Genomic DNA, 71,355 nt, shown 5'->3' on the forward strand with positions numbered 1-71,355 from the left:
CTCTTGCATGACCACAACATAGAAGAACTTAGCTTCGATGACCTGCTGCAAAACTTGTCACTTACAAAGGAATAGTACATCATGGCCCTAAGAGCTAGCATTCTTCAGCCATCAGTTTTCTTACGTCATGAACCCAAAGACACATACAAAAACAATTTCAATCCAATAGTTTCAGCGCTATGGCAAGCGAACACTGACATCCAGTTCATGATGAACCCCCATGCTGCACCTGCATATTGCACTTTATATATGACCAAAGTGGACCACTCAACTGCAGAAGCCATGAAACAAGCAATGGACCAATGCCTTCAAGGAGATGTCCTAGCAAATGAATGCATCCGAAAAATTGGGAATGCAATTCTAAACACTCAGCATATCAGCTCACAGCAAGCAGCATATTAACCTTGTCCTTGCCACTAACGAGTTCCACCAAGGAGTTTTGCTACATAAACACCAGCCCCATTGAAGAATGAACGCTCCTACTCAAACGTCGCTCCCAACTAGAGAAAATGGATCCAAATAGTTCTGATGTTTTCTTTGAAGATGTAATTGCAAAGTATAAGGCAAGAACAAGCACGTTGCATAATCTTTGCTTCGCTTTGTATGCAAGTACGTACAATTCAAGTGGATGTGGAGTTACAAAGTACAAGAGAGCAAAAGTCATTCGCTTCAACAATTATAGCAAGGCCAAAGACCCTGAGAATCACTACAGTATACTTACCTTTCGTAGATGAAGAGCCCAGTCCTGATGATGAGTTGTCAACATTGCACGACTCGTATGTGGATGCGCGAGAAATAATCAACCACAACACTAGAGATTTCAATAAGGGCATGTTGCCTTCTCTCAATAACAATGTGCTTTCAACAACATCCACGTCCAGAACACAAACAAATGGTTTCCCTCACATTACAACAGAGTTTGACCTTCGCACTAAGTTTGACCAAGCAAACAAAAAAACCACATAAACAAACACAACTAACTTCACTTACATGTTCATGCCTAACAGCGACTACTTCCGCGAGCTCCGCAAGCTCAATCCCAGACAGCGACTTCTTGATGACATTATGCTTAAAAAGCTATCTAGTGAACAAGTCCCTTTGTGCTTCTTCTTGTCAAGCAATGCAGGCACAGGGAAAACATTCAAGTTGCTCTTGATTGAAGCATTGCAACGGTACTACACATGCATACACTCAACCTCCATTCAATTGCCAAAAGTCCTTCTCCTTGCATACACAGGAAAAGCAGTGTTCAACATAGGAGGCACAACAATACATTCGGCACTTCACTTGCCCTTGATCTCATCAACCTACAAAAGCCTCACAACTGAGAAACTGCAAATCTTGTCATAGCTGTACCAAGACGTCCAACTATGAGCAAGCATGAAAGCACTTATACACAGCTTGGAGAGAACAATACAAATTGGTCTCCTTTCCACAAACACATACATTGTCGGTGATTTCAACATGTCCTACGAAACAAATGACAAGACAAGTTGTACTCTGCAACAGTTCATGTCGGCCCACAACTTGCACCAAATAATCAAGCAACCAACAACAATCCATGGGTTGACAATTGACCACATCTGCACGAACATCCCCCACCACATAAAATCCACAAGCGGCTGCAACTACGTTAACTGGTCAGACCACTTCACACTGTACACAACCATCCCGACATTGCAATAAGAACTACTCTTTCTCATCCAAACACTTCAAAAGGGAGGCCTCATGAATATAATAATTCTTGTTTGTGTGTGTGTGTGTGTGGGGGGGGGGGGGGGCTGGAGATGTGTTGTTTCCCCCGCAAATTGAGCTCAAACTGACCCCCCACACACTCCCCACCCCCCCTCCTTGCGCTCTCTGTCCCTCAATCGCCGTCCTCGGGGTCCCCCTTCCTCTCCGCTCTTTGTAGTGTTCCTGCCCAATTCCCCCGTCGTTTAGTGCTTCTTGGGCCGATTTCGAATTGTGTGAGAGAACCGCGTTGAGACCTGATATAGCACAAGGAGCTGGCAGAGAGAGAGAGAGAGAGAGAGAGAGAGAGAGTCTCCTTACAGCAGCTTCCTTCAATAGCTTCGTAAGCTTCCGCTCTGGTTTCTGTTCGCCTTGGTTGAGAGAGAGAGAGAGAGAGAGAGAGAGAGAGAGAGAGAGAGTCTCCTTATAGCAGCCTTCAATAGCTTCGTAAGCTTCCGCTCTGGTTTCTGTTCGCCTTGAACCATCGGCTTCGGCTTTGAATTCCCCCCCTGATCGGCTTCGGCTTCGGCTTCCGCTCCAGACAAAATTGGAAGCTCTGGAGTGGAACTATCCTTCTACCGAGGCATTTCCTCAAAAGACTCGATCAATCTTGGGAAGATGCCGCGGAGCGATTCTCGACATTGATCGGTAGAGCTGTCCCTTAAAGATCAGATCTTTCTAAATGCGCAGTTCAAACATGGAATTGGCTGAGGTGCAGAGAGAGAGAGAGAGAGAGAGAGAGAGAGAGAGAGAAAGAGAGTTTAAATGGAAAGAAATATTAAACAGAGCCTTTTATCGATGCAGCAGGGAGGTGAAGAAATGAGTTGTTTTGGTAAATGGGATTGTTGCCGTGCCGGAGGCTGCGCGAAGGGCAGGTGCGTAGTCGTGAATTTTTGCGTCAGTGATGAGGCGATCTGGCTTTATTCTTCTACCTATGTATTTGGTATCTATAGACTATGAGATTCACATAGAGCGGATCATGTACAGCAAAGTTCTTGATCTCTACTACGGATTTACAAACACGTGTTAACAGCTTTTGATTGGAAAGACCAATTGTTCGAATGTAGGACGCCATGACTGATGAGAATATCACGTGTTCAGAGATCTAGCCTCACTGGAAGTCAACTATGATGTAGCGCGTTACATTTAGATCTGTTTGATGGTTGCTGATTTGGAAGTTCTTTTGAATTCAGCTATTACGATCGCAGAGCTTCCACAAACAAGAAGACGAACCACTGGCGAATATTTTCGTTAAAAGAGCTGCATGCAGCCACCAATAACTTCAATTATGATAACAAGCTTGGGGAAGGAGGATTCGGAAGTGTATATTGGGGCCAACTGTGGGATGGATCTCAGGCAAGTGTCTTTTCATCGTGATTATGAGTACATTCTTTGATTCATTTTGTGCTGGGTAAGTTGCGCATTTATCTTTGCATCTGAATAGACCGGAGCTTTTCCAGTTCATACCCTGGACCTCGTGCTTATGTTCAAGGTGGTTTTTGTGGTGACTTGCCGGCACACCACACCTCATAATTTGATGTAATACTCTGCCAAGGTGGCTGTTTGGGTCCCATTGGTCAGTTCTAGAGGAGAGCCTAATAATTTTTTGCCGAAAAAACAGTGCTAATTATATTACTTCGAGAACAAGATACAAGAGGTCAGCATTGTAGCTGACGGGCTGCGTTCCCAAATCGGACGCAGCCCAAAAAGGTAACAAAAAGTAAAGCTCTCTCTCACGGAGGGATAAGGCGAGTGTGAATGAACAGCCAGAGAGGTGGTGAGTAGCGCCACCGAAGGCCCTGCGAAGTCTGCTCGAAGAAGAGGCCCTGTGTGTCCCAAACCCGGAGGAAGCGTCTCCGCTTCTCCCGGCCGGCCCGGGAGTCCCCCTGTATCTGGTCCCACTGGCCTCTGAGGGTATGAATAATCTCGCTCCAAATATCAGTCATGATTTGGGCAGTCGATAAGGAGGTGCCACCGAGGATCTGCGCGCAGCGCGAGGTCCAAATGTGCCATCCTGTGATGCTGCTAATAATCTCCCAGACTGGCTGCCTCTCCTGAGCTCCTGTATCAGCCTCTGCTAGGTGCTGCGGGATACTCTCGAGCGGCCCCCACGTCCCCTGTGTGATAAGGAATGTGGGGTCCTGCTGACATGCCTCGAATAAGTGATGAAACCAGGTGCGGTGCTGCACCAACAGAACGCGCCCCAAGTGATCAATCCTAGCTCCGGTGCTGCGCGAGTAAGAATCCCGAAAGTCCACCTCCACACTTCCTGGGCGCGAGTGCAACTCCACAGGCAGTGTTTTGGTGACTCCTCCTCCTCATGACAGATCTGACAACGTCCGTCCTGGCCTATCTGCCGCAACCAGCTCCCCACTGGAAGACCTTTGTGGGCAAGAAGCCACAGGAAGTAGGAGATCTTCCGCGGCCGCCAACTCTCCCACAAGGCCTTCCAGAAGGCCTGCAAAAAGAGCCTGGAAATACCCTGTGCATACCAGCTGGGCCGCTGGGTGGGGGGGCGGCTCTGCATCCTCCCAAGAACTCGCCTGCCCAATGTCGTGCTGTAGGCAAAGAAAGAGGTCTGTCACAATCTCTGGCCATCTCCACTCTACTGGGTCCCAATTCCCCCACTGAGAGCACGCCCCGGGGTCTGTGAGAAAACCAACTGATTTGTTCCAGTTGATTTTCGCACCGGCAGCCGAACAGAAGATCTCTAGGGCCAACCTCACCCTCTCCAGCATCATCTCATCATCCTGGACATACAGTGCTGTGTCATCCGCATACTCCGAATCTAGGAGCTCCGTGTCCTCCCGGAGTGGGAGGCGAACACCCTTGAGCCCAGTAGATCTCGCCCGAAGGTAGTATGTCATAGCCTCAGCGAAGAAGAGAAACAGGTAAGGAGCCAGGGGGCAGCCCTGACGCACTGATCTCTCCAGACGAAAACGCTCACCCATCCTGTCGCCAATGATGACCCTGCTAGAAGCTGTCCTGTACAACGCTGAAATACCCTGAATCCATCCTGCTGGGAAACCTAGTCGCTCCAGAGTCCCCTCCAGAAAGGACCAGTCCACTCGATCGTAGGCCTTCTCAAAGTCGAGAAGTAGGATGGCTAGGTGTGACCCACTGTGCTGAGCCCACTCCGCTGCCTCTGAGAAGGTGAAGACATTATCCAGGATACTGCGATCCTGGACAAAGCCTGTCTGAGTGTCATGAATGAGGTCTGGAAGTAGAGGCCGAACTCTGGCGCTGATCATCTTGGCAAGGATTTTGTAAGCAGTGGTAAGCAGGGTGATCGGGCGCCACTGACGGATCTCTTGTCTATCTCCTCCCTTCGGGATGAGGCAAATCAGTCCCGAGGAGAGGCTCTCTGGCATATAACCGCTGCTGAAAATCCTCTGAAGAGCTGCTAGGAGGGGCTGATGGATCTGATCCCAGAAGGAGGTGAAGAATGCTCGGGATAGCCCATCCTCGCCCGGGCACTTCTGCCCGTCGATGGCCATCAAGGCCTCCAACATCTCGTCCGTAGTGAACGGTGCCAACAACGTCGCCTGCATGCTGGGCTGGACCAGGGATGGAATGTGCCTCCACACCTCCTCCCGGGAGCGTCGAGTGCGAGGGGCAAGCGGCTCCTGCTGGAAAAGAGTCCTATAGAAGTCGGTAGCCAACCCCAAGACCTCACCTGGATCCGTAACAATGTGCCCCTCTGCTGTCCTGAGACTCTGGAGCTGATCACCTGCTGCTCTCTGGCCATGCGTCCTGAAGAACTCCCTGCTCATCCGGTCACCCTTTCGAGCCCAGAAGGAGAGGGAGGCGTGATAGGAAAACTCTGACCGACGCTGGAGGGTCTCCTCAAGAAGGGCTCTGGCTCGAAGGGCCTGGATCCGAAGCTCCTCCGAGCCCGGGGCTGCCTGCTGGAGTCGCTGAATGGAGGCGAGGTCCCTCCGAAGAGCTCTCTCTCTGCCCCACCACTCCTGTCGAACGTGTAGGGCTGCGAGCTGGCAAATCTGGCTGGACTCCTGCAAAGCCAGCGCCACCGAATCAACCAGATCCGCGCACTCGCCCCAATCTCTGTCCCATAGACTGCAGATACTGCTGCGCACGTCCACCCTCGAGAAAATGGAGTCGGGAATCCGGCATGAACGGGGGGGAAGGGCCTGGGCTGCCGAGTCTAAAGATAGGAGCGCAGGCGCATGGTCGGAAAGTGTCATCCCTGGAACTATACCCGCCTGACCGCCTCTGCTAATGGCCCAATCACTGACATAAAATCTATCCAGCCTCTCCAGGAGTCTGCCTCCTTCCCTGCAGAAGCCCCACGAGAAGTCCAGGCTCCCGTGCCAACGTCGGAAGGACGGGTCTCTCCAACTGTCCCTACCTCCTGTCGCGAAGATGAAAGAGTCCCAAGCAGACTGCTCTGCCTGAGCCATACCTGTAAACTCCGGACCTCTGCCCTGCTGGTCCTCCAAGGTCTCCAGATTGTTGAAGTCGCCTCCAACAATCCAGGAATCCATGTCTGGAAGAATCCCTGTAAGTGTCCTCCAGAAGGTGGCTCTGCACCGGAGGTCTGTGGGAGCATAAATGTTGAGGATTCCTATTTTGGAACCCTCCAGTTCCAGGCTTACCCAAAGGGCCCAGCCTGGGATCAACGTGCCATGACCGAAAACTCCCTGGGCTAGCTGCTCGCACACGGAAGTACAGACACCTCCACTCCTCCCCTGTGCGCCGATCGAGGGCTCCCAATAAGTGTGGGAACGTCCAGGGAGAACCTTCCTGCAGCTACGAGAATGAGCCGCAGAAAGCTTGTGCTCCTGGAGCAGAAGTACATCCAAACGACCAATCACTGCTGGCTGAAGTTCCTGTCGCAAAATGAGCTTCGTGGGACCACGGGTGCCAGAAGAGTGAAACCCGTTCACATTCTAGGATACGAGGTGTAGGCTCATGGTGAGGAATGGGAGGCTGCGAACAACTGTCTGCTCGCGGTCGAAGTCGATGAAGAAGCTGACATTTCGGAGTGGAGGCGCTGCCGCTTATGAGAAGGTTTGGAGGGGGAGGCGGGGTCGTCCTGCCCGTTCTTCAACACCTTCAGCAGGGCGAGAGGCCTTTGGTGCCATGAGCAAATGCTTTCTCGAGCCAGCTCGAGATCTCTGAAGTAGTCATCCCGTAGAAGGCTCGGAGTTTCTGAGGGGACCAGGCTCTGACATCCTGGGGGAGGGGCCATGATAGGGGAGGCCTGAGGAGCGTTTGGCGGCGCAACGCCACCGCAGGTGCACATCGCCCTCGGACCACTGAATCTCGAGAAGCTGCCCACCGGACGGGCCTATCCAGGAGCAAACCTGAGCGTGCGTCTGCTCTCTGAGAGCCTCCCAGACCGAGTCGTCTGTCCAGGTCTCGGTGCCGTCGCTGAGGAACGTGAAAGCAAAGCTAGGGCCGTCCCTAGGGGCCAAGGCGGCAATCTTCCCATCCGCCCCTTTGTAAGAAATCCTAGATTTACTATATTTAGAACTGTGCTAAGGAACAGAAAAGAGACTGAGATGGCAGAGAGCAAAGGAATAACTGTATTGCTTGAATATCTGTAGGGTGGATGTGATTGTCATCCATACAATTTGGCCTCTCTTATATAGAGAGTGAAGAGTCACACATGAAAAGGTGTGTACTCCAAAGGGTATGTGCATGAAGAGGTGTGTACCCCTTGTGAAGGGTGTGACCCTTGATGAGAGGGTACATTACAATAGAAATGTCTCTTCATTAGAATGTCTCTTGTGAAGGGTTGTGCCTCATAAGGAAGTGTCCCGTCGAAAGGGCAAGTGTCCCGTCGAAAGGTCATACCCTTCCACAAGTGTCCATTCATTAAACCATCCATAAGTCTAGAAAGAGAAAGGAATACGTCACAGATCGTGACATCCCCTCCCACTCAAAAGAAGACCCTGGTGGAGATAATGAACCGATGTAGAAAATATCATGGTAGATTCTGAAAATACTGCTGTAAAAGATCAGGGTACTGCTGTAAGTCTTCATCAGACTGCCAAGTAGCATCGGAGTCGTCCAGATCTCGCCAAAGAACAAGGAATTCCGTGATAAGTCGATGTCGAGTCTCTCGCTGTCGATGGTCCAGAATACGCTCAGGAATAAGGAGAACATAATCGTCTTCAATTTCTGGGACATAATCACTTGCAGGAGGAACTGCTTCATCGCCTGGAATGTACGTCTTTAGCCAAGAAATATGAAATGTTGGATGGATTTTACCCCATGATGGTGGTAATTCCAATTTATAACTTAAAGGTGAATTTTTCTTGACGATCCGGAAAGGTCCATAGTATCTGGGTCGCAACTTAGGAAACACAGACTTAACCGTCTTATAGCGATGTGGGGCTACAAATAATAGCACCATGTCACCAGTGTTAAATTCCAGGTGACGTCTATGTTTGTTGGTAGACCGTTGATACCGCTCTTGCGCTTTTCGCATATGATCCCTGACTTGCAGTAGAATGTCTTGCATTTCTTGAACCAATTGATCAGCTAGGGCCACTCGATGTTGAAGTACAAAATTTGTTGGTACAATCGGAGTGTGTCCATAAGCTGCTTGGAATGGAGTCATGCTGATGGCACTATGGAAAGAGTTATTATAAGCAAACTCGAGGAGTGGTAGATACTCTTCCCAGGCTGCGAGGCGTGACTGAACATAATGTCGAAGCATTTCTTCCAGAACTTGGTTGACTCTTTCAGTCTGTCCATCTGATTCTGGGTGGTAAGCTGAACTGAACAGTAGAGTTGTACCCAAAGATTCGAACAGTGAAATCCAAAAGTGACTGGTAAACTTAGGATCTCTGTCGGATATGATATTCTTGGGTAATCCATGGTGTCGGAAGATGTGTTGTATAAAGAGTTTGGCTATGTCCGGGGCCTGTGCACTGCTTTTGCAAGCAACAAAGTGTGCCATTTTGGACAAGCGATCAACAATTACCATAATCTGAGTATTACCTCTGGAGGATCGCGGTAGTGTTGTAATGAAATCCATGGAAATACTTTCCCACCTTTCAGTTGGAACTGGAAGAGGGTGAAGAAGTCCTGTTGGAAGTCGTCGACTTGCTTTCATTTGTTGACATGATAGACAAGATGTAACCATGTTGATGACATCTCTTTTCATCTGAGGCCAGTAGTATGTTGCACTGAGTAACCGATAAGTCTTATTGATGCCTGGATGGGCAGCATAAGAAACTACATGATGCTCTTTTAACAAAAGACGTCGAACATCCTTGTCATGTGGTACACAGACGCGATCTTGATAATACAGAAGGTCGTCCGTATAAGAATAGGATGAGAAAATCTTTTGTTCGGAAATCGAAGGTTGATCTTTGGAAAGAACCTGTACTGCGGTGCCGAAGTCTTTATCATTGAAATACTTTCCTTTGAATGAATTCGGAACATCCACAGATAATGTAGAGATTACCATGGCTGATGCTAGAGGTAACCTGCTGAGAGCATCTGCAACTACATTGCGTAGTCCTGGTATGTACTCAATGGTCATGTGAAAGTTGGCCAGAAACTCAACCCAGCGTGCTTGTCGAGCATTCATGACTGGCTGAGTAAAGATATACTTGAGAGAGTGGTGGTCTGTTTTGACCACAGAGTCGGCACCCATGAGGTAATGTTTCCAAGAGCGATAAGCATGTACAACAGCAAGAAACTCCTTATCATAGACCGGATATCGGGTTTGGATATCAGAATGTTTATGGCTGTCAAAAGCAATAACTCGGCCTTCTTGCATCAAGACTGCTCCTGTAGCGATGTCGGAAGCGTCGGTCATGACCTCAAATGGAAGATTTGGGTCAGCAATAGCCATAACTGGTGTGGTAGTGAGTGCTCGCTTGAGTTGTTGGAAACTATACTCTGTTTCGGGAAGCCACTGAAAAATTGCTGTGCTTTTCAATAATTCGGACATAGGAGCTGCGATTTCGGAAAACTGATAGACCTTTGTATGGTAGAAGTTTGCCAATCCGAGAAAAGAGCGGACATCATGAACATTCTTAGGAGTAGGCCAGTTTCGGATTACCTCGACCTTCTTGGGATCCACAGAGATACCTTGAGCTGAAATAACATGTCCCAAATATTCAAGTTGGGTCTTGAAGAACTCACTCTTCTCAATGTTGATGTAGAGAGAATTTGCGCGGAGAACTTCAAAAACTTGGTGAAGATGTTGTTTGTGCTCATGTAGGGATCTACTGAAAACGAGGATGTCATCGAGGTAAACGATGACGAACTTATCGAGGAAAGGCCTGAAGATGTCGTTCATTAATGTCATGAATGTGGCCGGGGCATTGTTTAACCCAAAAGGCATGACCAAACATTCATAGTGTCCATACTTTGTTCGAAAAGCTGTCTTGTACTCATCGCCTTCTCGTATACGAATTTGATGATAACCTGAACGAAGATCAATCTTGGGGAAGTGTGTTGCATGTAGAAGTTGATCGAAAAGGTCATCAATGCGAGGCAATGGATACTTGTTTTTGATAGTGAGCTTGTTGAGGGCTCGGTAGTCGATGCAGAGGCGCATAGACTTGTTCTTTTTTTCCACAAGTAATACAGGAGATCCGAAAGGGCTGCGACTGGGCCGAATGTGACCTTTGTCGAGTAGCTCGGTGACCTGTCTTTGGATTTCTGCATTTTGAGTGTGAGAAACCCGATAAGGAGGCTTCGACGGTGGATTACTGCCGGGAATAAGTTCGATTGGGTGATCCACTGGTCGTCGAGGTGGTAACTGCTTTGGCAATTCCTGTGGAAAAAGATCCAGGTAAGGCTGGAAAAAAGGTTGGTTGAGGTATTCAGGAGGATCCTTTGTTGGTGTCTCCTCGACTGCCGTAACCAACAGAAGTGAAGTCTTTGCTTGGCGTTTACGAACCCACTTCTTTACTTGTAGGGCAGAGGCAACTGGGGTTGAAGGAGAATCCCTAGAACCAGTTAGCTCAATAAGTTTTCCCTGGTGGACAAACTGGATAGTATGGCTGCGAAAGCTGATTGATGGATCATAGTCGTAGAGCCATTGTTGTCCGAGTATGACATCGTACCGAGAAAGAGGCATAATGTCGAAGTTCAACTTGTCCGTATAATGTTGGATGCGAAAAGACAAGTTTTTAATCCTGGTGTTGCACAAGAAAGTTGTTCCATTTGCGAGTTCAATCTGATAGTCCATGAGGCTAGGACTGGTGGTCAACCGAAGTTTATCGACCACAGAACTGGCTAGGAAATTATGAGAACAGCCACTGTCGATGAGGATGGTGACCGTTGTTCCACGAATCGATCCTTGAACACAAAGTACTTGAGTGGCCAGGGAAGGTTCGGGGTTGCTGGCAAGGCTCAGGTGGATGGTATTTGCCATTCGAACAGCTTTGCCTTTCTTGTCTTGTGCTGAGGTAGCATCTTCTTTTGGGGAAGTACTAGATTCCATATTAGAATTTTGCTTTGGTCGCTTGGGACAATCGAACCATCTATGGTCGCCTATACAGATGGTACAAAGTCCTTTTGAGCTGGAGTTGTTCTTCTTGTCAGTGGCCGCACCTTTATGTTGGGGCTGTCGGTAATGACTTTGTGAAGAAGAAGAAACACGATCCTTAGGGGACTGCTTCTGTTGGGATCCAGCAAATGATTTCTGAGGCTTCTGGGGATCTTGAGACTGTCGCTGACCTTGATTACCGAAGTTTTTGCGAAACCTGGTATTATCTTGAGGGCGAGCACCTTTGGCCGTAGGAGAGTTCTGTGTGCGAGTAGCACTCTGCTTCCCTGTGTTGAGGAAATCTGTAATGCGCTCTGCGTAAGCAATAGCGCCATCTGTGGTGGTAATATTGGCTTTAAGAACATCAATGCGTAACGAGGGTTGTAGGCCTGAGATGAAAGCATGAAGGCGATCATCCTCAGTTAAACCATCAATCTCTAGTACCAATGTGGTGAACTGAGAGATATAAGAAGACAGGGAACCCGTTTGCTCCAACTGTCGAAGTTTTGATCGTGCTTGGAAGTCCGCATTGGCAGGTACAAACTGCTTACGGAGCACGTGTTCAAAACGTTCCCAAGTTAACACACTTTTTCCGTCCTTTAAGCGTCTTTGCCACCATAGAAATGCTGTATCCTTCAGGAGGGAGGCTGCCAAGGCGATCTTTTTGCCTTCCGTGAGGTCAACAGTGTCAAAATACATGCGCATTTTAGCGAGCCATTGGTCAACAGTTCGGCGATTACGTTGACCAGTGTAGGCTTCCGGAAGTTTGACGTCAAGTCGTTTTGTTTTGGAAGCTTGAAGTAATCGATAGAGAGTACGCAGTTCAGTATTTTCTACCTCGGGAGGGAAAGAATCCGCATCGTCGTCGGGTTGCGTCACGTCGTCCTCTGTATGTGTTGGACTTCGAGAATCTTGGAGTTGTTGAACTTTTTGAACCAGGTCGGAGATGCTGTCCTGAAGCTGAGATATTTGAAGTTGCAATAGAGATTCACTTTGGGTGTTGCCTTCAGGGGTCTTTTTGGGACTTGATTCTTTAATCTCGGGAGAGGCTTCACGCGAGCGGTGCGACATGTCGGAAATCCCTGTGATGGAGGCACGAACTTGCGCTCTAGTTTGTACCATCCCTGAAAGAGGATTCGGGCTGCTCCCTGAGGTTGCTCATATTGGAGGGGGCAGGCGAGGCAGGATGGAACCACCCGTGGAAATCTGGTAAGGGAGGTCCTGTCGGAGGTAACACTGGAGATTCTGAGAAAGGTGTTACTGCTCGTGATAAGACAGGGGTAGGTAGCAGAGTCCACGGATCTGAAAAAGGGTAAGGAGCTGCTGTCGGAAGAGGAGGATATCCAGGAGAGGGAGTGCCTTCAGGATGTAAATACTGACTGGGAGAAGGTACACCCTGTAGAGGAGGATATCGGGGAGCTGAAGGAGGTGGAGAGTACCCTGGGGATGCCGAAGGTGAAGGGTAGAACTCTCTCCAAAAATGAACAGCAAACTCCTGAGGAATATCGTGTTCCGGATATCTTCGTGTCTCGTGGAACACAACCTGTACTGTGCTGAGGAAATAATGTAATTGAGGTGCCTCACGCAGAAGGTAGAGGATGTGATCCAAGTCACTCGGAGGGCACGTGACACAGAAGACCCAAGATGCAAAGGCTCCAAAATGGGCTGGCTGTGCAATTTGAACACGATATTGTGTAGTAGCAGGTGCCTGAGGTGTCCTTGAATGGCCGGGTGAATTACCAGGGGTTTCCATGCTTTAATGTGGATTCTTTCATTTGCTGTAATTTGTTAAAAAGAATCCTTAAAAGCAGATTGGAAAGACTCCACCTGGCAATACTTTAATCTGCCAAATGATTGCATAGAAGAAGGCTGCAAATCGTTGTCCGGAGGTCCATGTTGCAGTGTTTTGTGAGGAGTGCTCGAGGCTGGTCTGGTCCGGGCTGTCAACGGGCTTTCTTCATTGCGAGAAAAGGCAACTGGTGCTGAATTGGCAAGGTGAAAACATGGCGAAACAAGGAAAGGCAGCAGCCTGTCAGGAAATCGGGTAGTCAGGGCTGCAATGGCAAGGCCTGGGGTTCAAATAGCGAGGGGGGGCTGTCAGGAAACAGGGACTGGCAGCGCCGGGAACCGGGACTTGGCAGTGCAGGCTGATGACAGCGGTGCTGATCGTACGGCTGTACGGTACAGGCTGTACGGAAGTACCGTACAGACTGTACGGTCGAAATTGCGCAGGCTGGTGGCGAGTAATGGCGCAGAGCTGCGGCAGTACGGCACAGGGCTGCGATGGTATGGCGCAGGGCTGATGCAGGGGTGCGCAGGAAGATCCGGACTGTGCAGGGCTGGCTTACGCAGGAAAGTACGGAATGATGGCGCAGGCTGATGGCGAGTGCGTCAGGCTGTACGGACAGCGCAGGGATTTACTCGAAATCCGTACGAATTGTACGGAACAGGCGTCGAAAGCTTGCGCAGGCTGCGAGAAAATTCGTACGGCCGTTGTTTGGTATCCGTATTGGCTGGAAAGGTACGCCCTTTCGTTGGGCTGCCTAAGGGCTATTTGCCCCAAATTAATTTGGGGGTTAAGTTAACCCTAGGGAAGTTAGGGTAACCTAGGGTTAGGGGATGGGTTTAATTTTTATCCCTTTTTACCCCTCTAGGTTCCCTTTTGTAGGTACTTGGGCCTAGGAGGTGTGCCTATTCGAAGGGGTGTGACCCTTGGAATAGGTGCACCTGTTCATGAGGGGATATGTCCCTATTGTCAAAAGGGATGCGACCCTGCATGAATAGGTATGTCCCTTTGCCCACGATGGGGTATGTCCCATGAGTGAGGAGTCGAGACTCGTCACCAAAAGGTGTGTCCCATGGTGGAAAAGGCGCGTCCCTTGGTTTTGGGACAACCCAAGCACCTTAAAGGACACGATTTTAGTCGTGTCCATTCACATCAACTTGTGATGTGAGGGGGATGGAGAGGCCAGGATGAGTTTAGGCGTTTAAAAATTTTACGCTCATCCTCTCCATCTCTTCCATGCACTATGTGCACGGATGTCCTTCTAGCGGCAGAAAATGTATCAGATCAGCGCTAGAAGGTGAGGGGCATTTCCTATAGGCAGGAGCGAATTTTGCTCTGATACCACTGTAAGAAATCCTAGATTTACTATATTTAGAACTGTGCTAAGGAACAGAAAAGAGACTGAGATGGCAGAGAGCAAAGGAATAACTGTATTGCTTGAATATCTGTAGGGTGGATGTGATTGTCATCCATACAATTTGGCCTCTCTTATATAGAGAGTGAAGAGTCACACATGAAAAGGTGTGTACTCCAAAGGGTATGTGCATGAAGAGGTGTGTACCCCTTGTGAAGGGTGTGACCCTTGATGAGAGGGTACATTACAATAGAAATGTCTCTTCATTAGAATGTCTCTTGTGAAGGGTTGTGCCTCATAAGGAAGTGTCCCGTCGAAAGGGCAAGTGTCCCGTCGAAAGGTCATACCCTTCCACAAGTGTCCATTCATTAAACCATCCATAAGTCTAGAAAGAGAAAGGAATACGTCACAGATCGTGACACTGAGGCTGTGAAGGGCGGGCTACCGTTGAAGAAGAAGCTCTCCCAGGACCCTGGGGCGGCTGCCTGTCAGGTCTCTGAGGTGCTGCTGCAGGAAGGGTAACCTCTGCCTCCTTGCCTTTATCCGAAATCTTCTTGTTCTTTCCTCTTTTCCTTCTAACCTCAGTCCAACCGCCCACTAACTCTGGGCCGGACTCCGGCTGCCTCGGCTCCTCCTGACGTGGCTGTCCGGAGGGGGGGGTGGGGGCGGAGGGGGCGGGGGCGGGGGAGGCCGAGAAGAGTTGGCGAAATGTGGACAAGCAGCCGCCAAGTGCCCAAAGCCGTGGCACCTCAGGCACTGGCCTGGCTATCTGGTGACTACCATGCTCTGGGTGATGCTGTCGGCATCTGTCACGATCTCGATCACTGCAGGGAGAGTCGCAGGATCCGCCACAGCCACACGGACTCGGGGGGCTCCTGCCGTAGTCACCGCGTCGGCGAAAGTGTCGTGCATAACCCAGCCAAAATGGGAGCCCAGGTCCCTGACAATCGGCCGCAGCTCAGCAGCAAGACCTGGAAAAACTAGCGTCACTGGATGGCGAGGTATACGGAACCGAACATCAAAATCCGCTGCGCTGAATCCACGGTACCACGGGACTATCATGATAATCTTTCCATCCACCGACGTGGGGGAACCAGCAATCAGGTTGCTCGCAGCTTTCTCATTGGAGAGTTTGAGCCAGAAGATGCCCCTTCCCATAAGGGCCACCTCCTCAATATGGCCATCCTCTAGCATGAGAGTGGACTGGAGCCAGTCCCTAATGGCTGATCTGGAGGGAGAGTGTCCAATGACTCTGCCGTAAACAGAGGTACGGGCAAAGTCATTGGCAACCTCCTGAACCCGAGATGATTGTTGCTCTGTCAGGATAACGCGGTAGGCATCTGGAGAGGGAGGGGCCGACTGGGCCTCCGGTTCCGGGCAGGGAGCCGCCATACCGCCAAGACAAACTGTGAGCTTCCGATGAAGAAAAGGCTGCCACCCAAAAAGGGGGGATAGAAGCGGGAGGGTGGAGCCTGGGTGTGAAGAGGACGGTTGCGGAGGCAGAAGGCGGGGAGAATGGAGGGCGGAGGACGGAGGAGGCGAAGCGGAAGGCCGGGAGGTGAAGGTGACGCGGGGTGGGAGAGTGGGGACGGAGAGCGGGTGAAGTGAGGAGGAGGCGGGAGCGGGGGGAAGGCGGGGCGGGGCGGGAGGGCGGGAGGTGGCGGGGTGGTAGTACTCCATCAAAACTTAATTTCTGAGGATTTTGTCTCTGTAACCTAATATCTTTTCTGGTATATACTCTGTCTATTCCGATTCATCAATGGGAGGCAATTCTGCAATAACTGGAATATGACCCTCCTCATCATCACTAGCATCATATGTCATCAAAGTAAAAAACAAAATCCGGCCCAGTGTCATGGGTGACCAGGTGACCGATGAGACAATGGTAGTATAAAGTCAGAAATAGCACACTTTCGTCTATCTCTGGGTGCTGCTCGGTGTGATCTCTTGGCAAAAGCTTTGCGTCGGACCAGGAATACTATAACCTGTGTCGGTCGTGCTCAACCCTGAACACGGAGGGGATGTCTCCAAGTATAATCTATGTGTCTGTCCTCTGCCGGTTGTCACATGCACCCCCGCACTTGGGTGCAAAGTGACACATTGACTACATCGACAAGTGTGTAATAGTTTCGTAATAGGATTTTGTTGTATTCTGTGACCCCTTGTTCAGGGACAGTCAGGCACAAGCTACATAAGTCAGTCTCTCAGCCTTAGGTCAAGTCAGAAGATCAGTCCTTGTTCACCAGTACCCATTGGAGAACCGTAGGGTAGTGTTTCCGTCTTAGGTTTAGGGATATGTTTAGGTCCAGCCTAGGATAGGAGCCCTTCTAGGTACCCTTAGGGTTGGAACAAATGAAGAGAATGGTAGGGGAAGGGCTGCCTTTATAGGCTATCCTGCACCCCTCCCTATGGCTGCCATTTATGGGGCCTAGGGCTGCCTTTATGGGGCCAAGGGACCAGCCAACCAGCTCCACAAGCCCTATAAATAGGGGGCCTCCAGCCCTCTTTCCTCATTCAGTTCTCCCAGCACTTCAGCCTCCTACAGCTCCTCCTCAGCCCCCTCTGAACAGCCTGACACTCACCCTCAGTGGCCCTCTGACCAGCCTCAGCCTTTGGCTTCAGTTCAGCCGTCTGGGAAGGTGTTCACGCAGCGCATCAGATGGGGAGTCGGGACAGCGAACGGAGTAAGGTTTGGGGTCTGTTTCAGCAGCTCTATGAGGCACTAGCTACGCGGGTCCATTCTTATTTCCCAAAGACGGAGCAGTTTGGGTTGCTAGGGCAAAGCCTTGCATGGTATCCACCTAGCAACGGGTTTAGAAGAGGGGGATGTCACATGCATCAGGGTGGTAGTGACAACAACTGGTTGCACACTCACCATCTCGCTGTACCCCAATGCACATATTTGCAATGTTTTAAGGCCCCAAAGGGCAGCACCAAGAGTAGGAAGTGGGCTGGGGGATGCGCTTTTTGTAGGCAGCCTCAAGAAGCTCAGGAGCCAGGTGGCTCACGTACACCGAGCCAAGAGCACGGTCAAAATAGATCTAAACGTGAGTGGGTGGTGGCCCTTCTCATGGCTAGTATGGCATTTAATATACAGAAGGTAAGGTATGAGTGGTCGGCTCCGAGTGGAGGAGGAGGCACAATAAAATCATGTATCCATGGGGCAAAGCTAGTGGACTGATCAGGTAGTCCACCCTACTACTCCCCCCTCCATGTGGGAAACAAGTGAACCCGCCAGATGATGGCCATCTTCGGAGACCGCTTTATATGATCAAGTCATGTATAGCCTCCAACTCAAGTAGATGCCTCCTATATGTTGTCACTGGTGCATCTGCATCTGCATCTGCTAACTGCCTCACGATCCCCAGCTCTCCTGCATCCATCTCCAGTACTATGAGGGAATCCTCATCGAAATCTAACAGGCCGACTTGTATGTTCCAAGTACGTGCATTGAAGTCACCAAGGAGGAGAGTGTCCCTGTGTCTGGAGAACTTTGTGATGTCATCATGGATAGTCTCATATGGGTTGTGCCCGTCAATGATGACGTCTCACGCATAAGATGATGTGTCTGGGGGAAAGTAACACACTGCAATGAAGATCGGCCGTGCGTCTAGTAACTGAACACGAATCCACATGTGCCGTGCATGCTCCTCCTTTCGTATCATAGAGAGAAGGGGCCTCAGATATGACCTGAAGAGAAGAACCACACTTCCATCTTGAATCCGCGCTAACGGAAAATGAGCTACAAACTGATGAATAAATTGCAAAATTGCTGAATGATCACACTTCCGATCATACTTAATAAAATTTGGAGTGGACCGAGTGAGTGGTGTTAGCTTTGTCGATGGCGAAGCTATCGCGGAGACGACCGCTGCGCTTAAACTTGCCTGCATAGCGGCTAACATCTGTTTGTGTTGGAGAAGCATCGCCTCTTGGTCTAGCTTTTGTTGCCTCTTTGGCTGGGCGAGCTCTGCGCGTCGCAGTGCCTCCTCATTTTTGTGTTCCTCATGCATCAACAAGAGCAGTTTTTCAAAATCTGTGGTTCTTCTTTCTTCCAACGGCTTTTTTGCTTCTTTTTCCTCCAGACGTTGTTTTGTCTGGTCCAGCTGTATTCTGCTTTCTTCCAGCTTGGATGAATGTTCTTCGAGTTGCTGCAGCAGGACCCGATTCTGCTCTAGAAGGTTCGCCATCACTTCTTGAGCATTTGGCGGAAGCGTATCTTGTTGGTAGTCTTTCTCCTCTTCAAAGTCTTCACGGTTGAAATCTTTTCCTAACCCTTCCATGGTGCTTGATTGTGTGTCCTTTCCGGATCTCAGCACAACCATACACTCGCAGTAGTGAAGCTGGATAGTGACGGAAGCTCTGGGGGACGAGCATTTTTTGAGCGAAATCTTCCGAGCGTCCGAGCGAAGGAAAAAAAAAGCTTCCAACTATGCATAAATATGGCAAAAATCGATCAGAAGAAAACATAGTTTCACTTAGAAATATGCAAAGTATTATAGCAATGCCTATTTTATACAAAAATCTTTAGGTGAATCTGTAGGAATGGTGAGAGCATAATGGGATGGCTTTTGAAGAAACCCACATGTAGAGTAGACTTCTCTATGAAAATTCCCTTATGATCCTTCTTACAACTTTTACTTAATAGGGGGTGACATTGAAAACCCTCTCTCAACCTATCTTCATGAAAGAGTTTCTTCAAAGAAAACTCATTGAAGCAAGCCATCCAGTAGTTTCGCCAGCGAAACCCCTTTGAAGCAAGTCTCCCAAGGTAGTTTCGCTGGCGAAACTACCTTGGACAGCACTTTTAAAAGTGACATAACTTTCATATCCAATGTCCAAATATAGTCATTCAACCACTCAAATTGATCGGAACACCCCATTTGAGCACATCTATGGAGTTATATTTTGGAAAATCTTTCATATATATAAAATATTACATGTATTTTATGAGAGTGATATATAAGCCCAAGTTAATACTTATTTATAGTAATTTAAACTTCTTTAGAAACATGTCCATAAATATGCTATAAAAACACTAAAAAGATATTGCCATATGATATAAATGTGTTAATAAGTAATTATATATGCATAGTATTATTACATTGAGAGTGATTATGAGGAATGTTTCTTAACGGAATCAACACTTTTTTAAGGTAATAACAGGGGTACAAAGGGATGTCTCTAAATAAGAAAATTATGTTGTGTAAAAATGAATGAGTGACTAGTCTATATATTTTTATGATAAAGGGATCTAGTTCTAGTGAAAATAAAAGTGTAAAAACCATGTTTCCTAAAGAAAAACATTTTTAAAAATCTCTTGAAAAACACGCTCGGATAAACCTGCTCATAGGTTTTTGCTCGTAAAATTGACGCATCCGGAAGCTCTGATACCAATGTAACATGCAACGGTTATCTGATCGTGTAATTCACAGCAAGACCTTCTTTAAATCTTTAGCGAGGAATGAGCGTTGTTTACCATAGAGAGAGGAAGGAGATGAGGGTAGAGAGAGAGAGTAGAGTCGACAACCGATTGGGTCCCTGTACCCACTGAGGGCCCCCTCCCCCAATCAGGGGAGAATTTGCTTTATACTTGGAGAACTGAGAAATACAAAGAACACTCTTCAAGAGAGCACGGACCATGCTTTTGAAGAGCTCACTGTGCACACGTATAGCAGACCCAAAGAGCTGAGAGGCAATGCCGACCAATACCGAGACCTTGATGCTGTCCACATTGACGATGTAGGATGCTTTTGCAAGGCAAGGAAGAGGCTTGTGCTGTCTAGCGGAATGCAGGGTTACTGCGTGAGTGAGAGAGTGAAAAGCTAGAAGTGATAGATCCTATGAGAGAACTGAGAGATGACGGAAATATAGAGCTGAGAGTGAGCTGTGTAAACTGTAAAAGAGAGCTGAGAAAGCTGAGGAAACAGTGTCCAAACCTCTCTCCGTTTGCTGGTCCAAACCTCCGACTGTTGTGCTGCCTGGTCACCTTCAGATCAGGCTCAACTGATGGCCAAGGGACTGAGGCTAGAGCAGGGCCAGATCTAAGGATCTCAGGGGCTGCACAGGAGGCTGAAGTGGAGCTGTAGGAGGACTGAAGGCAGGAGCAAACTGAATGAGAAAACAGGGCAGCCAAGGGGCCCTTTTATAGCGCTGGACTGAGCCAACCCAGTCTGTAAATAGACTGACTCAGTCTGTTTTACAGACTCAGTCTGTATTACAGATTCAGTCTGTTTTACAGACTGGCTGGCCTACAACCAGCCTATAAAAAGCCCTCCCTGGCTAATTTGCCAGGGGAGTTTTTGGGCAGCCTTTGCAGGCTGCCTTCCCTGCTTACCTGTCCAGCCTTTGGGGACCCTAAAGGGGCTCCTAACCTAGGCTAAGACCTAAACTATAAGATGGAAACACTTAACCTACTATTCTCCAGTGGGTACTAGTGAACAAGAACTGACTACTGACTTGACCTAAGGCTGAGAGACTGACCTACGTAGCTTGTGCTTGACTGTCCTTGGCATGCTAGATGATAGATTGCCACACAGGAGACATCTCATCATAAACAATAGGTATTTGCAACATGCTGATTTCAAGGCAATGGTTACTGAAGCAGCTCATTGTCTTTCCTCTAGCAGCCTTCTCAATGTTGATGGTGCCTGGGATACTTTTATTTCTAAAATGCAAGTGGTGATTAGAGTTTATGGCAAGTCTTACATGAAGACTCTGAGGGAAACCATTGCCCAGGCCAAATCTACTTGTCAAGACCTCACTGAACTCAGTCATCACCGTTCTTTGTCCTTGCATGAGCAAACAATACTATGCCAGGCCAGACATTGTCTTAAACTAAATGATCAAAGGAAACTGGCAAAATGGGAGACTAGAGCAAGACAAAGAGCCTTTACAGATAAAGGTTGCTCTTCCAAAGAGTTTTTCAAAAGTTTACATCAGAGGAGAATCAAAACAGAAATTTGCAGAGTGCTTATGCCCGATGGATCATGGACTACCTCACGGTCACAGCTTGCTTCCTTTTGTGTGCATCATTTCTCTCAGCAATTTGGCTCTGCAGCTCCTCTCTCGCAACAGATTTTGCATGCACGAAATTTACTGTTGCAACATGTTTCTCCTATCATTTCCCCTCCTAAAGCTTTGGAATTGGAGGAGCCTTTTACTGAGAGGGAACTGTCAGATGCGATCAAATCATGTGGCAGATGGAGATCCCCTGGATGGGATGGTTTAACAGTAGAGTTTTTTCTAGCCTACTGGCCTATTTTGAAGCATTCATTGCTATATATGGTGAATGCTGCGTGGCAAAATCAGAAAATGCCGGACACATGGAAGAGAGGTCTTGTTAAGCTCCTTCCCAAAAAACAAATTTGTGAGTCTTTGGCAGATTGGAGACCTATCACTCTTATGCCCGTAATTTACAAAGTCACCACCAAAATGATTGTCGACCGGCTAAAGGGGATTTTACATGATGGGTTGCATCCTGCTCAATATGGCTTTGTCCCGCGCAAGCACATCACCGATAACATTGCTAATGCCTACATTGGAATTGAATATGCTAAATATACACAGCAGGATGTTTTGTTACTGCAAATTGATATTGCCAAAGCCTTTGATACTGTTCAGTGGGATTTTATATCATCGACTATGCAAGCATTGGGTTTTGGCACAAAAATGCAGCAGCTCATCACTTGGCTATATCAAGATAGTGAAGCTGCCTGTATACTCTCAGGAGATATTTCCCCATCCTGGACTCTTGCTTGCTCTGTCAGGCAAGGATGTCCCCTGAGTGCTTTACTTTTTGCTATAGCCACCCATCCACCACTTCAATATTTGGATCACCTTTTGGACACTAATCAGTTGCACGGTTTGGAGATTCTTGGTAGTCGCAGCATGATTGCTCAGGCATATGCTGATGATTCATTCTTTACTCCAAAAAATACTCGGGCTGATTTGTCCATGATTATGCATGCTCTTACTACATATGGTTTGGCTGCTGGCCTTCGGGTCAATTTTCAGAAATCAAAATTGCTGCCATTACATGCACAGGAATGGCACAACCTTCTGTGGCCTGGGGAAACTGTCCCCGCTTCTCATTTTATTCGACATCTTGGTTATCCTCTAGGCTGGGGACTCACCCGCTCACAACAAACTGATTGGGTGCTAGCAAAGTTAAGGGCAAAACTTGAATATTGGAAGCTTGCAACTTGGCCATTACATGTTCGCCTGCGAATCACACAATCCATTTTGATAGCATACATACAATTTTATCTGCCTCTCACTATGTTCACTAAGGCAGATCTGGTTTCATTTATGTCAGCTATCATGGAAATTTTCTGGCGTTCAAAACATAGCAAGAAAAGTCTCAGATTACTCTCTATGCATCGTCTCTGTTCTCCCAAGATGCACGGAGGTCTGAACATTCTTGATATTCAAATGCATTTACTTGCCCACAGAGGGAAAATGATGATACAGTTTCTGCAAGGAGATCAGCCTTGGGCTTTCATGGTCCGCTCTCTCTTATTACATCTTCATACATCTTCCTTTGGGCATTGGCAGCTTACTCAGTGGGATTTTTTATTTGGCTCTATCCAAGGCAAGATCAGAGGATGCCCTTTTGTCTCTCGTCTGCTTCTTGATTGGAAACATATTCTATCCCATTTGGAATGGCATGGCAGGGACTCTCTCTCGGGCAACTCTTTGAGGGTAGAGAATATTTTTTGGTCTAAAGTTTTCCACCCCCCTTTGGCCATACAAGAACCCCGACGTTCTTATTTTCTCTCCTTCAAAGGCATTTCATCTGTGGCGGATGTACTTCAGGATGATGGCACAATCTTATCCTTTTCTATGGCTGCTCACAAATATGGCTTGGGAGCTCATTATCGTCCTTTATGGCATCGAATTTCAGCAATGCTCCAACCGTACTTGCCGGTACCCCATTTGGAACTTCAGAATCGGCTTGAGGATTGGATCTTACGCTCTCCTTCCTTATATGCCCGTCCTCTGAAGCTCTCACATATCACAGTGTCATCACTGTATAAAGTGTTATTACCTCCGCCTTGGATTTCCCACAAAGCAAATACTGTTTGGCATATAGATCGCCCAATGAAGTGGTGGAGAAAAAGGCTGCGTCTCCTTTGGCATTACAAAGTCCCTCTACGACAACAGCTTTTCCTATGGCGAGTTCTTCTTGGCATTTTTCCATCCGGATAGTTACTCGCACACTAACATATTGCTTCAGCTGTTTGTCACCGATGTCAGCACTCTACTGAATCAGTGTTTCATATCTTTTGGTCCTGTTCAAACACTTCTGATCTCATTGCTCTCATCAGACAGAGGCTTTGACAGCGATTTCCTACTGTTACTTTTGGCAGATTTTTTTGGTTGTTTGGCTTTCATCCAGAGAGACAGGGATTTGATTTATTTTTTGTATGGGTGCGCTATTGGACCCTATGGACTTTATGGATGGACAGAAATCATAGAGTCTTTGGTGAGCCACTATTTTCATCTTTTCTTTTTTTCAAACGATCTCTGCAACAATCATTTTATGATTGTCTTTAGACTCGTTTGATTGATCGGAATGTATATACAGCTTATACTGAGATCTTCAGTTGAGTAGTAGTTACTTCGTTTTTTGAAGTAACTATGAATGTAATTATTCTACAGCAATAAAAGATTTCTTCCCACCAAAAAAAAAAAAAAAAGCTTGACTGTCCCTGGACAAGGGCTCACAAAGGGGTCACATCATACGACAAAATCTCCTATCTGGGAATTATAATACACTTGTCGATGTAGCCAGTGTGTCACCTTGCACCCAAGTGCAGGGGTGCATGTGACACCCTTAGTGGGTACAGGGACCCAATCGGTTGTCGACTCTACTCTCTCTACCCTCATCTCCTTTCTCTCTCTATGGTGTACACCATATAGTGCTAGCCACGATAGTCTGTAGTATCTTGAAGTGGTTCACTGCTTTGATATCCTGTGTATTGGGGTAAGGATCAACCATAATAGCAAGGCCATGAATGTGAAGGGGTTTATGTGAGGTATTAAGTTTTTCGAGAGGTCATTTTTGCATAAGGTTTGGATTGGAATCCTACTTTTATATCGTGTCACGTGTAAGGTACCACTTGTCATTTCCCTTAATCTCTACATCTCTACTTGCTCTACTCTCTTGAATCTTCTAAAATTTGTATCTCTTGCTACAGAGCTCCGATGGCCTTCAGACCAACGCCGTGCTTTTTGTAATTTTGTGTACAAAATTCAGGGAGTGAGAGAGGTCTAGGCGAGATGTCTAGGTGGGAGGTGGTCTGCAGCGAATTAGTTTCATTTCGTGCTTGATCAAGCTTAATCGTAAGCAATATGCGCTTTAATTTCTGCTTCTCCCCTCCCTCGCCGGCTTGCCACATTGCACCTCCGCTCGGCCTCCACTCAGCCCCACTGGCTCCCCTCCTCATTCAGCCTCCACTCTCCCCGCTCTTGCTCCTCTATCCCTGGGCTTCCCCTCCCCCTCCCGTCCCTCAAATAATTGGTTGGGGCAGAAGCTAGAGAAAATTCCAGAAGTCGTGCATTCTAGAAGGAACCTTCTCGATTCTCCTCGCATTCTGCGCTTTAATTTTTGCGTCTCTCCTCCCTCGCCGGCTTGCCACACTGCACCTCCACTCAGCCTCCACTCAGCCCCACTTGCTCCCCTCTCTCATTCAGCCTCCACTCGCTCTGCCTCCACTCTGCCCTCCCTTGCTCCTCTATCCCTAGAATCCCCCTCTCCCTCCCTTCCCCTCCCTCCCCTGTTGGAAAGGTCACCTCCCCATCTGTAAGCCCCCAAATGAGGAGAGCGTGGGGGATTGGCATTGGGCTTGGATGTGTCGGTGAGAGGGGGTGTTGGAAAGGTCACCTCCCCATCTGTAAGCCCCCAAATGAGGAGAGCGTGGAGGAGGGAGACCTAGGGCAGGATGTACCCAAAGAGAGAATACCTGGATGTGTGGATTTGGGACAGATCTGGAGCATTCATGGTTGGTGGGGTACAGCAAAGGGGAGCCTAGCAGCGGCCCAAAAGGGCTTGGCTAGGGCCCTTATATAGGGCTGGTTGGGCTGAGCCAACCAGGTCGGTTGGGCCAGCCAACCAGGTCTATCCAGTCGGCCCAGTTGGGGCTGGCTGGTTGGTCCATTTGAAAGGGCCTTGAGCCCTATAAAAGGAGAGGCCTCAGGCCTCATTTGCTATCCAGCAGCCAGCAGTTCTAGGGCAGGAAGGAGCAGCAGGAAGACTACTCTTTGGGCCTATCTACAGGAGGTGAGAGAGTGTAATAGGTGCTGCAGACTTAGCTCTAGGGAGAGGCTGGACCTTGGCTGTCTTCTAGGGCAGCAAGGTGCTGAGATCATCATACCTTCTGGAGCAGCCATTCACAAGCAGGTTGGAGCAGTGGAACAGGGACCTGTGTGTTGTAGACAAAGCTTGGCAGGGGCTGCCCACCTAGGCTGATTTACAGGCAGTAAGGTGGAGAAGAACACACTGGACGGAAAGTCTATAGACGCTCGAGGTGGAGCACGCGGACTCGATTCTAGAGATAACTGGCAGATAGGAGGAGGACCTTGTGGTAAGATCAGAGGACCACATCATTGGTGGGACTCTGGATCTCTATCTTTTGTATTGTGTCCATAGTTTTTAGACGGAAATATATTATTTTGGTGGTTTCTCTATTTGGCTGGTTCATTGTCTATTGATGAGTCTGCACATCTAATCTATTTTATGCACATAAGTTAAGAAGTTTGTGACTCCACACCCCACACCACATTGTGTGAGCTCCTGGGCATTACTATAAGTCTTCCGCTGTGCGTACCCTCTGTTGGGTCATTTCTTCTAACATCACCCTCATATAATCGGTCAGGACGGAAGCAAGTTGAGATAGAAGTAAGCATTGTGCATCCAATAAAGTACTTATTCTCCTTGCATTATGCGCCTGGCGACTCGCTTAGGTTAATCGCTTTACTTGATTAATTATTTCACTAAGCTTACCTTAATTAGTGCATCGCGTTGCCTTTCATTAATTGAAATGCCTATTTTTCAATGTCGTGGGAACCTACTTGTATTTAGGGAGATATGTCTCTAGATTTTTAGTATGGAGACGAAAAATAGAATAATAGAAGTGAAATTGTTTATGTTTCTTTTTCAGCAATCATGGCTTTAGAGGGACAAGATCAAAATCCTACAAAAGTGCGGGATTATGTAATGATGTTAGTCAATGGAAATTGAAGATGTAATATTTGCAACTAACAAATGTGAGGACAAATGATAAGAATAAGTAAGCACTTTTAGGCGATGGGAAAAAGCGCATTGAAAAGTGTAGGGGACCAGGGGTTATGAGTTGAAGCCATATTGCGAGGAGCCACCCCGGATGATGAAATAGCACATCCAAACTCTTAGGGTGATGCTCATGGAAGCCACAGTGTTTTGTTACGATGTTAGTTGGTGAAAAGTGGAAATGTAACATTTGCAGAGTAGAAAGAAAGAAAGAAAGAAAATTTATTAGAGTCTTCGGAAGACCGATGGGTCTATGAGACTGAAAGAAAACCTAATACAAATCACAGTAAGGGTGGAGCTACTGAAAGGAGCATCATCACCTGTGCTGAATCTTAAGTCTGATCATACATATGGTTGCCATTGTTGGAGTTTACCTACAATGATAGAAAACATTCATCTACCGGGTTCAGTCCGTTTGAGCTGAACTATGGTTATAGACCAGCCAATCCAACTATAGTTGGAGTACCTCAGAAAGTGCCTAGTGCCGCGAACTTTATGGTTCAAATGCGGGAGATGCTAGCACTTGCGAGAGCTAATATCCGCCAGGCTATGGATAGAGCAAAGGTGTATGCGGATGAAAATCGGTCTATAAGGGTATTTAAGGAAGGGGAAAAAGTTTTTCTCAGAATTCCTTCACACTCGAAGTCGTTGACTTCAGGAGAGTGTGCTAAGTTATCACCTCGATACTGTGGGCCGTGGTTAATTCTAAAGAGAATAGGCAGTGTAGCCTATAAATTAGAATTGCCACAGGGGTGTAAGGTGCACCCGGTTCATGTTTCGCGCTTAAAGAAATTTTTGCATACAGGTGACTCACTAATCGAAGGTGTGGTTTTGTTTCAGGAGATAGAGGATATTGCAAGGCGCAAGCCAACAAGAATCCTGGACCGAGGAACAATGCAAATATGAAATCGGAAGATACCCACGGTGTTGGTTGCATGGCATGGTCAGCCTCTATTGGAAGCTACCTGGGAATCCGTATACCAGTTACGGAGAGTGTTCCCAGATTTCATCATCGAGGACGCTGATGCTTGAAGAGGGAAGGAATGTTATGCTCTAGCCGAGATAGCATGACCTCGGAAAGATCGGTGGGCATTTTCTCTTAGATGACCAACTTTTGTAATAGTTAATGTGCGTAAATGAAATGGTCAAGAGAAGTAACTGCCAAGGTCCTAGGTGAGGGTGAAATGGCATTGACTAGGTAGTTCTGAGTGCTAAGGCCTAGGTGCACCTAAATGTGCAATAATGCCAAGGGGCAAGTGGTTTTAAATGTGCCCCAAGAGAGGGGTAAAAAGGTGCACCAAGTGGAGAGGCTAAAACGATGACATTTGGCAAGGAGAACTATCTAGGGAAATGAGGGTCTCGTGGATAAGGAGAAAAACAAAGCAACGAATGAATTAGAAGATCTGTGATCTACGAGAGTAGGCGGGGTGGAACAAATGAAATGCCATCACCCGTGATCTGTGTCAACGTAGGAATAGCGATTCATTAAGAAGAGATAGAGTTTTTGATAAAAGGTGTGTAGCTGTAGGAGATTCTCTCGAATGACCTGGTTGGTATGTGGCCCAATCGGGATGGTGGGTGGGAGTACCGGAGGGGCATCTTAACTGTACTGAAAAGGAGGTATCCTATCGATGTGGAACCCTAGTCTCACAAACCATCTGTGAGTCCGTGCATACTAGCATCGCTCGTCTCCCTCTGTTGCCAACCTCATGGAGGAATCGAGAGCCAACCATGGCAACCTCTGTCTCCCTGATGTGCAGTCCCCATATGATCTAACCTGGTGTAGATATGTGATTGTCTGAAAGGCTGCATCTAGCTGGAGTGGAGAAGCACCAAACTCGGCCTGAATGATGTGATGTGGTACAGACGGTGTCACCACAATGTAAATATCCTAAGTCAAAGTACAGTTGACCATTTATTTGATCATAATTAAAGAGTTTTATATGTGTTAATTACGGTCAAAGAGTTATTTTAATGGTCAAAGGATTGATTATGGTCAAAGATACTTGACTTTAGTCAAGTAAACCTGACTACGGTCAGAGAGTGTTGACTTCGGTCAACAAGACTTGGCATGCGCCAAGAGGGGTTAACCCCGGTTAACCAAGATGTGCCAACCTCGGTTGGAGAGACTTGGCTACAATTAAGGCGCCTTGACCTTGGGTCGAAGCTCTTTAATTATAATCAAGAGTGTTGACTCCGGTCAACCAGAGAAAATATATATATTTATTTATATATATATATATTTGTTTAGATGTGCACATGTGTTCAGTGGGGACGCCCACCGTGACTAGGATTAGTCCACAGTGTGTTATTTGCATGCAAAGCGCTAACAATTAATGGGTACCATGGTGGTGCGCTTTAATTAATTGTTGCAGGTACTAGGAAGGATTATTTTTCCTAAGCGAAATGGGAGCCTGACAAGCACCTAGGAAGCGGTTCGTGTGACCGAGAGCTTTGAAGACTCTAGAATGGCCCTTAGAGGCTTGTAATAGGTTTTAGTCTAGATTTTAGACAAGTGGCATGTTGCCAATTTGAATGGGGCTTGAAGCTCTTGTAAAAGGATTTTTCTTTTCACGTTTTAGGAGAGACCTACGAGACAGCTCTAAGCTGAACTTCTGTAACAGATTTTCCTGAAATGAATAAAGACCTTCGGGGGGGTCCAGCCCGACAATTTGTCCTGGGCCCTAGTGTATGTTCAGAGAGAGGGAGTGAGGGAGAGCCTTTGGAGCATGTAATTCCGTCGTTGACGTGAAGCTATTGCTGTTTTTTCCACTCTCAGTGCTGTTTCGTAAACTACGGTTGTATTGGTATCAGAGCGAAGGTTAGGATTGCCTCCTATGGCGACCTTGATCAAAGAATTACATAGTTTCTGCAGTAATTTGCTGCGAGATTTTTCAAGGGAAGATTGTATTGGTATCACGAGCGACGTAACTGTTTGATTATTGCGTGAGCACCGGTGGAATTATTCGGCGCCATATAGAAGTCTATGCAAGCGCACGTTATGGCAAAGGAATCGACGGAGATGTCCCCAGTAGATAATTCCTTGATACCCTGGGCGGAGGGCTAGCAGGGATAACAGGTGCTCTCACACGGGCGCTCATGGCGCAAGTCCGTTGCTTGATGGAGATACGACAGAGACCGTTGCCTTTTGATAAGCTACGCTTGGCGGAAGATTCATGATGGAAAAGCATTCGTCAGGCTCTTTGCGCCCGTGATGCGTGCGTGAAAAAGACGAAGAAATGGATTTATCATGGTCAACGGAGCTGGCGACGCTGATGCGATGACATACGATCCTCTTGACGGAGATTTTTGCAAAGGTTTGGGCAGGCTTGCCAGAGTTGACGTGGCGCTGACGTGGCGCGGGACACGTGGCAGAGGTCTTGCAAGGTGCTGATGTGGCGCACGTGTGTATTCTGACACATGGCAGGTGACGTGGCAGACACGTGTGGATTCCTGACGTGGCAGTACAGGTGGCAGTCAGCTCAGATGCTGACATAGCACTGACACATGGCAGACAGGTGGTAAAACTGTGGTTAGTGTAAGTCTGGTTAGCTGGACTTTGATCAGATGTCCAGTTAGTTGGCCCAACCAAACCAGACCAGAGCAGAACCAGTCTGGTCAGTTTGGCCAGACAGTAACTATCCAGTCACAGACTAACCAGACCAGAACCAGTTAGTCTGGTTAGACTAACTAGCAGTTACTCCATCTGGTTACTGTTCTTAAAAAAAAAAAAGACAGTTGCAGAGACAGTTTTGGCTATCAAATTTTTTCCCTGCCTGTCAGACTTTTACTGTCAGAAAAGTAGCAGAAAACCAGAGAAAGCAGAGAAAACAGAAATTTGCAGAAAAAGGAGTATGCATGCCTTTGAGCAGTAAAAAGAGGGAAAAACAGATGCCTTTTGAAGCCATCTGCAGCAGCCAGGAAAGGGCAATATAGTTGATGATGCTTTGGCAACTGTGTGGGTACATGCCTTGAACTGACAGCCAGTACTGGCATAGATTGTGAATGCAAAACACCTCTTGTTGAGGTACCTTTTCTGTTGGAAAAGCAAAGGTAGTGTGCATTAGTTACTTGCACAGTGTGAGAAAAATCTGCAGATCTCAGAATATGGATCAATCACCTATCCAGTGGGATTCTCAAGATAGGGATGTGCATCCAAGACAGAGGAATGTGCCGCAAACTCAACAAGAATTTGAACAAATGGTACGCACTCGTATACAAGAGCTGGAAAATCTAAAAAGGGATCCCAGGGTTCAGCATTTGTTTCCAGCAGAGGCTATGCCTAATCCAGTATATGACGTGCCAATGCCAGAGGCACACTCTCGTGTACAGTCTGAGAGAGAGAGATCTCATAGATCTCATAGGAGACGGTCCCATAGTAAAAAGAGATCGAGGCGTCATCACCGATCTCCTAGTCCATCACCGTTTACCTCGAGTTCGACTTCTGTGTCTTCTTCTTCCTTATCAGATAGACCATCCAGGAAAAGAAGGAAACACGAGAAGTCTGGGAAGAGAAAGTCTTCCAAAGCGACCAGGGAATTTAAAGAGGGAGGAAAATCTGTCAAGTTTATGACCTACAATGGACAGTATGGTCATACAGACAAAGCATTGCAGTTTATCAGACAGTTTGATGCTGCATTCGGTACAGAGAAATTTTCAGAATCCTCCAAGTTAAGAATGGTCAGCCTACACTTAACAGCAATGGCTAGTGCATGGTGGAGTGCACTGACCACAGATGGGTCAGCCCCAAGAAAGTGGAAGGGCTTCAAGAAAGCCTTCTACTAGCAGTTCATGCCTAAACAGTTTAGAGACCATGTTCTTCAAGACTGGGACAGCTTGCACATGGATGCAGGAGATACAGTGGATGGGTACAACCAAAAGTTTTGGGATGCTTATTTGCAGGTTGCACCGTTCAAAAAGATCTCCAAAGGTACCCAGATGAGGAAGTACAGAGCAGGTCTCACTCCAAGAATTCAGGCAGTAGTGAATGCTTTGGGGGCAAAGAATATTCAAGATCTTATGCATTCAGCCTCAGTAGCGAGTCTTGTGCCGCTACAAGATCCATCTACAGTGCCATCCTTGCATGCAGGACGTGCTGATAAAAAGAAAACTGATTTTCAAAAATCAGAAAAGAAAGAGTCCCCTAAGGCTGAAAAGAAAGGGTTTCAGCCTCAGAAGCCGAGGGGTACTCAATTCTCAAAGACCTATAAGGGCAAATCTCTATTCACCCCTGAACAGATAGCGGAATTCCGTAGAGATGGGAAATGCTTCAGGTGCGGTAAAGAGGGGCATGTGGCTGCCCAGTGCCCAGAAAAGCCTTCATCATCGAAGGGAAAAGAGGCAGAGAAGCCACGAGGACCGCAAAAGCCAATGGCAGGGGGTATTCCTGATATACTGGGTCATGCTTTGAACCCAGAAGAACGAGAATTGCTGCTATCATGGGGCAAAGTTAGAGATCAGCAAGCGCTAATTTTATTTGATCTAGGGGCTACTGATAATTTCATATCAGAGGATCTAGCCCTGAGGCTGGGAATTAAGACGGAAGAGTTAGGCAGGGCTTTGGATGCTGATCAAATGTTTTGTGGGAATCCTGTGCCAGTTACTCCCTTGATAGGGAAGCTCCGTCTTCATATTCAGAGTTATGTGGATCAGGAAGACTTCTTCATTTCTCCACTGAAACATTATGATGTAGTTTTGGGGATGCCTTGGTTTCACCGCAAGGCAGTGAAGTTGACTCTTCCTGAAAGAGTGCTGGAATTTGTGCATAGGGGGAAAAATCAGCGTGTAATTGCCAGGAATAAAGGGGACACTATCCCCATTGTATCTGATGTTTCATGCGGTAAAGCAATAAAGTCTGCAATTTCTGCGTACATGGTTTTTGTAAAAGAAAAAAAGAATGATATGCATGCGGAAATGAATGATGCAGACAAAAATAAGTTCCAGTTTCTTGTAAACTTTAAAGATTGCTTTTCTGATGTTTTGCCAGGGGAGTTACCCCCAGAGAGACCAGAAGATCATCAGATAGAGTTAATGCCTGGTAGTGAGCCACCAAACAGACCCCCTTATAGAGTCAGTGCGACTCAGAGAGAGGAGATTATGGCTCAGGTACAGGACTTGCTGTCCAAAGGGTTGATTCAGCCCAGCTCGTCTCCTTTTTGTTCCCCTGTACTGTTAGTACAGAAGAAAGATGGTTCATTCCGTATGTGCGTCGATTATCGCGCACTGAACAAAATGACCATCAAGAATAGATTCCCTATTCCGCGTATTGATGATGTCTTGGATCAGTTAAATGGAGCTTCAGTTTTCAGCAGAATAGATTTAAAGAGTGGCTACCACCAAGTGAGGATACAGCCTCAAGATGTGCATAAGACAGCATTCCGCACAACATTCGGGTTGTATGAATACTTAGTGATGCCTTTTGGGTTGACAAATGCTCCAGCCACATTCAATAGAATGATGGATCGCATCTTCCGGAAGTACAGGCATTTTACTGGTACTTTCTTTGATGATATCTTAGTTTTCTCTAAGACAGAGGAAGACCACAGAGAACATCTTGCTATAGTGTTTCAAGAGCTGAGAAATCATCAGCTCTATGCCAACAGCAAGAAAAGTGAATTCTTCCTGGAAGAAATCCACTATCTGGGGCATATAATATCCAAGAATGGGATACAAATGGATCCAGCGAAGATCCGTGCCATTCAGGAATGGCCAGAGTTGAAAACTGTGCATGAAGTTCGAAGCTTTTTAGGCTTGTGTTCTTACTACAGAAGATTTATCAGACATTTTGCTGATATCGCAGCTCCATTACATGACCTCACTAAGAAAAATGCAGCCTTCACATGGGGATTATCACAGAAGAAAGCATTCAATACACTCAAGGAAAAGTTGACTACAGAGCCTATTCTGGTAGTTCCGGATCTGTATCAATCTTTTGATGTGGATTGCGATGCTTGTGGAGAATGTGTTGGGGCTGCATTGCATCAGAATGGTCATGTAGTAGCCTATGAAAGCAGACGACTTCGGGATGCGGAAAGATATTTAGGAATCTATGAGAAAGAGTTATTGGCTGTAATTCATGCTATCCATACCTGGAAACATTATCTTTTGGGTGCAGATTTTACTGTCAAAACAGATCACCAAAGTCTGAAATACTTTTTGACTCAGACCAAGCTTTCAGAGAAGCATATGAAATGGGCAAACGTGCTGTCAATGTATCATTTTCAGATTGTCCATACCCCAGGAATTCGGAACAGAGTGGCAGATGCCTTGTCCCGAAGACCCCAGGTCAATAATGTGACTATTGCTTACCATCAGGACCTGGAAGGTATGAGGGAACAATATGCTCATGATTCTGATTTTGGTGAAATTTTACAGCAAATGCAAGAAGGGCAATCTACCAGTCACTATTCCCTGAAAGATGGGTATTTAATGAAAGATGATTGCCTATGCATCACCCAGGAGATGAGGAAAAAGATTTTGGAAGAATGCCATGCACCTCCCTATGCTGGACACAGAGGGATTACAGCAACAACTCTAGCACTAGAGAGGTATTTCTTTTGGCCAGGAATGCGGAAAGATATACATCAGTTTGTTACTGAATGCCTTACGTGTCAGAAAATGAAGTATGATAGACAGAAGGCATCTGGCCTACTTATGCCTCTTCCCGTGCCTCAGGCACCATGGGAAAATATTACAATGGACTTTATTTTTGATTTGCCGAGATCAAAGTCAGGGAATGATGGGATTTGGACTATCATTGATAGATTCAGCAAGCAAGCTCATTTCATTCCGGTTCGCAAAACCATAAAGGCAGATCATATGGCTAAGATGTTCATGGCACAAATCTTTAAACATCATGGTATGCCTAAGTCCATTGTTAGTGATCGAGATCCCAGAATGACCAGTCTATTCTGGAGAGCTTTATTTGATAACATGGGGACGAGTCTGAATTTTTCTTCTTCTTTCCATCCCCAGACAAATGGTCAAAGTGAAGTAGCAAATTCTACCATTTTGGATATGCTGAAATGCTACGTGGGTGACCAGAGTTCAGACTGGGAAAAGTACCTACCCTTAGTAGAGTTTGCTTACAATAATACAGTACATAGCTCTACAGGGAAAGCCCCTTTTGAAGTCATATATGGGAAGGTAATTTTGCCACCTATATTGAGGACTAAAGATGAAATATTTGCAGCTGATCAGTTTGTAAGAGACCTCCAGACAGCTTACAGCCAAGTCCGGACAGCAATTGAAAGGTCTCAAGAGAAACATAAAAAGGCTGTAGATAAACATAGGAGACAGTTAGATCTCAAGGAAGGGGACTGGATACTTTTGAGGTTTGAAAAAGCTAGGCTCCGCAAGTTTAAAGGCAAACAGAAAGTGTATGCAAAGTTATCTCCCAGATACTATGGCCCTTTCAGGGTTACAGAAAGAATAAATGAGGTTGCATACAGATTAGCATTGCCAGAGCATTGGAGGATTCACAATGCATTCCATGTGAGTCTTCTAAAGAAATTCCAGGGACCAGAGCCTACAGAACCAGTATCAGAGGATCCACCAGAAGTGGATGAGCTGGAGGAAGTCCTTCAGCCAGAGCAAATTGTGTACCATACTATACGTAAAGGCCCTCAGGGTAAGGAATTTTACAGGTATCTTGTAAAATTCAAGAATTATACGGCATTAGATGCCAAGTGGATGGACGAAGACATGTTATCCGATCATCCACAGCTTTTGGATGTTTACAAGGAAGCTTTTCAGTTGCGGTCAACTGAATAGAAGCCGAGGGGATGTCACCACAATGTAAATATCCTAAGTCAAAGTACAGTTGACCATTTATTTGATCATAATTAAAGAGTTTTATATGTGTTAATTACGGTCAAAGAGTTATTTTAATGGTCAAAGGATTGATTATGATCAAAGATACTTGACTTTAGTCAAGTAAACCTGACTACGGTCAGAGAGTGTTGACTTCGGTCAACAAGACTTGGCATGCGCCAAGAGGGGTTAACCCCGGTTAACCAAGATGTGCCAACCTCGGTTGGAGAGACTTGGCTATAATTAAGGCGCCTTGACCTTGGGTCGAAGCTCTTTAATTATAATCAAGAGTGTTGACTCCGGTCAACCAGAGAAAAAATATATATATATTTATATATATATATATTTGTTTAGATGTGCACATGTGTTCAGTGGGGACGCCCACCGTGACTAGGATTAGTCCACAGTGTGTTATTTGCATGCAAAGCGCTAACAATTAATGGGTACCATGGTGGTGCGCTTTAATTAATTGTTGCAGGTACTAGGAAGGATTATTTTTCCTAAGCGAAATGGGAGCCCGACAAGCACCTAGGAAGCGGTTCGTGTGACCGAGAGCTTTGAAGACTCTAGAATGGCCCTTAGAGGCTTGTAATAGGTTTTAGTCTAGATTTTAGACAAGTGGCATGTTGCCAATTTGAATGGGGCTTGAAGCTCTTGTAAAAGGATTTTTCTTTTCACGTTTTAGGAGAGACCTACGAGACAGCTCTAAGCTGAACTTCTGTAACAGATTTTCCTGAAATGAATAAAGACCTTCGGGGGGGTCCAGCCCGACAATTTGTCCTGGGCCCTAGTGTATGTTCAGAGAGAGGGAGTGAGGGAGAGCCTTTGGAGCATGTAATTCCGTCGTTGACGTGAAGCTATTGCTGTTTTTTCCACTCTCAGGTTTTCCCCGAATCATCCGTGATAGAGTGGACACGGGTGGAGTCCAAGAGAAGAGCCTTGGTCCGAGGGTCCTAGAAGTGGGAGTGAAAGCACTGTCTCTCTAGCCAAGCCAGTGAGGCGTATCCCCCGCTCAGTCTGGCTTGCATTGCTGGTCTCATTGTGAAGATCGGGCCGGAGAAGATGACCCCCAAGTAAGTGTGTGAGGATACGATCTCAACTGGTGACCCACCCAAAGTAAAAGTAAACTGCTTCCGTTGCATGTTTGCTCGAGAGGTGTTAAAGATCATGACCTTGGTCTTGCCAAGTTTGACCTCCAAATCATGGGATAAACAATGCATCCAAGTGTCGCTGGAGCCCCTTGGGTGTGGACGACAAGAGTGCCATGTCATCTGCATAAAGAAGAATCTTGATGATGATCCCGGCAAGTGAGCAACCGGTCCCTCCGAACGTCCCCATGAAAGTCTCAAGCTCATTGATGTAGAGGCCAAACAGGGTCGGTGATAAGGGACAACCCTGTTTGACCCCTATGGTACTCAGGATCTCATCTGTCCAACTTGCGCCTGTATAAACTCGGCCTGAGACTCTCTCATACAGTGCCATGACTGCCTAGATGATCTCCTGATCAAATCTCAGTGTCTGTAGGCGTGTGATAAGACGAGCTCGAGGAAAATCCACAAAGCAATAGTATACCCTCTCCTTCCGTGATCTGGCCTCCTCAATGACACTCTTGAGTGTAAGTATGTGATCCATAGTCCCATGGTCTCGCCTGAAACCGGCCTGACCCTCTGCTTTGAGCCCTCTCATCTCTGCAAATAGGCCGACCGATGCATCCAATACAGCTGCATAGATCTTGGACATCACATGTCCAATCATGATAGTCCTGTAGTTACTCGGGTCCATGGGATCCCCTACCTTGTGGATGGGGGTGATGGTGTTGAGTGTCCAAGTGCGGGGGAAGCCAAGGCAAACAGTGTCATTGAATAGCTTTGCTGGCCATTGTGCAATTACAATGTCGTGTCCTTGACTCCCCTCCTGGTGAACAACGTGCAAGTGGTGGGACGAGGTGTGTGTATGAGGTCTGGAGTGGGCTGGTGTGGGACATCATATAGATGGTGTGCATACGTGTGCCAGACTCTTGTGTCGGTGAGGGGTGATGGGATGATGATGATGCTAAGATTGATATATAGTCGACTATCTACATGACTATGTTGTACCATGTTGTACTTAGGACTTCGTACTGCCATTTTGCATTTTTTTGCATTCTGCATTGGTGTGGATGCTTGTTTAGTAGCTCCACTACCACAGCTCATTGTCTCAGGTGCTTCACAATCTCATAGACCCATCGGTCTTCCGAAGACTTTTATACTCTCTCTCTCTCTCTCTCTCTCAGGTTCTTTACTGGCAGGATCCACGATACCGATTCTCCTCTATGCACATGACGTGGTTCTTATTTCTTCCTCCCAGCAAGGTTTACAGGCACATCTCCATGCACTCCACAGCTTTTGTCAGGACAGAGGGTTGTCTGTAAACCTTGGGAAGACCAAAGTCATGGTCTTCAACATGTCATACCAGGTTTATAGGAGAGGCGAGTTCTCTTTCACATGATGATGCAGGAGAGGGGGAGAAGAGAGGTGGCGTAGATGATGAGGCGGATGATGGTGGTGAAATAGTGGTGGTAACCATAGAGGTCGAGGATGTGGTGAGCGGCATGGGCTTTGGGTGGGCCCCTTTCTTCACGGCCACGGTGCTGCTGTCCACTGTCAAACCGCTCTGGTTGCTGCGTTTGTTGAAGTCCTCCAGATTGAGTTGCTTTTGTGTTTTTGCCTTGTCACCATTCCTCTTCCCCATTCCTCTTCCCCATCTCCACGCGTATGCAAATTTGGATCGAGGGGTCTCCTGCCTAGTCTTCTGTCCTCATCCCCCTATTTCTTTCATTATGGGGACAAAGAAGGGACTGCAGGAGGTCGAAGTTGCTGTTTTTTTTTTCCCCCCTTTTTTTCATTTTTTTTTCATTTTTTTTGGGGAAGGAGGAGAAAAAAGAAAGAAAGAAAGAAAGAAAAAACTCAGGGGGGGGGGTTAGCGAGGGGGTATGGAGGGGGGAGCGGGGGGGTTAGCGGAGGGGGTAGAGAGGGGTAGCGGAGGGGGTAGCGAGAGGGGTAGTGAGGTAGCGGGGGTTAGCGAGGTAGCGAGGGGGGGGGGGTAGCAAGGTAGCGGGGGGGTTAGCGAGAGGGGTAGCAGGGGGTAATGAGGTAGTAGGGGAGTTAGCGGAGGGGGTAGCGGGGGGTAGGTAGCGGAGGGGGTAGCGAGGGGTAGCGGAGGGGGTTAGTGAGGGGGTAGCGGGGGGTAGCAGGGGTAGCGGGGGGGTAGAAGGGGTAGCGGAGTGGGTAGTGGGGGGGAGGGTTAGCAGAGGTAGTGGGGGGGGGTTCGGAGTACAATGGAATAGTTGTAAGAATGGTTGGAACTGTAAGCACTTCTTAGGTGATGAGCGATTGTTGCAACACCAAAAGTGTAGGGAGCCAGGAGCCCAAAGAGTTGCTGCCATTTTGCGAGGAGCCGCCCATGCAAATGTAGACCCATGAATCCAATTCTAGAGAGACACATACACACATGTCATTGTGATTTGAATAACTTGCAAAATCTTGAATAGGTTGCTCCAATGGGTTTGCTTATTGCTTCACGTTTGATGGGTTTCTGCAATGAGTTTGTTTCTTGGTTCTCGTTTGGTGGGTTAGTGCAATGGGTTTGCTTGTTGCACAATTATATATATATATAACTTGAAAATAGTATTTTGAGAGTCAAGTACACATACATCGTGTGGGCATTTTAATATTAAGAACTTGGAATATGTTACACAGACACATCTATATTAAATGCTCAAGAGCCAATATTAAGAACACAAAATTATGTTGATCTCATATATTCAAATAGATGGCAAACACTAGACACAAGAGTTTGTAGTTTCAAGGCTTAAGAGCTTAAAGCTATCGCGGGGGCACCAAATTGCCAAGTCTGAAACCATATAGCAAAGAAGCTGGGCTTAAGAGCTTAAAGCTATTGCAGGGGCACCAAATTGCCAATTCTGAAACCATATAGCAAAGAAGCTGGGCTTAAGAGCTTAAAGCTATTGCGGGGGCACCAAATTGCCAAGTCTAAACCATATAGCAAAGAAGCTGGGAACTCAACCCGACAAAGTGTGCACAGCCTCCTTGCTCACATGGCTCGTAATAAGTAGATAAGATGAATGAAATCTGTGCTAGCAAGGATTTAAGAGAATTTAAGATCTTTTTTGTAGATAAAAAACTGTCTGGCAAAAATGACATAAAAGTATGTCTTCACTACCTTTTACAAGGTGGCAACATATTGTACTCTTTGTATCAACTATTGCAATACAGCCCCTTGGTCCATACATTCTTGCCTTAACCGCATGTCCAATTCGGTTAAGCTCGCTAATTGTGTAGCTTGAAGGTGATCAAGTTCCGTGCCACTTCATTTGTCAAGTGTTCTTCAACTGCTATGAAGCCTTTGCACTTGCTCCTTCATTGTCTCTCGTGCTCTGACCAACGCATCTGAGAGCATCTCTTGTATGGTCGCGATGTCTGTGCGAGGCCTTACATGCCTGTCGCTGTGTGAGGACAAATCAATCAAAGTGCCAAAATAACATCTTTTTGAAGTATAGAGGGGCATCCTCGTGATGAGGCTCTTTGCCATACACGTGGATGTAAATATTGCACGCCCCTGTGCTCTGATCACTGGGTGCCTGCAGTCATTAGTTTTTCATCTTTTCATGTTGCTAAATGGGTTGAGCACCGGATGTCAAGCGCCTTTGTCTTCTTGGCTTCCCTCATCTTGCTCTGCCTCTACCTCTGCATGTATTGGCTAGATGGTCAAGAAATCCTTCTTAGACACCAATCTTTTGATGTCCTTCCACTATAAGCCCTTAGGATCTGCCCACTACGAGGTTCGTTGGATAATGTTTGGCAAGTGCTGATTCCTGAAGGGGTGCAGTGGCAATCGTTTGCATCTGCTTATAACGTGTGCGGATTGCATGGGCACACTTCTCTTCTGCCCACTCCTCTTGTGTCAAAGGTCTCGTTCCTGCTCTTCTGGCTTTGTCATTACGAGGTGGCTCGTCTCCTCACACCTCCAACTGTGCTGTGTGAAGGTTCAAGGAAAAGACGGGTGCACGCAAGGCATTCTGAGGAATTTTGCATGCACAAATTCATGCAAGTTTTAACACATACGATTCTACGAATGTGCATAAGATACCAGCAAATTTTAACACTTACAAATGTAACATGCAATGCATGTAACATGATGTTGAATGCATGCATGCAATACAATACATGATGCATCATGCATATTGATTGCAATCAAGCATGCAATACGATACGTATTGCATGCATGCTTTCTTTTTATTTACAGTTGAATTACATGCATGCAAATATGTACCGTATTGCATTTCAAAAGAAAAATCAACATGCTATCTACAAATAAACGATCGATAAAAAAAACATAAAAGACACATGCAGGCCAAGCCTTGCAGAAACACACAGTATCTCAGTGATCACCTTACATCCTGACATCCTGTGCTCCCATACAGCGTGCAAGGTGTAGATCATATGAGGTGCAGCTTCTATTTCAGCCTGCATTGTGCAGCATCTATTAAATCTGTATGTGTGTGCATGTGAACTGTTCTTGAGTTGAAGGTTGCTTCCAACTCCTAGAGGTACTTCCAACTACTAAATTTTCTCATAGATGTGAATGAATTGAAAAATCCCAATCATGAGTAAATACAGCTGTCATATGCCCTCCATGTTTGAATTTCAGAGGTGTAAAGAAATGAAGATGATCTGCCTTGACATATCCCCATGCTTGTTGAAGCTCATGGGCTGAAACCTGTTCTTTTCCTTTGTAAGCTTCAAAATAAGTCTGTGCTGTAACTTTTTCAGCTATTTGCTTTGCTATTTTTTTCCCTTTACGTTTCCCGAATTGACAACTCGTGGACACCTTTGTGGCAAATGCACAAGCCTTCCTTCCTATACTTTTGAAACATCTCCAACTCTATCAATTTTCTAAGTGGTCGGTAATTTTTTTGTTGATTGGGCTTCTTACCCCCTCCTCAACTTCTGAATCAACTGGTGTCATCTTGATGAACTACTTTTGATAAGGACCGCCTTCTTAGGAGCTTTGTGGCAGTTTTGGGACTCTTGAGTCCTTTGTGTTTACCAGACTTAGGTAGCATTGACTTTCATACCTTCACGCAACCACACAACCCTATACTGACCATAGGCTATTTTCCCAAGGCTTATCAAGCAAATCAACTGCAAAGAAAAGCAAGGTCTAATACTTGTTTTATGCAGAATCACAATTTCCACTTAGAAAATTAAAAAGTTACAAACTGAGAAGTAATTTAAACCCCAATAACTTCAAACTTTCACATAGGAGGATAGGGTTAGATGAAAGTGGAATAAAGAAACAGTGACACTGCATGGTCATGACTGAGGGCTCCCCCCTACTAGAGCTAAACTGTGTTATATTTCCTTATTCCAATGATGTGTGGTTTGTAAAATACAATGACTCTCTCAAAATTGCGGACAGAATCAAAATTTTACGCATGTAACAGCTTGCTACAATGATTTTTATTGTGAATTCTCCAACAAAACCTTGGTGAAATTCAGGAATGTGTTCTTGGAGCATAATCTCAGCATATATCACTAGTTGAGAATGGAACACATCAAGGAATGGGTGCTAGTCTTTCATGTGCACTCGGTCTAGCATCCACTTCAAATCAATCCAAACTACTTGGAGAAGCAAGAATCAATCACCACACAGTGAGAACTCAAGAAATAGCTGCAAGAATTGCTCCAAAGTCCCAAACACAGCAAGACTCAAGAGACAAGCTGCAATTTAGTAATAAGTCTCCAGATCAAATCGTCTAGATTCTAGGAAGGATCTTTGTTCAAATTGTCAGCTTAGGTTTAAATATGTAGAAATCACACACGAGTTTGTGTACAAAGTCAAATTGGAGCAAGATCTATCTTGTGGTGATATTCAAGTGCAAGCATTAGCCAAGAACTAGCAAGCTCAACTAAGAAAACTGCAAAACAGGGTGGTTTGTTGCGAGGAAAAGGGTTAAAACTGACATGGATGATAGAGCATTATAGAAGGAATAATTTGGCTGAGAAGGATCGAGAATATAGTCCAGATGAGGAGAACATGTTCAAAAATAGAATTTGCTTAAGAAGACATGGGCCAGTAGCTAGATGATCTCAAATTTCATTTTGGAGGAAACGAGTAGCAACTTTTACATTGGACGATATTAGATTGCCAGGCAAACAAGAGAACTGAAGTTCTAAGTTACAAAAGCTACAAAGAGCAAGAAAGCTAACACAAAGGTGGACTTGGCAATGAAGGAGAACTGAAGTTCTAAGTTTCAAAAGCTACAAGAGCAAGAAAGGTAGCTTTTAGAAGTCAATAAGCTAAACTAACAAATTATTCTTCCCAAGCAAGACAACTCCAGGGGAAAGGGTTACTTCGAGTTGATCAATTCATACGATGACATGGATATGAGGAAGTAGAAGAGCTTGTGCCACTGCACCTTTAGGAGAATTACACAGATATGCACAGACAGGAGAGGCTTTCTGAATAGTACATGAGGATCTTGGAGTTGTCTCTTAAAGCATCAATAGGTGACTCTGGATCCAACTTAGAGGATTCTCAGAGGTCTCAAATATCACAGATCTAGGCTTACCAATCTCATTTGTTGTTTTAACTTTGATGGATTGTCAAGAGCTGCTTGGTATTGGACCAACGCAATAATCCAGAGATTGGACAGTGAGGGGAGGTGTTGGAGAATTGATGCTCCAACCTTTGAACATCCATCTAGATGTAGAACTAGATTAGGTAAAGACAAGATGTATATGCAGTCATTTGTTAGCTAAATAGATGGATTGATGATGTTGCATTCCAACCATGTGCCATGTTGGTGAATGATGTGGAAAACTTGTCAGCTGTCTTGGCATACATGGCATGTTAGGTATTCATCAGGGCAGTTGATCATGGCAGGTTGGCTATCAATCAGCTTGTCACATGCACCCCTGCACTTGGGTGCAATGGCTACATCGACACATGCATTATAGTTCCCTAGTAGGAGATTTTGTCATATGCTGTGACCTCTTTGTGAGCCCCTTGTCCAGGGACAGTCAGGAACAAGCTACGTAGGTCAGTCTCTCAGCCTTGGGTCAAGTCAGACAGTTAGTCCTTGTTCACTAGTACTCACTGGAGAACAGTAGGTTATTGTTTCCATCTTAGGTTTCTAGGTAGGTCTAGGTCTTAGCCTAGGATAGGATCCTAGAAGGGCCCCACTTAGGGCTGAGACAATGAGGAAGAATGGGCTGGGGAAGGGCTGCCTTCATAGGCTGCCCTGTGCCCCTCCCTAGGTAGGCTTTTATGGGGCAAAGGGCCCAACCAGCCGACTAAAAGTCGGCCAGTTTGGGGCTGGTTGGCTCAGCCCACAGCCCTCTATATAAAGGGAGGCTGCAGCCCTCATTTATCATCCAGTTTCCCTGCCTTAGCCACTCCTACAGCTCACTTCCAACACCTTGTGCAGCCCCTGAACACTTCCAGATCTGGCCCTGATCAGCCTCAGCCCTTGGCCCTCAGTTCAACCTTTCTGGAAGGTGTCTACGCAGCACAACGGTTGGAGATTTGGACCAGCAAACGTACTGTTTCATGAGTTCTTAGAAGCTCTCTTTTGCAGTTTGCACAGTTCACTTCTCAGCTTTATCTCTCAGTCATATCTCAGGTCTCTCTCAGCTTTCACTCTCACTCACGTAGTAACCCTGCATTCTGGTGTACAGCACAAGCCTCTTCCTTGCCTTGCAGAAGTGCCCTACATTGTTAGTGTGGACAACATCGAGGTCTCGGTATTGGTCGGAGTTGCCTCTCAGGTCATTAGGTCTGCAAAATACCTGTGCACAGTGTACTATTCAGAAGTGTGTTTTCGTGCTCTCCCGAAAGGGTGTTTTTTTGTCTTTCAGTTCTCCAAGTATTAAAACAAATTCTCCCCTAATTGGGGGAGGGGGCCCTCAGTGGGTACAGGGACCCAATCGGTTGTCGTCTCTATTCTCTCTCTACCCTCATCTCCTTCCTCTCTCTATGGTGCGTAATGCTAATTCCTCGGTAAAGGTTTAAAGAAGATCTTGCCGCGACTACATGATCAGATAACCGTTGCATGTTACATTGGTATCAAAGCTTCTGTTTGTGTCCAGCTTGAGTACTGCAAGTGTATGGTTGTGTTGAGATCCGGAAAGGACACACAATCAAGTGCCATGGAAGGTTCATGGAAAGATGTCAGATTTGAAGGCTATCAAGAGGAGAAAGACCACAAATTAATTAATTAGTTCATGTCGGGTGCGAGGGAGTACACAATTAAAGGTGCTATTCATCCAATTAACCTAAGGTGCTGATAATTTGATTATGAGGCGCCACATGTCAATATTGCGAAGTGTCTCGATTTTTCCAGATCCTTTTGTCACCTCCTCTGAGCAAGTATATGAGGGGAGTGGGGGAGGGAGAGGGGGAGCGAGTATAGAAGGGAGAGGCTGGAGAGGCGAGGGGGAGGAGGAGCTGAAGGAATTGAGCATATGCAATCTGATGAAGCTCCCGCTTCTATTCACAAACCAGCAAATTGAAGCAAATCGAGGGAGGCTGGAGGGGGAGGAGTGGAGGGAGGGAGAGGTTGGAGGGGGAGGGAGGCAGTGGGGCTAAGAGGCAGAGGCGCCGATGGAGGGGGAGCAGGGCTGAGAGACAGAGGCGTCGACGAAGGGGGAAGCGGTGAAGTGTTAATTGGGCGAATTATTAAGGTTTATTCAAAGTCTTGGGCGAGGGAAAACAACAATTAATCAATTAATTGTTAGGAGTGCGGAAGCAAGTAGGAGAGATTGAGGTAAAGCACTATCCATACAAGCCACTGTGGGCTGCAGGAGAGGGCTCACTAAGGCCCTTTAAAATCGAAACTCGAAACTCAAAAGTAGTACTCAATCTCAAAGTCAAAACACATAGGCGGTGCTAGGTGGCACTGCGAAAATATCTCGTATTTGTGTCTGTCAAGTCGTTTCTCTTTGTGGCGAGGGATGTGATGTCCATGATCTCTGTATCTTGTGGGCCACAGAAAGAGAGAGAGAGAGAGAGAGAGAGAGAGAGGAACTGCTTGGGGGGGGGGTATTTAGCAAGAAAGTGCTAGTGCTTGTGCAACTCAGGAGTTGCCTACTTTTAAAGGTTTCCAAAGTGCCATGACTCATAAGAACACAAACTAAGGGTAACAAGAATTACCAACATATTTACTATTTAAGATCTCTCATTTGCCTTGTTGCTCACACGTTATTCAGGCACATGCTTTGATTTGGGTCATGGGTGATTGCTTATATATTGTTTCTTATACATAGATTGCTGTAAAGCGTCTCAAAGTCTGGAGCACGAAGGCTGAGATGGAGTTCGCTGTTGAAGTTGAAATCCTTGGACGAGTACGTCACAAAAATCTTTTGAGCCTAAGAGGCTACTGTGCAGAAGGACAGGAGCGTCTCATCGTGTACGACTATATGCCAAATCTAAGCCTGCTGTCTCACCTACATGGGCAATATGCATCTGAAGGTTTTCTTGATTGGCAAAAACGAATGAGCATTGCACGTGGATCAGCAGATGGCATCGCGTGAGTATGAAAAGGAAACCCTTTTACTTTAACTTATCTTTGTAGTTGTAATATTGAAGCTCATTCTTTTGTATGGTATATATGTTACAGTTATCTCCATCATTTTGCTACCCCTCATATCATTCACAGGGATGTAAAAGCAAGCAATGTCCTTTTGGATTCAGACTTTGAGGCTCGGGTTGCAGATTTTGGGTTTGCCAAGCTTATTCCTGAGGGTGCTACTCACGTCACAACTCGAGTGAAAGGTACGCTTGGGTACCTTGCCCCTGAGTATGCCATGTGGGGCAAGGTTTCTGAGAGCTGTGATGTTTACAGCTTTGGAATCCTTCTGTTAGAGATTATAAGTGGGAAGAAGCCCATTGAGAAATTGGGAGCTGGCTTGAAACGCAATATAGTGGAATGGGCAGCACCATTGGTATTAGATGGAAAGTTGGAAGAACTTGTAGACCCTAGGCTCAATGGAAAATATGATGAAGAAGAGTTGAAACGTGTTGTGCAAGTTGCAACAATGTGTGCTCAAAATGATCCTGAAAAGAGGCCCACAATGCTAGGGGTGGTTGATCTATTAAATGGCGGAAGCAAGGCTGATGATGCTTCAAGTGTAGGGAGTGATCAGAATGGAATTGTAGATACGGAGGAACAGAAAGACAAAAACCTGGATACAGTTGAAGGCTCTGTTAAGAATGATTGTGAAGGCAAACTCTAAGAGAGATTCAGAAATCAATGATAACGCACAGAAGAAGCATTGAAGTTCTCAATCCTTTGGAATAACCCCTCTTCTCGTCAGGAAAACTGGTTCAATTTAGAGGAAACACACAATATTGGCCTCTGAGTGCAAGGATTGGAGCTGTCTAAGGCAATTCTTGTAACTTAGTAAAAATTCTGCCGACTCTGGACCTGTACCTTCTGACCTGATGTTTGTAATTATAATTGCAGTGTTGATTGTAATAGGCTCCTCAATACTTAGCATAGAATGGGAATCTTATCGGGTTCTGATTTATTGAGACACTCATTTAAGGTGTTTCTTGTATAAAAACTCATTCAGATTTTACATGCCACGGTTAGATTTGGGTTCTTTTCCCATTGTGACATGCAGGAACGAATGCTTTTGGAGAGGGGGCAGTTATAGTCTGCTGATTGACAGTGGACACAAAGGTGATGATGTAAACTTTTCGGGGGTGTTTAGAATAGATTCCATCAGTGTACGATAATAAAGAGCAAATTTGGAGCTTTCTTGTAGCTGTGATGTATCATTCTAGGATGAAGCATAAGTAGAAGACCATGGGCTTGGACTAGATTCTTTACATCTTGTCATTGTCAGGAAACATGTTATAAAAGTTGGGATTCTGTTATGTTTTCTACAGTAGTTTAGTGTTGTTATGTATCATACATTCCGAAGTAACAGGATGAGGAAAAATAGGGAGCAATCAGCTAAACATGAAAGGCTAGAAGAGTCCATAGGATCCTGAGAGCATCTGGATATTCCTTAATCGTAATGATCACGACACAAGAGAAATGGCAATCTCTAGTGTATGGAAATGAGGATGACAAAGGGGGCAGCAACATGATACATCAGAAGTTTCTGTTGCATGAGGGATTGTAGGGAGCAATCATTGCCAGTATCAAGCTAGAGGAATGGATGCAAGTTTTGTTGGGTGGGGTCTGAAGGAGGTTTTGCGAAAAGTAAAGCTTTGGGCAGTTGAGAGGAATACTTATTGTGTGGAGGGAATCCTTCCCATACATCCGAGGGGAATTTATTTGTATTATGAGGTTGGAGCTACTGGAATGATCCCCATCTTTAGTAGTAAACAATGAGAGCAACAATTCAGGTAGGCTGCATGATTCTAGCAAAAGGCATTCTGGTGGTTGGGAACAATGTTTTACACAACCCATATGTTTTGTTCATATCCAATGTTCACGAGGATAATGTTGAAATCAGGGAGAGGCAAGGTGTTTGCTCTTTGTGTAATACTAATCTTTTCTATTCAAGTAAAAGAAACATTAGCACTCGAAATAGATAGCCAGGGGAATGTAATACAGAGCTCAGCTTAACCTAGTTGCAGTGGCATGTATGAGGGGTGCACAGTCTTTACCCTTGTCTAATTAGTTATGGACTCGGGAGATACTTGAATCCTACTTTCCATATGTGATGTGTGTAGTGCAGTTTCAGTTGTCTCCAGTTTAGCGTTGGAGTCATAGGTGATGCTAGGTGATTAGGTTTTCATCCCTAAAGCTTGGGATGGTGGTCTTGTGTACTGTTGTCTTTGGAGCCTCTCCGATTACTGGATGATGATCTTGTGTGGTGTTGTCTTTTGGAGTCTTTCCTATTGGAATCATAGCTGATGCTAAGGTGATGAGGGTTTCATTTATAAATCGTGGGATGATGATCTTGTGTCCCGTTGTCTTTGGAGCCTCTCTTATTACTGGATGCTGATCTTGCGTAGTGTTGTCTTTTTGAGTCTCTCTTATTCCTAGTTGGTAATTTACTGTAACAGCTTGAATAATTTGGAGTCATTACCCAGTCCTTTGGAGGTGTCTATTTTTTCATCTCGCCATTATTGCAGCGTTTAATTCTTTTATATTGACTTCAAAAATGTGTCTTATGTCTTATCTTGTCAAGTGATATTATGAGACTTGCTCAAGAGTAATCAAAGTAGAAACATGAGGGCTGCACCAAGGTTTGACATCATTGTACATGCTAATCCTTTTTCATCCTCCTCTTTGCATAGCATAGGATCCCCAATGTAGAACCAAAAAGCTGTCATGCCTATGTTGCCAAAAGGAAAGGCTCAAGTTCCTTGCAAATGATGAACGTTGCCTCTTGCCAAAAGTTTTCGCCTTTGATAGAGGAAATTAATTATCTGCATAAAGATGTCTTGAGCTTCTCCTTTGCATTCTTTGCGTTATTGAAGCTACCCTTCATGTGGGTGCACACACATTCTTGAAGTCTCTCACCTTGATTTCTTTCTCTAGATAAAAGAACTTTCTATTAATGCAAAACCAACCATGCAAATTGACAATTTGTGTGGCGTTGATCGCGAAAGAAAATAAAGAATAAACATGGCTGTCAACTAGTTTGTTTCAAACAAATTAGCTCATTGTAGAAGGGAGTCTTTGAAAAAACATGGGCTAGCAACCAAGGTGGAGTATACATCTGAGAGATACCTCACTCTATGAATACATAGAAGACACCTATACGTCAAGCCTTGCAAAAACGTGCCCACATCTTAGTGGTTGTTTGAGATCCATAGTCCCTCATGCTCCCAAATGGTGCAATCTCTTGGCAAATGGCAATGAGGGTGGATGTCAAAGGGACGTCATGGCCTACCCTCACCCAAGTTGTAGTGGGGTAACCCAGATGTTCCAAGCAGTGATGTACACCGCCTTCCAAATGCTATCCTTAGATTATATGGGACACTAATGGGAAGGTAGAGTTGAGTCTTGCACCTTGAATTAGAAGACCCTTTGTCCTCGGATCTTGTAGGTTGGTGTAACTATGTCAAGGAGGTGTGACCCTCCTCTACCAACTAGGTTGCCATGTCCCAAGTGAAGTCCTGCTACATCCTCTACATCTTGGCTGCGATTTGAAGGGCTCCTTGTTAGATCCTCAGTGCCACAAACAGTGTGAGATCATCTTGAGGTTAGTATCTACACATCGGTGGCACTTGCCAACAACACACATTGGCTCTAGCCATGGACGATAGGTAGTCCCCCACGGGCGATCATCATCAAGAAGTACGTAATCTCCTGTGGCCAGAGGTTAGTCTACAAAAGCGTCCAAGCAGAGGTTTTAATCGAAGACAATATGCCATATACAAGAAGAAGGGCACCTTAAGACACTACCCAGAGTGCCCTACTTTGGAAGCCCAAAGTCACTCCCCACTAAGGGGGCGGCCCTCCCATAGCCAAAGCTGCTTAGTCGATGGTCCAGCTCTTGCCCACACGACCCACTACTTTGAGTTGTTGCCAGTCGAGCAAATCTCGGGCCTCATCCAAGTTTGGGTTTCCATCTATTTTTGGTTGGGGAAGATGGCCCTGCCCCACTCTGTAATGCATGGAGTGAAAGAAGCCTAGGGTCTGGTGCAAATGCTGAATCCTTAAGTGCACCCTTGTCTTAGAAAACTTCTCATACCCACGAAAGGGAGATGATGCTCTGTGTAAACTAGCCTTCCAAGACTTAGGGATAATAGAGTTTGTCTCTAGCATGTGTGTGCATGCTTCTCTTAAGTGAGAGAGCATTGTCATATGTGGCTTTGGCTCACTGGGGAGATGACTCGTCACTCCATGCTCCAAAAGAATTTGTCGGCCACTGTCCCATTCCACCCAACCAATGTGTGTTCGCTATCGCAAATTGAAGCCTTCTTGATCCCGATGCCAAATAAGGAGTTGGCACGCAAACTCCTCACAACATCGAGACTTGAATAGACATGGCCAAACCCTATGTAGGCTCTTCATTAGTGGTGAGCCCTTCCTTGTGAGGGAGGCCTCTTAGAAGATCCATTGGTGAGGTTGTTGCAATTGGCTTCCTATGCAGGGGGTATTCCTAAGAACCCTCATTGAAGCAAGAGTTTCTAGGGCTCCCCATAATACCAACTTGCCCGAAAGGGCTCTACATTGCATTTGTGGGTCTATGATGCCAAGTCCTCCCTTTGGCTGGGGTATGATCACTGTTTATCAAGTGACCTTGGCTCTAGTGCTCCTCGTGCAATGCGACCCACAAGAAGTTGCACACTAAGTGTGTTAAGGCGCGTACAAAGTATTGTGCCCATCAGATATGCTTTGAATGGTCGATCAAGCATTAAACACCGTTTTTGCCTTAGTGTCATGCACAATCGTCAAAAAACAAGGTCCTAGGTATGTTGTTCAAATAAGTATTAAACATTGTTTTTACCTTAGTGTGATGCACATCCATTAAAAAACACGCTCTTAGGTGTGTTATCCGAACAAGTACTTATTGGATGGGCGCGCCACTTTTCATGCAACTCAATACCGCCTGGTTTTCCCCCTGGTGTTATGCACAACCATTAAAAAACGTGCTCCCAGGTGTGTTATCCTATCAAGTACTTATGGGATGGGCGCGCCACTATGCATGCAAGTGAATACCACCTAGGTTGAGGTGCGTGCAAAGTATTGAGATGTCCTATACATGAGCATGCTAGTCTGTGGCCTCAGAGAACTAGGTTGGCCACGAGGGCTCACCTTGCTAGGGTGAGTTTGCTCGAGCTCCAATACAAAAGCTTGTGCCACACACTCTAATATCAAGACAATTTGTTGAACAAAAATGTTAATGGCAATATCTCTCATTGTCTCACCTTGCGAGATTCAACAAAAGTGAAGAGAGACTCCCTAATCTAGCTCTTGAATCTCCTAAATCCTTGTAAGAACGCGGATTGATTTGTCCAAGTGATCTTGGCCCACGATGCGTGGCATGCATCTCAATAGCACCATGGACTCCCTCTAGATTCCCTGTCATGCCTTCTACAAAGAGGGCCATATCATTTGCGAACTCTGAGTCTATTATCTTGTCCTCCTATCGAATTGGGGGCGCATCCCTATGAGGCCAATCGTCTAGGAGCATAGAGAGCTAGTCGAAGCCTTGGCCCACAAACAAGAAAAGAAACAGAGCTACATGGGTGCCTTGGTGAACTGAGCAAGAAAGAGAAAATGCCTCCCTTGTATGGCCCCCAATAAGCATCTGATTGGCACTCCCCATATACAAGGCAATGACATCGTGAATCTAGTGATTCGAGAAGCCCATCCCCACATAGTGCCTCTTAGAAAGGCCACTTCACCCTAAGCCTTCTCAAAATCCAAGTTAAGGACTCAATGGGCTGAGACTCCTCCCATGCCCAACCCATTGCCTCCCAAAAGGTGGAAATGTTGTCCAAGATGCTTTTATATAGCAAGATAGGGGCATAACCGCAGGCTCAAGCTCTTGGCAAGATCTTGGAAGGGGTCTCCAAAAGGGTGATCAAGTGCCACTGTTAGATATCCAATGGGTCTCCCACTTTTGGGATCAAACAAATCTAGCCACCATGGCTGAGCGACTCGGTATGCGCAGAAGCCGATGAGCTAGAGAAGAGCAGGAGGTAGTGAGGCACCGCAATCAAGGCACAAGGTGAAGAGCAGGAGATTCATTTTCACGGGCGCATAAGCCAAAGAGAGGGAGTGTAGAAAGGGCTTCGTCAGATTCCGTGCTAGTCCGCACGAGTGAAGTAGCGATGGGGGGTATGGGATCTAGAGAGCAGGAGAGTAGGCAAAAAGTGCGAGGCAGCATAGGGAAGTGTGAAGTGTGCATGTAGGCAGATTGGGAGCCCAATACATCGGCAAGAGGCCAAACATAGTGCAGAGACTGGAGGAGGGCACCATGCAGAGGAGGTGGTAAGGATCAACAAAAGGAGGAGGCAACAACAAGAGCTCGCACGGTTAAGAGGACTTGGGAGCTGATGGATGACTGTGGAGGTGAGCGAGGGGTTTGAATAGGGTAGGTAGTCGGGGAGAGAGGTGAGTCATCGTGGCAGTGGGAATGTTGATAGGCAGTTGAGGGGAGCATAACAGTCAAGGAAGTAGTAGTCGAGGGGGGGGGGGTAGGGGGCAGAAGAGGTTGGGTTTGGTTTGGGAGAGGTTTATGTTAGGTGGGGTAGGTTAGGGAGAGCAGTGAGAAAAAGTGAAAAAATATACACAAAAAGGTATTAATTATGAATAATTTAGGAATAGATAAAAATGAAAGAATATGAAAATAAAGGATATTAAGGAAGTAAGGAAAAAATTAGAAATAAATAGGAAAGGAAGAATAATTAGGGGAAAATGTTTTTTTTTGGGAAATAATCAGGGGAAAAAAGGGTAATTAGAGGGGGAGTAAAATTGGGCTAGGTTTGGGAGAGGTTTACGTTAGGTGGTGTAGGTTAGGGAGAGAAGTAAAAAAAAGTGACAAACTAGAAAGGATATGAGGAGCGATTAATAGGAACAATTTAGGAAAAGAAAATCGATGACATTAGGAGAAAAGAAATTAGGAAAATTGGACATTAGGAAAAGAAATAAATAGAAAAAGGAAGAAAAAGAGGGAAAAATTAGGGGGAAATTGAAAAATTTGGGAATAATTAGGGGGAAAAGGGAATAATTAAGGGAAGAAGTTGGGGGGGGTGGGGGGTGGAAGGGATGCAAGGAAAAAAGGTTTTAGGGGGTAGAAACTATGTGTGTGTGTACTAGGTGAGACAATAGGTCATCAGTATGTGATGACCTATTGTCTATCTTAAGGGAAAGAAGTGTAGATAAATCTAGTTTAAGTTGGGGAAAAGTATTAGAGGAGATCTAGTCATGGATGATCTTTCTAATTTTGTGAGAGAATGGGAAGGATGAAGGTTAGGTAGACTTTGTAGGAGGAGGAAAGTGGTCGATTACTATGACAACTGATGAGGGAGATAATGGGAAAATTAACGAGTTTTTCTTCCAAACAAAAGTGGAAAAGAATTCTCCAAAGAAGGGAGGAGACAAAGAGATATGTGCGCTTAGGAAAGTGGTAAAGAGGCCGATAAGATTTTGATTTGTGTCAACAAAGGAAGAAGATAGACTACATTTAAGAGAGATGATGTGTAGTGGATAATAGTAAAGGGGTCATTTTCATGGAGTGGCCTAGAGGGGTCAAGAAACTTTGTGATGGTGGGATTATTAATGAAGAGGATCTTGTCAACATATCTGAAGGTTAGAAGGAAGAGGGAAAGGAAATGAGAATGTCTACGGTGTGCTAGTTTTTTATGAATTTGAATTTGAATGAGGTAAGATAGACATGAAGCCAAAGTGCTGGAGAGGAGAAACCTATAGGGATACCTTTAGTTTGGGTCCAACAACATGGTCCAACCTAAATGATACAAGAGTCAAGAAGGAGGTGGTTGTAACTGAGAAAGGTGTTGAAGCAGTAGAGTGTTTTGACCTTTTTTGTTTTAGTGAGGTAGAGGCAGCCATTTTTTAGCAAGAAGCCCTTGAAACCTAGTTTAGCATCAAGCTTACAAAAGTAAGAGAGAGAATCCATGAGACTAAAGGTGCAATGGTGGGGGATGGCTTCATTGCAGTTAGCTATGTCGATAAAAAAGGCAGTGGTTGACAAGGAACTATAAATCTGAATCGATGCCCCACAACCTATTAGTGTTCATGTTGCATGCAGTTTATCTCCTTGAATAGAGATAATGTTTTTTAATTTTGTGAGTCTTGAAGCAATGAGGTCAGTGAGAGAGAGGAGAAGATACAGTTTTGCGCATTGGTAAGCCAACAAAAACTGTGTTTGTGTGCCTTATAAGTACACATGAGATAGGGAAGGTTATTGGAACTATGAGGAAGGCTAAGGGAGTTAAGAGGGTTTCAAATGGATTTTAGTGTGATAGATGGGGGGTTAGTTAGGGGTAAAAATTTGGGTGAATTTATTTTAACCAGGGTAAGTTTCTGTACTAAATATTTGCGAAGGACAATGGGAGTTTGGGAAGCTTTATCCAAGCCAGTGATAAACACATGGTTTGCAAAGTTGGTTTACTTCATCGAGGAGAGTTTTGTTTTCTAGAATGGATTGTTCGACTTTAAGGTTGGGGAAATGAAAGAGAACTATGAGGAAGGCTAAGGGAGTTAAGAGGGTTTCAATTGGATTTTAGTGTGATAGATGGGGGGTCAGTTAGGGGTAAAAATTTGGGTGAATTTATTTTAACCAGGGTAAGTTTCTGTACTAAATATTTGCGAAGGACAATGGGAGTTTGGGAAGCTTTATCCAAGCCAGTGATAAACACATGGTTTGCAAAGTTGGTTTACTTCATCGAGGAGAGTTTTGTTTTCTAGAATGGATTGTTCGACTTTAAGGTTGGGGAAATGAGAGAGAAATATTTCCCAAAATAGTTGGGAGAGATGTGATTCGTAATTGGTGTGATCCAAGTTGAGAGTAAGACAAACATCTTGGAAAGCAAGAGTAAGTGAGTGAAGTGCAGCATGAGGATCTAAGGGGGTAATGGGAATGTGATTGAGTTAGAAAAGTATGTGAGAATGGAGGAAAGGATGATGAAAGAAGCTAGGGTCACAGGTGCAAATGTGAAACTGATCATCAAATAGTTTGAGAAAAAGTTTAAATCTCTTAAGTGAGGTACAATGACAAGTGGAGGTAAAGGAATTGGCTAAGAAAGTAAGCATGGGCTTGTAGAGTAAGGATCTAAGAGGCGGACTGTACTTCCAACTAAAGAAGAAAGAGTTGAAAGTGTGGATAGTGTCAGAATCAATGCTAAATTGTAAAACAAGTGTATCTCTAAAAAGAGATTTAGGGTGTGGTGGGTCTCAGCGGTGACTCACGTGTCATGGGGTAGTTGAAGATATGCCGACGGAGCTTCCACTCTCGGCTACTCCTTGTGGGAGCAATGCATAGCACGAGCCATCTGCAAGTGTGAAGTAGCCTACGGATTGTTGCAATGTGGTTTCACACAAGAAAGGGGGAAGGAGAAGAGGGAGAGGGAGAGGGAGAAGGAGGGAGAAGGGAGGAGGAGGAAGGGAAGAAGGAGAAGGGAGTGAAGTGGGATGGAGTGACAACCACAAGGGCACTATAATGGAAACAAGAGAACACCCAAAACACTCTCTTGGAAGAGAAGAGGAAGCTTGTATTCAAACTTGTGCAAAGAACAGTGAAGACCAAAGTCAAACATTTGGCCTTTTATACAAGTCACCTTTTGAAGGGAGGGCCAACCCTTTTCCTTTTTAGCACTCTCCCTCACTTTAAAACCATGGGCTCTTAGGCTTGTAGGGCGCCAAGGCATATTGCTATTCTTACCGACTTCCCTACTAGCAAAAATAGCGCTTGTGTTAACCATATTAAAGCGCCGCCGAGAGCTAGGCTTGGATGAGATTGGAGGAGAGTTGTGAGGCTTGCTCTTGCCTCCTCTGTAAGATCGTGTGGGTGACTTGCGGCAGTTGTGCCATGGCTTCAAAGAGGTTCATCTCCATGACGTCGGCATGTGACAACTGTTCTGTCATCATATGGCTATAGCCTCCCGTTGCTTGTATTGGGGCACGCTGCAAAATTGTATGGCCTCTGCTAGGCTTGGCCATGGCATGGAAGAGGTGCTTGTGGCAAAGGATGTTGTCTCTTGAGGGGTGGTGGAGACTGAGATGAAGGGTGCAGCAGGGGTTGTCGACATAGTTTTAACTTTTGTATGGGGGCCAATTTCGATGGTGACATCGCCCTGGAGGTATTCAATGAGAATAGGCCCTCCTTGCACCTGTTTGCCCTTATCCTGAGGACCTAGCTGCTGCTGCATGCATAGTTGTCGTTGCACGAATTCATGCAACTGGCTTTCCTCATATTGGTTGAGCGGCTGTCTTCGTTCCGATTGCACCTGGGTGGCCGAGGTGGCACTTGGCATTGTCCTCGCTCTCTTGGGCCTTATTTCTATCTCTTCTTGCTTGGTCTGTATGAGACCGGTGGTGGATTTCTCAGCGAGTCCGAAGCCGATTGGTGGATGTTGACTTTTCAGGTAATAGAGGACCAGCATGTACAACATGGGATTGTCGAATGACATCCTTGTGGGTACTGAGATCATCTCTCATTTGGCTGCAATAGTAGTCAGCCCAGTTTGTCTCCTGAAAGTTCACCATTTGTAGCAAGATATTGGGCACATCAGATTGATGATGATCCGTGTGCTTCACTTGAGTGAACCATTGCAGGGCTCTTACTGGGTGCTCTACCTTGGGCTTGTAGATGGTGGTGAACTAGATACGGCCTATGCACTTGTGGCGGTCGTAGGGACAGACTGTGTTTAGGGAGTTAAGATTCTTCTTTTGCTTAGAGTATTTCTCTGCCACCATTGGCAAGTTGAATGCTGCCTGCACCACGTTCTGATTGATCTGGTAGTGGCCTGCTGCATCTCGCAAGACACCAACGTTGGTGTTGCTGTTGTATGTCTTGAGGAATTTTGCCAGCAGAGTCATGTCCAGGTGGCATGGGAGATGGGCTGTGACTCTTCCCAAGCCTATAAAGGTGAGGGCTTCCACGACTACTGGCAGGTCTTGGAGAGCGGCATATGCTGCTACGATGTGGTAGTGGAGGATGTAATCCCAACCCTCAAAGGCGAAGTGCGAGTGGATCACGCAAGCATCTAGCTCTTGGAGCCATGCTTCTCCCAATGGCGACTGCGCTTGTGAACGCATGATCTTGTACTCGCCAAGAGTTGGCGTTGGGGTGCGCTTTCGTGTTTTCATGGGGGGCGTGCCTATTGTGGCTGGCTCTTCTTAAGTAGCCAATCTGGTGGAGGTTTCTTTGTGTTGTAAGTCCTCTGCGGGTATTTCATCCGGCATTCGTATTGTGGCCGAGGGAGTGCTCTGAGAATCTGATGGGCCAGTGGCCTCTGGAATAGGGCAAGGTGGAGATCCAAAATTCGAAAAGTCATGTTCGAACTCCATGGCAAACAGAAGTGGAAGTTGTGTGTTGAGGGAATCGATGGATAAGGAAGAACAGTAGGACATCAATTTGCTGGTGGGGAATGAAGAAGAAGTGGACAGAAAACTGTCAGATTTTTTGATAAATTTTGACAGAGTTTTGCTGCAACAGCTATGGCGATGACTCGGTGGGGTAGGCTTGCTTTTATAGATTTATATCCCTCGGACCACCGGCAGGATACTGGTATGACGACGATCGGTGCTGAATTTAATGGCGACGGTCGGTGGCGAAGTTCAATGGTGATAATCGGTGTGGAGTATCTTAGGCCACGGCCGACGTGGTACTCAAATGTGTTATGTTGGATGGCGACGACCCGGCAAGGATCATGATCATGACGATTGATGTCGAACATTTCGGTGACAGTCAGTGGTGAACGCTTCAGTGATGGTCGGTGGTGAACGCTTTTGCAAGACGATGGTCGATGGTGAATGCTTTAGCGACGATCGGTGGGATAGTGACTGTGTAAAAATGGGGAAAAGAGAAGGAGGAGTGGGGTGGGGGAAAATGTGGACGGAGCGGAGTGCACTTGTGTTGTGCCACGTGATAATGAGGTCAGCGTGCAGGAACATGAGCACTTATAAAAATGCAAGAATGGCCTCTAGTCACCTAGTGCTAATCGTGTGTGCACGTGTGGTGTGTTTGGTAGAGACTAGTGTGCCGCTGGTGCATCAGGTTAGATGGCTACTGTACTGACTCACCTGATGATTATGATGAATGCGGTGGAGGTGGACGCCGTATTGCAGCATAGCGAGTAAGGAGACATGTAGAGTATGTGTCCAACTTGCTCTTTACCTTGGATGCTAGAGGCACCTTTGTGTCGGACTTTGTTGTTGTTGCGGGCTCCAACATCGAGTGTTCGTCCCCAAGGCGACGTTCTTGTGTAACTCTTTCTGGGGTGAAATTCGGTCCTTGTGGAGTTTCTTGACTGGTGGTTGTGATGCTTGTGTTGAGTCAGACCGCCTGTGGCACCATTGTGTATTTGGTACCTTGAGGCTGGCCTGTTGTGTGTGGATTATTGGTAGGTTGTTGTGGTGCTATAGCTTGGGAGGACACAGGTTCTTGTGGTGCTGCCTTCGTCGCCTTTGGGGCTTGCAATGTCTTCTTCTGGATCTAGGCGACCTTGTTGCCTCGACCGCCTGATCGGGCGGTGTTGCACGAATTGATGGAGATGCGTGGCGGTGGATGAGGCGTGAGAAACAGTTTGCAAGCATCAATTTCCATTGCAACCTGCTGCAGCACGAACGATTCATCATTTAGAAGGACTTTCCATGGACAAACTAGCATTCGACCCTGCAGGCATAAAATCACATGGCCTTGCTCACACGGCATTGTCACGAGTGCGCGATCCATCAAACCTCTACATTGTACAACCTTTACAAATGAAGTACTTAAAAGTGGACATATGTGTTCTCCAAGAGATTGAGCGTTAAAAAACAACACATTCATGGACTTTTGAATACATCAACTTGAACGACCAATTTCCAACAAAGTCTTTTTTACAATCACTGAACATAAGAACATTCCAAAAACACAAACAAGAAATAATTTGCAATTCTAATTTCATTGCGTCACAAATACTTTGTCTACAAGAAACACACCACAAATCTTCTCCTAATCTTCGCATTCCAAATTTCGAACATGTCTGTGACACAATGGGCATTGGGATTACAAGTTACTATAAAAAAGAAATAAAACTAGTAAGCAAACAACATTACTTCCACGATGGACTCCAATGCTTGTTAACAATTCTCCAACCACAACATTCAAAACACATAGCTATAATTAACATTTACAAGCCAGCACCCACAAATACAAATACTTTACTCCATTCACTAGACAACATACTCAAAACATCGAATAGAAACATGCCAACATACATCTTGGGAGACTTCAACATTGACTACAATACAAAAACAAGTAACATGAAAAAACTACTAATCTTCATGGAAACCTACGACATGAAACAACTCATTTGTGCACCCACTACAATTTATAATTCAACCTTGGATCATATTTGGACAAACACGCTCATCACCAACCGCATCACTAGAGCACAATATGCATATTGGTCCGACCATTCTATAATATAGACGGACCATTCTATAATATAGATGAAATTTTTATGAAATTTCTTACACCCCATGTAGGCAAGCCCATTGAATGTAATTCACCTTGTTTCAATAGGTAAGGAGAAATCAATAGAGAGAACTAATTGATCGCATGGAGGACGCCCAAGGCAAGGTCACGATTGAATTTTGGCATACTGCCGTAATATTCCAGCATGAACTGAGTGCAATTGTGGGAGAGGAAGTAGTTTAGGATGATGAGTGGTCGACTAATCTTAAACTGTTGGATGGCCTTACTCCACAAAGTGTCAGATTATTAGAGAAATATGTTGGCTAGGCCTTTTGACAAAACGGAGCTAGAGGAGGTGTAAAATGCCATGGCTGAGGTATGGACTTGACGAACAAATTGTGGAATTATTCAAGGACCTCTGGGATGTGATGGGGTAGGGCCTAGTTGACATGGTGAATGCAGCTGTAGAGAAGAGCATGTTGTCAGAGGATGTTAATTCGAGTTTCATGAAGCTCTTTATGAAAGGCAAAGTTGGATGAGAGTGGGAGAGTCTGGTGGTGGATGTAGAGCAAAATGGGTTTTTAAAGGCGAGGGATATCTATGAAAGCATTCTTAATGTGGCCCAGACTCTGGATTATGCATGCAACACAAGGCAGGAGGTTCTTATGTTTGGCTTGGATTTGGATAAGGCATAGTGAGACGAAGTGTGTTGGGACTTCATTTTGGTGGCCCTAGAGCATTTGAGGCCTTCCTCTTTGGGGATGCCGTTCTCACAGCAGTTGTCCAGTGCATTAATGGAGGTATGGTGGCGATTCTCCCTAAACAAGTCGGTCAGGGAGACGTGCCCATTGCCCCCCCTCCTCCTCGCTCCTATGAGTACAGTATCATTCATGCATGCCCTAAAGAAGAAAGTGGAGGCAGGTGAGATAAAAGGGGTTTGCCTCCTATCAGGCAAACAATTTAGTAGTCAATTATTCGCTATAGATGATACTATGTCAGGCACATAGGAGGAGCTGAGAGCATAGGCACCTCCTTGAGATAATTGACAGATTTTGCAAGGTGTCAATCTCCAAGTGCAGTCGAGCAAAATCTTTGTTGATAAAGACACGTGCAGAACCACCTCTTGATTGGATCAAAGATTTGAGGGTGGCGATTGTGCCTTGTGGAGAGATCACAAGCTATCTTGGAGCCCCATTAGGCTTGGGAGTCACTCCTAGGTAGCATTTTGGATGGTTCAAGACAAAAATCAAGGCCAAGCTGAGACCATGGAATGGAGTTTGCCTTGGCTGGAATGCTCACTACCTCGTTGTTCAACATATTCTATCAGTTTTGTCACCTATGTTGCGTCGATTTGGCATTTAAAAAAGACACATTGCCTAGAGATTGAGGCTCTCTTTTGTGGGTTTCTTTGGGCAAATTAGCCGCGCAAAAAGAAAATGCACCAAATCTCGTGGAAGCCCTTAAAATTGTAGGGAGGGGTGGGGTTGCCTGATATTAAACTGAGGAATACAACGCTTTTAGGTAAGTGGTTGCCGTATCTTTTTGTCAGCTCATCCCGATGGGAGGAGGTAGTTACGGATTTCATAACTAGGTCCAAGAGTAAAGGAGCAGGCAGTCACGCACTAAATGTGATTGAGATAACCTCCCACTAGGGTAGGGTCTAGCATGTCGCTTGTAGCATGGGTCAAGGGTTTTAAAACTTAGGAGGCCAAGTTTTGTATATAGTTTCATTTTTTGCAAGGGCTAACCACCCTTCTAATACACTTGGCATTTTTAGGTGGAAAAAAACATATAAGAGCCGAGATTCAATTGATTTCCTAAGTGAAAATATTCCAAAAGCTAAGGTCAAGGATAATTTCAGAATTTCATTCAATTGAAGACATCCATTATCCACTCCTAGGATCTTACCACTAGGATACACAAAGATCTTACCCCACTAGGCTATACAAAGATGTTGTGAAGCAAAGCAAGTACAAGGATTTTCACAAATAAGAGGGGCCTCATAAAGAGAGGGACCTCCTCATTAATGAATCTCTCCCCTTGTCTTTCCACCTTCTTTAATCACTCTCCTCTTTACTTCCCCTTTCCTTTCCACCCACCCTCTTCCAGTAGTTAATACGTTTTTGGCCTTGGTAACTGTTTCTTATCTCTTGGAAATTTCTAAATCATGGTTTTTTTTGGACGTTTGCATCTACCCACGTGTAGACATCTCCACTGCTCCCGCTGCCCTGATCTTGCTGCGTTCAATTACAGTATAAAGAAAAATACTTGGAGACAAATAAAACAATACTGAAGACAATCAATGGCTGAAGAAGATATATATATCACAAACGGAACTTAGGTCAATCTGGTCGGCCAGATCTGGTCAGACCAGAAAAAAACATTTTTAAATAATTTTTTTATTTTGTTTTTCCTCTGTACTGAGGCTTTTGACATTTCTTTGGTTGTGTTTTTGGCCTCCGATTCGGGGTTTCTTTGACAGGATTTGGAGAGGCACCAGTGGTGCGTGTACCTGTTTTATCGGGTCCTGGAGAATTGGAGATTGCCTGGCTTAACACCCCCTCTCAATGTCCAATGCAGACAGGAGAAGCAAAGAGGTGTTCCATGAGTGATCTATCATCTTCAACAGCCTTTTTTTTTTTTTTTTTTTTTTTTTTTTTTGGGGGTTTTCATTTAGATAGAGATGCCTACAGAGTAGGTTTTCATCTTCACTAAATGCCCAGATGATGGTACAAAAAAGAAAGACTTGAAGGAGTGCCCTCGCAGGGGATTTGTTCACTTCCTTAAGTACACAAAGAGAAAAAAAACTGTTAAAGAGGAGGAGGTAAACCAATCCCCAACCGTGGGCAGAGATGCTCAAGAGTAGGGCGATTAACCGGCTTGGTAAGAATATCAGCATGATTATTGACAGCTGGAACATAGATCAACCGAATAGTACCTAGTTCCACTTGCTCGCGAGTAAAATGAAAGTGAACACCAACATGTTTGGTGCGGTTGGAAAAAATGGGATTGCCTGCGAGAGCAATGGCACTTTTGTTGTCGATGTAGAGGATCGTGGGTTCAGTACAAGGAAAGTGCAATTCTGCCAAAAACTGTCGGAGATATATGGCCTCTGTGGTACAATCATACAAGGCCCGGTATTCAGCCTCAGTAGAAGAGCCAACAACAGTCTCTTGTTTACGGCTAGACCAAGAAACAGGTGCCGAGCCAAACGAGAAAATATAGCCGCCATGAGAACGACGATTGTCCGGGTCACCAGCCCAGTCAGAATCAGTGTATCCCTGTAGGGTTAGTCCTGGTCTGAAATGTAAACCATAAGAGTAAGTACCACGAATGAACCGCAAGATACGAATACATGCATGCCAATGAGTGAGCTTGGGTTCATTAAAATATTGACTGAGAATAGAGACGGAGTAAGCAAGATCAGGACGAGTGTGAAGGAGCCAGAGGAGTTTGCCAACAACCTGGCGATAGAGATGTTCATCAAAGGGAGGAGACTCCAAGTCTTTTGAGAGCTTTACGGTGGGATCTAAGGGAGTGGCAGCCAGCTTAGGCTCATGAGGAATGATTTGATCAAGGAGTTGAAGAGCATATTTCTGTTGAGAAACAAAAATACCACCAGAATGTTGTACAACTTCCATGCCTAAAAAATAAGAGAGCCGACCAAGATCAGTCATTTCAAAAGTGATGCTGAGTTGAGTTTTAATGTACTGAAGTGTAGTGGGAGTGGAGCCTAAAAGCAAAAGATCATCGACATAGAGTAAAATAAAGCAGACCCCCTCTGACGAATGATGGATATATAAATTTGGATCAAAGGGAGTAGAATGAAAACCATTAGTTTTGAGGAAGGTGTCTATTCGGTGGAACCATGAGCGAGGTGCTTGTTTGAGACCATAAAGAGCTTTGCGGAGACGGAAAACTTTATTTTCATGGCCAGGAGGAGAAAAACCTGGTGAGGGAGTCACATAGACTTCTTCATCAAGGTAGCCATTAAGAAAGGCACTCTTGACATCCATTTGATAGATAGTCCAGTGGTGATGAGCAGCTAAGGCAAGAAGAAGACGAAAGGAAGTTAACCGAGCAGTAGGGGCAAAGGTTTCCTCATAATCGATACCATGTTTTTGGCGGAATCCTTGCACTACTAAGCGGGCTTTGTATTTGTCCAGGGTGCCATCGGCTTTGAGTTTTGTTCGGAAGATCCACTTGGTTCCGATGACCTTTTTGTGAGTGGGTCGATTTACCAAGATCCAGGTCTGATTGCGATCAATACTTTCAAGCTCCTGTTCCATAGCACGATGCCACGCAGGATTTTTAACTGCTTCCTGCCAAGTGGCAGGTTCAGAATGTATGATATAGGCCGTGGTAAAAAAAGAGGCAGTGGCAGGAGAAGAAGTTATTCGAGTAGAGCGGCGCGGACCAGAAGGAGGAAGTTCGACAGGAATAATCCCGGAATCCTTCATAGTTTGACGATACCAGCGTGGCAGTGGGTCGTGAGGAGAAACAATGGGTGGGGGGAGAGATGTTTCGGGAGGAGAGGAAGGAATTTCGGGTGGAGAATTGTCGGAAGGAACTGGAGTGGAGACGTCATTAGTAGAGAGAATAGAGGAATTTTTAAGCACTGCTCTTTCATCGAAGACCACATCTCGGCGAACCAAAACTTTGTTTGTACGAGGATTAAATAATCGATAAGCTTTGGCTTTTGCTGAGTAGCCAACTAGAAGAAAAAGTTCAGCACGAGGTTCGAGTTTACCGCGAGTATCATTGGGAGTATGAGTGTACGCGCGGCAACCAAAGATTCGAAGATGAGCAATAGAAGGACGATAGCCATAAAAGGCCTCAAAAGGCGTCATGTTCAGGATGGGTTGAGTAGGACAGCGATTAAGGATATAGACAGAAGTATTGACGGCTTCGGGCCAGAGACGTTCAGGCAACTCGGCTGCAAAAAGCATGGAACGGGCCATGTTCATGACAGTACGTTGTCGCCGTTCGACACGAGCATTTTGGGAAGGCGAATTTGGAGATGTAAGATGGCGTTGGATACCATGCTCTTGAAGGAATTGAGTGAATTCATGGGAAATGAATTCACCACCATTATCACTACGAGCAATCCCAATAGACTTGCCTGTTTGGTTCATAACCAAGCGAGCCCAAGTAGCAAAAAAAGAAAAAGTGTCGGATTTCTCTTTCATGAAAAACACCCATTGATAGCGAGAGTAATCATCCACAATTAAAAAGAAATAATGTGAACCATTGAGGGAAGGAACAGGAGATTTGCCACTAATATCGAGATGAATTAGACGCAAAATCTCATTGGCTCGAGAAGTGGAATGAGAAGGAAAAGGAGTGCGGCTTTGTTTACCTAATTGACAGGGATGACAAATATCTTTAGCGCGCGATAATTTAGGTAGGCCATCAACTAGATGATCCCGAGACATTTCATATAAAGAGTCATAGGACAAATGTCCCAGACGATAATGCCATAATCGTTCTGTGTCAGTTGGATCTTTTAGGGTAGCATTACCATAAAGCCGATGAAACTCAGAACCGCAAGGGGAGGGAGTCGCAAGAAATTGATTTATAAAGTACAGACCATTAGGTTGAGCATCACCTCGAGCTAGAAGGAGTCCCGAGGACTCATCTATGATGTCAACATGCATCTTTGTAAAGAGCACTGTGCGACCAAGGAGGCAAAGTTGATGAACAGAAAGAAGATTGACCCCTAATTGGGGCACATAAAACACTTGATCTAATTGAGCAAGTTTGGGACCTTTGTCAGTATCAAAAGTTATTGAACCAACACCATGAATAGTAGCAACAGAGTTATTGCCACAACGAACTCCCCCTGTTGCCGGTTGGCGAGAAATGAAGAGATTAGAATGAGGGGTCATATGATGAGTGGCTCCACTATCCACAATCCAAGAAGATTTAGAGTCACATGAAAGAGTATGAAAAGTTGACCCAGATAAGGAAGAGGAGGAGTCAAGCTCGGTGATATGAATCAAGGCTTGAGAAGTGAAGTCTAGAGAATCTCCTGTGGACCAGTCAGACAGACCTTCAGGAGTTATAAAGGGAGGAGAAGGAGTGAAGTGATTAGTGACATGGCCCTGGGGTCTCCAGAGACCAGTGTTCGAAGGAGGAGGAGGAGGACCACCCCTAGGACGCCAACGAGGTGGCTGAGGAGTCGTGGTAGGGGACTGTGGAGTCCAACGGGGTGGTTGAGGAGTCGTGGTAGGGAGCTGAGGAGTCCAACGGGGTGGTTGAGGAGTCATGGTGGGAGGCTGAGGAAGAAGGCCTTTGGCTTTGGAGCGACATTCATCGTCAATATGCCCAACTCTCTGGCAATGCTGACAAAATCTATTCTTTTTGGGAAGGGAGTGCTAGGCGGGTTTACTACTAGAGGGGTTAGGAGTAGGAGAGGGCTTTCCGGAGCTAGGTTGATCTTTTGGAATCCCGGAGAGAAGAGCCCCCTCTGAAGCAGGAATGCTATGTTTTTGGTGGACTTGAGAGTAAAGACGAGCATAACGCAAAAGTTGACATTCAAACTCATAAAAAGTAGGAAGAGAAGGTTGAGAAATGATTTGTTGCATAAAACTGAAATACTTGGGCGGAAGTTTATTTAAAAAGAAAGTAACTTGGTCATCCTCGGATTTGGGAGGACCAGTTGTGGCAAATTCAGCAACTAACCGCCGGTAATCGGCTAGTTTAACCTTGAGATCATCGTCAGCAAGAATTTGGAATTGTTGGAGATCATGGTCAAGATTGATACGACGAGTACGATCTCGAGCTGCATAGCGGTCAGTGAGATGTGCCCATCGCTTAGAGGCAAGATCAAAATGCTGTAATTGAGAGTGAAATTCAGGTAAAAGACCTTGCATAATTTCAACAATGGCAGTGGCATTACGATGTCGCCACGAACGAACTACCTGAGGAGGATAAACATGAGGATCAGGTGGCGATTCGGTACCTTGAACGAGTTCCCATAGGTCTTGAGAATCAAGCACATGGCGCATAAGATTGGACCATGTGGTATAATTAGACCCGTTAAAACGAGTCATATCAGTGAAAGCATGTTTGGCTGTTGCAGAGACAAGGTGAGGGGAAGAAATAGAATGATAGGGAGAAGCAACCGGTGGAGGCAGAAGAGAATTGGGAATAGTAGCAGAGTGAGAAGAAGGGAGAGGTGGCATCACCGGAGGAACAAAGGAATTTGAAAAAGGTCCTGAGGGGGAGGGATGAAGATGAGAGGCGGGATAAGACATGAGAGGTGAAAAAGAGGCAGCGGGAGAGATAGAGGGAAATAAACTATAGGAATCCAGTGGCATGGGAGAAGGAGGAGGATGAGAAACCACTGGAGGAAAGATGGCAGCGGAAGAGATGAGAGGGAAGGGAGGGAGGGAGGGATGTGAACCGAAAGCAAACTCATTGTCAGACGCATTTCTTCCTTCTCGTCTGCGAGTGTTCACATGCATGTATGGATCTGTGTCCTCGTGATTACTTGTTCCTATGCCTTGCATAACAGAAGGAGTTGCACTAAGGGAATAGGGCATCATACCTTGCACTGATTCTTGTGGAATAGGCACTGTCGAATAATCCAATGTTCTCATGCCGGCCTGTCCTCTTTCGTCAGGGGATACTTGTTCTTCGTTGGCACCGAACTTGAGATGTTGCTCAGCTTCTTCTGAGTTGAATAGAGGTCCTTGTTGACGTATTGGAGAGAACCGTGGAGAGGTAGAGGCACGAGGTGTACGGGTACCTGCTTCAAGTTCCTTCCATTTCTGGAATTCAGCAAATTCTTTAAAGAGTTTGGAGAGGTATTCATCACCTTCAATCCTAGCAGACTCTCTCTCGACATATGTCGAAGGTGATGGTTGAATAGAGGTTGAGTCAGGCTGAGATCGCTTCGGAGAAGAGGGAGAAGACATCTTCAGGTGATGATTTATCTTCCAAGCTTTCCAGATCAAGGCTCAGGTGTCGATTGGCACACCTGGCTCTGATACCATATAAAGAAAAATACTTGGAGACAAATAAAACAATACTGAAGACAATCAATGGCTGAAGAAGATATATATATCACAAACGGAACTTAGTACAAGTGAAGAGAAGCTCTGAAACAAACTTCAGTCCTGACAACTGTAGTGGACTTCTGCACTAGCTCCACAAGTTGGAACTGAACCAAATATGAGACAACAAACTGATGAAGGGGTTGCTGCAGATTTGGAGTAGAAAGAACGGAATTTGGAGCGGAAGTTGGAGGTAATCTGATGCAGAAAGATGAGCAGAACTGAAGCAAAAAGGAGGGCAGATCTGGAGCTGAAAAGGGGACAGATCTGGAGCAGAAAGGAGGACAGATCTGAGCAGAAAGGAGGGGCAGATCTGGGGCAGAAAAGAGGGCAGATCTGGAGTTGAAAAGGGGACAGATCTGGAGCAGAAAGGAGGACAGATCTGAGCAGAAAGGAGGGGCAGATCTGGGGCAGAAAAGAGGGCAGATCTGGAGCTGAAAAAGGGGACAGATCTGGAGCAGCCAGGAGACAGAAGTTGAGGCAGCAGAGGAGGCAGTCAGGAGGAAGAAGTTGAGGCAGCAGAGGAGGCAGCCAGGAGGCAGAAGTGGCTCAGGGTGTGCAGAAACCTCTGGAGCTGGAGAAGAGATGATATATGAATACCTAGCCCCCCCCCCCTTTTTATAGGAAGGGGCAGAAAAAGTCGGTCAACCTGCAGGTTGACCGACCTGGTCAGAGTTGACCGACCAGGTCAATCTGGTCGGCCAGATCTGGTCGGACCAGAAAAAAACATTTTTAAATAATTTTTTTATTTTGTTTTTCCTCTGTACTGAGGCTTTTGACATTTCTTTGGTTGTGTTTTTGGCCTCCGATTCGGGGTTTCTTTGACAGGATTTGGAGAGGCACCAGTGGTGCGTGTACCTGTTTTATCGGGTCCTGGAGAATTGGAGATTGCCTGGCTTAACATACAATCCAACCACTAACTTTCGTCAAACTACTACAACTCTATACTGCCATAGAAAAACACGCTCTGGAGAAAAGAACATGCTGGGGGTTGCGCCGATGCTAAGGCAGGGCGTCAGACCATTGTCATGGTGGAGATTCACTTCCATAACTCTTCATCACAACATTCTCATAGATTACCATTCAAAACAAGCACAACTTACTCATAAAATAGGTACCCCCAGATTGAATTTGGGGGCATTAATGAATTTGTGTAGTGCGGGGTGAGGAAGTGGTACAAAATTAATGTTAAGGTTTTGGCTACGTGATATGTAAGGTTAACTCGCTGCGATGGAGAAGATTCGAGAAAGCTTCTACATCAGGAAGCTTCTACCTTCCAGAAGCTTCTGTAGCTTGCTATAAGGTCCAAGGCAGGTTGAAGAGAGGAGGGTAGGAGGGCCTGTGAAAGGTTCTTGAGGAGGAGGGCTTGTGAAAGCCTCTCTATGCCTGGTTCTTGAGGAGGAGGGCTTGTGAAAGCCTCTCTATGCTTGAGAGGGGGAGGCAGAGGGGAGGGAGGGAGGGAGAGGGAGGGGGGAGGGAGCAAAAAGAGCCATAGCGAGGGAGAGCGTAGATGAACACAAATTAATCACGCAAAGTCTAAGGCTAATTGCGAGTTGGGGAGCGGGAGCCGAGCGAGTGAAAAAGTAATTGATAGGAAAGGGCCGAGAAGAAGCGAATAGGTACCCCCAGATTCTTGGTATGGAAAAGCCAGGTGTGGCAATTTGCTTAGAAACAAGTGGTAAATTCCTAAGAAAGAAACGTGAAGAGTGGGGAAGGGCCCTATGAAGGTGTGTAATTGAATTGTGATTGTGATGACCTACAAAAGGTAACGAAGGGGACCAGAAAAGAAGAGACAAGTGTGTGGATTGGGATCAAAGAAGAGGTATTTCTATTGAAGGGATTAGATTAAATTAGAAGAAAAAGAAGAAGAAGAAGAAGAAGAAGAGTTAGCAGAAGAAGAAGAAACAGCCATAGCCATCGTTGCAAAGCAAGCTCGCCAGAGTTTCCTCTTTACACAGAAGAAGAAGAAGAAGAACAAGAGCATAGCAATCGCCATCTCTTCGAAACAAGCTCGTCAGAGTTTGTCTCGTCAATTCTGAGGAGGAGAATCGGAGACGCACTCAGCCTGCCATCTCTGCATCCAGCCTACACAGTATCGTCTCTCCCCTGTGAATGATTTGTAGGGGTGGAGACAACTCGGCAGAAGGTTTCCATAGCCTTCGCCTGCTCCCCTTTCCATCCAGAGACCCCTAGCTTGATCCGCCATAGCCACCCCTTGCTTTGCTCCCTGCCCAGATCTCCCTGCACCCCTTTTTATTAGGGTTTCCTTTGGATCCTTTCCTTTGAACATGTCCTCTGCCGGGCAGCCTCAGTTCAGATACACCCAGCCTCCCTCGAAGGTTCTACACCTGCGTAACTTGCCCTGGGAGTGCAGCGAGGAGGAGCTCTTCGAGTTGTGCAAGCCCTTCGGGAAGGTGGTTAACACGAAGTCCAATGTCGGTGCGAATCGGAACCAGGCCTTCGTGGAATTTGTATGCAGCTCACTCCTTTGTCGTGTGCATTGTATCAGCTGTAGGAAGTGTATACTCAAGATTGATTTGTGTCATGCGACTTTCAAACGCTGCCGTTTGTGGTTTGTATGATGCCTTGTTTAGATGATCCAGCGTGCACATATCTCATTAGTCAGTATGTTGCAGGCGGATCTAAATCAAGCTATTTCTATGGTGTCGTATTACGCATCGTCTTCAGAGCCGGCCCAGGTACGGGGAAAGACCGTGTATCTACAGTACTCAAACAGGCAAGAAATTGTGAACAATAAGAGTTCTGGAGACGTTGCCAGCAATGTTCTATTGGTGACGATTGAGGGTGTTGAGGCTGGTGATGTCAGCATTGATGTTTTGCACTTGGTAAGTCGTAAAATCCTCTGCTTGAGCGTATTGACGTACACTTTTCATTCAACTTACATTAGTGGAGTCATTATACCGGTAAAAATTTCCTCAGCGTTGCCAACCCATATCTGAAGTTGTAATTCGAGAACAACACATAAGCTTGGCAAAAGTCTTTAAATTTTTTGATGTGGTTTGTCTTGTGAATTTCAGTTATACAAGGGCTGTACTTCATGCCTGGCTTGTGTTTGACATAATGCTACATGGATCAGCAGTCCATGTTTCGGACACATCTTCGATGGCAGGCTACTTTATGGGAGAAAGCGCATGTGTGTTTGTCTCGTCCCCTTCTGCTTAACCTTGCCTCTCAACCCTTTACTGCTCCTAACCCTGCTCCTAGAGAGTTGAGATTAGATTATTATGAATTTATCTCAGTGATCTGCTCATAACCCTTGAGCTTTACGGAAGCCGTAAAACAGAATGTCTGTTCTGTAGTCCACCCAATGAAATGCTGGTGTGGGACTGTACCTACATATTAGTTTTTAGGACTTTCGCACATGCTTTTCAAAATTTTGATAGTAGTGTTTATGTTTTCAAGCTAGTTGAGTTGAGAATTTCAGTTCCGAATAATAACGTTCTGGTGCATATATGTGATTCACTGGTGTAGTTATAGGAATGCAATCTTATCCTTGTCTAATCTAACAGGGCCTGTGTGTGGGCATTGACGTGTGAAGGCTTTACCCTTTAATGATGGACTGGTGCAGTCCTAGGAAATCTTATCCTTGTCTAACCTAACTTGGGCTCTATGTGTGTGTGTGGATGTGTGACTGCTTTGCTTTGTAACGGTAGGATAACTTTTGAACCACTTCTATATTCTGGAGTGTGTGATT

At 45.8% G+C, this 71,355-nt stretch overlaps 2 protein-coding genes across 8 annotated transcripts in view; both read left to right on the top strand.

The window, feature by feature from the left end:
- The first annotated feature begins 1,821 nt into the window (after positions 1–1,821).
- Positions 1,822–47,383, top strand: LOC147903702 (PTI1-like tyrosine-protein kinase At3g15890). 5 transcript variants are annotated; one of them, XM_087372561.1, is made up of 6 exons: positions 1,822–2,074; positions 2,273–2,379; positions 2,539–2,606; positions 2,925–3,087; positions 45,784–46,046; positions 46,137–47,383. In XM_087372561.1, the coding sequence occupies exons 3-6, from the start codon at positions 2,551–2,553 to the stop codon at positions 46,750–46,752; spliced, it is 1,098 nt and encodes a 365-aa protein (XP_087228687.1). In that variant the 5' UTR covers positions 1,822–2,074; positions 2,273–2,379; positions 2,539–2,550; the 3' UTR covers positions 46,753–47,383. The 5 variants fall into 5 exon arrangements, with proteins under 5 accessions (XP_087228687.1, XP_087228688.1, XP_087228686.1 ...); XM_087372562.1 differs by having other exon boundaries at positions 1,822–2,379; positions 2,536–2,606; XM_087372560.1 differs by having other exon boundaries at positions 1,822–2,379.
- A 22,081-nt stretch (positions 47,384–69,464) lies between these two features.
- The window catches only part of LOC147903703 (polypyrimidine tract-binding protein homolog 1-like), a 4,627-nt gene continuing 2,736 nt past the window's right edge, over positions 69,465–71,355 (top strand). The window contains exons 1-2 of one of the 3 annotated variants that reach the window (XM_087400690.1): positions 69,465–70,111; positions 70,277–70,486. In XM_087400690.1, coding sequence (XP_087256816.1) covers positions 69,929–70,111; positions 70,277–70,486 — 393 coding nt within the window. In that variant the 5' untranslated portion in view covers positions 69,465–69,928. Of the gene's footprint in view, positions 70,112–70,276; positions 70,487–70,678; positions 70,795–71,355 lie in introns of those variants that run through there. The other 2 variants (XM_087400698.1, XM_087400707.1) reach the window with 2 other exon arrangements.

This window comes from Dipteris shenzhenensis, chromosome 3 (genome assembly GCF_047967505.1).
Source record: "Dipteris shenzhenensis isolate YYH24624 ecotype China chromosome 3, Dip_SZ_1.0, whole genome shotgun sequence".
NCBI lineage: Eukaryota > Viridiplantae > Streptophyta > Polypodiopsida > Gleicheniales > Dipteridaceae > Dipteris > Dipteris shenzhenensis.

Coding starts and splice junctions, on each gene's coding strand:
- LOC147903702 (XM_087372562.1), top strand. CDS start 2,551: ATGAGTTGTTTTGGTAAATGGGATTGTTGCCGTGCCGGAGGCTGCGCG. Junction 2,607..2,924: donor GGAGGCTGCGCGAAGGGCAG/GTGCGTAGTCGT, acceptor TTTTGAATTCAG/CTATTACGATCGCAGAGCTT. Junction 46,047..46,136: donor GGATCAGCAGATGGCATCGC/GTGAGTATGAAA, acceptor TATATGTTACAG/TTATCTCCATCATTTTGCTA.